Here is a 68,673-nt window from a genome sequence, read left to right on the forward strand (position 1 = left end):
GCTGTAAGAAATTAAAGAAGACATACAAAGAAATGGAAAGACAGCCCATGTTTATGGATTAGAAGATTTACTATTATTAAGATGACAATACTAGCCAAAGCTATCTAATCAACAGATTCGATGCAATCCCTATCAAAATCCCAATGAAACTTTTTTCAGAAATAAAAAACCCATCCTAAAATTTATATGGGACCCCAAATAGTCAAACAATCTTTAAAAAGAACAACAAAGTTGGAGAACTTACACTTCCTATTTCAAAACTTAATGTGAAGCTACATTAATCAAAAGAATGTGTTTCTGGCATGAAGACAGACTTATAAACCAATGGAATAGAATAGGGAGCCCAGAAACCAACCCTTACATTTATGATCAAATGATTTTTTTCAAGGATATCAAGATCATTCAATGAAGGAAGAATCGTTTTTTTCAACAAATGGTGCTGAGGAAACTGGATATCCACAAGCAAAAGAAAGGTGGACCCATACCTTATACTATATGCAAAAATTAGCTCAAGAAAGTATCAAAGACCCAAACACAAGGGCTAAAACTATAAAACTCCTTGAAAGAAAACATAGAGGAAAAGCTTCATAATGTTGGATTTAGCAATGATTTCTTGGATATGAAATCAAAATCACAAACAACAAAAGAAAAAGAGATAAAATAAACTTCATCAAAATTAATTAAAAACTGTGCATCAAAGGACACTGTCAAGAGAGTAAAAAGGCAACTCACAGACTGGGATAAAATATTTTCAAATCATATACTGATGGGGATTAATATCCAGAATTTATAAAGAACTTCTACAACTCAACAACAAAAACAACAAACAACCCAATTAAAAAATGGGTGAAGGACTTAATAGATATTTCTCCAAAAAAGATATATAAATGAACAATGAGCACATTAAAAGATGCTCAACATCACTAATCATCAGGGAAATACAAATCAAAATCACAATAAGATATTACTGCATACTCATTAAGATGGCTACTATCCAGAAAAAACATAAAATAACAAGGATTTTATTGTTGGCAAGGATGTGGAGAAATGGAACTCTTGTGCATTGCTGGTAAGAATGTTCAATGGTGCAACCACCGTACAAAACAGTATGACAGTTTTTCAAAAAATTAAATACAGAATTGCTATATGATCCAGAAACTTGACTTCTAGGTATATATACGAAAGAATTGAAAGTAGGGACTTGAATTGATCTATGTACACCAATGTTTATAGTAGTAGTATTCATAATAGCCAAAAGGTATAAACGACCCAAATATCCATTAATGGATGACTAGATAAATAAAATGTGGCATATACATACACTGGATTATTATTTACTCTTTAAAAGGGATGAAATTTTGATATATGCCACAACATGGATGAATCTTGAAAACATTATGCCAAGTGAAATAAGCCAGGCACAAAAGGGCAAATATTGTATGATTCTGCTTATGTGAGTTCCCTAGAACAGTCAAATTCATCGAGAGTTGAGAAAGGCCAAAGTTCCAAAGGAAGAGTGGATAGGGTCTCTAAGACCCAGAGTTGGGAAGGGACAGAGAGCGCCTGGTAGCCCAGGCTGGTAATGATCCACCACACAAGGGAGGGAGGAAGTCCTGGCGGTGGCAGGGCGAGCCAGAGGGTCCCTTGTCTGGGACTGCCTGGACCAACAATAACCCGGAATGATACAGCGCTGGACCCAAAGATCCTGCTGGAAAAAGATGCGTTTTCCAGAGCCTCTTGCCATCCCCCAGCTCATTCAGGCCTCCTGCGTTCAGATTTGGATATAAGCAGCTCTGGAAGATGTCCAGGTCAAGGGAAAAATGCAGGACTGGCCAAGGGGACATAGGGACCGCAGCACTGCAGCGACGCCACCCTGCTTCCTGCCAGCCTGCCTGCCTCACCCGCGGGGCCAGGGCGCCAGGCCAGCCGTCTGCCCGCCAGGCATGGAACGGCTCCTGTATCCAAGAGTCAGACCTTTATGTGGTCTGTCTTTCAAGTGGCTTTTTATAGAGTACCCGAGTGATGAGCACCTTGAAACAAATGAATACCAATGAGAAAAGCGTCTGCTTTGCCAGGGAAATCACGTTTATTAGGAGGTTACCAGCGAGGGCCGCTGGCACATCAGAGAAATCTCTGGGCAGGCAGAGGGAGGAACAGAAGTAAAAGGGTGAGGCCGGAGGCTTCAGGTGAGTGTCTTGGCTGCCTTACCGGGGCCACTCCAGCAAACAGTTTCTCTGCTCTCTGGAACCCTGGGCCTGCACCTCACTCCTCTGGCATCCCCTGGGTTCTAGCGCACGAAGGAGTTGCAGGGCCCACAGCGGGGGCGTGGGACACAGGGGGTGCAGGGGACAGGAGGGGCACAGGGTGCACAGGGACTGGAGACGCAGGGCCCGATGGGCTTGCCGCACGCGTTGGTCGTGGCGCAGGGGTTGCAGGGCAGCCTGGAGACAAAGAATGACGTGGAAAGGTGAGTGGAAGGAGATTTAAAACCCTATACCAGAGAGTCCCCAAGAGTGGACTACCTGGCCGGACTTGGCCTGGCCTTGAACAGAGAAGGCACCGGCTCCCTGCTACAAAGCTAACTACCAAGTTACTAATGGTCTCCCCATCATAGAGCACCAAGGTGCTAACGGAGACTCTGAAACTCTGACTTCTACACTCAGAACCGCCGTTCCTAGCTGGTGACCTCAGGCAAGTTTACCTTCTCCAAGCCCCAGTTCCTTCACCTGTAGAACGAGGGAAATACTGCCCCAAGCTACCTGGTGGTAATTATAAGCCAAATAAGGCAGAGTATGGAAACGCACCCTCTGCACAATACAGTATTGTAAAAAGTAAGACATTGATCGCATATCATGCAATCATACATGTCATCATAGTAGACTGCAAAGACTTGGCTGTACAATTTCAGTTTATGTATCAAACAATTCTTGCTACCAAGCCATTTTATGTTTTAAATGATGCCCATATTATGTTTTCTGAGCTCTGTTTGAGCATGTCTGGTGTGAAGGCATAATTTCCTTTCCCAGCTATGCAATCTTTGCACAGTGCCCAACTGAGCAGTAGACTCACATCTGCACAGCTTCATCAGACACCTCTGCCAGGTACTCACTTGCAGTCTTCACCCTCCAGCAGGCCCCTGTACGTGTTGATCTCGCACTCCAGCCGGGCCCGCACGTCCAGCAGCACCTGGTACTCCTGGTTCTGCCTCTCCAGGTCAGCCCGGATCTCGGCCAGCTGGGACTCCACGTTGGTGATCAGGCCCTGCACCTGGGACAGCTGGGAGCTGTAGCGGGCCTCACTCTCCGTCAGCGTGTTTTCCAAAGAGTTTCTCTGCAAGGGGGACATAAAGCATGTCAGAGAACTGCGCCTTTAAAGGGTGTCTCCATGGGGTTCCTGAGAAGTACCAAGATCCAGGACTAAGGAGTGCCTGTGGCCCAAAGGGCATCCCCGCGGCCCCACCTCCCCGACTGCCCCTGGCTCTCCAGCAGGGCTGAGCAGCACACACCAGGTTGTGCTGGGCCTGCAGCTCGATCTCCAGGGCGTTGACTGTGCGGCGCAGCTCGATGATCTCCGCCTGGTAGGACTGCAGCTGCTCCGAGCTTGACACCACCTGCTTGCTCAGCTCCTCGGTCTGAAACACACAAGGGGAGGACATAGGATCAGACCCTGCCTCAAGGGCCCTGGGGGGTCTGGGGGCTGAGGGTCTGGGGGCTGAGTGGCCACGTGCTGAGCGATACCCACCTGCCTGGTGAACCATTCCTCCACTTCCCTGCGGTTGGTCTCCACCAGGGCCTCGTACTGACTCCTGGTCTCGTTCAGCACCTGGTTCAGGTCCACGGTGGGGGCAGCGTCCACCTCCACGTTGAGGCGGTCTCCGATCTGGCAGCGCAGGGTGTTGACTTCCTGTGAATGCAGAATATACAAGAGTTACTCTCCTCAACAAAGAATGGACTCTAAGAAATGACATTGTGTGTAGAAGCCCTGTTAGACTATTTCCTCCAAAAAGAAACTTTGGAGCAGTCTGTGACAGCTCAAGGCAAAATGGCTTGTACTCCACATGGCACGGACCCCTCTTCACCATCGCTGTGCCAGGGCACTTGGCTTCAAAAAGAATTCCCAAGGTTTTGCCTCGATGCCACTGAAGGATGAACTAATTGATGCACAATTTTCCCAGTCTATAGATTGTCTGGGGACCTCAGAATGCACAATATTGGCTGCACAATTTCAGATTGTATATAAAACAATTCTTGCTATCACGTAAGAGGTAGGAGCATGTCATGGTTCCTCCCAGGAGAGAGAAAGACCCCCAAACATTCTTCACCAAGACTCTGAATGAGTAGAGACTCATTAAAGGACTTTGCACAGCCATACGCAGCCACGCTGGGACTCATTCTACCACTCGGGGACCAGTGACAAGCAGATGGAGGTGCCCTGGGAAACTCCAATCATGCACCAGTTTTGAGTAAAAGAGACATCCTGCCTAGGAACATGGATGAGTTTTATCTCTTTCCAATTTTTCTTTCATCATGATGTGTTGGTGTTTTGAAAGGAAATTTGTAGAGACATCCTCAGGCTGTATTCACACTCTGGATTCTGCTCTTCCAAGTCCCCAAAGCTGCCCTCAGCTCCAGGCTACAACAGGTTTCTTCATCTCTCATTTCTGGACTCACCTGCTCATGGTTGCTCTTGAGGCAGAGCAGCTCCTCCTTCAGGGACTCCACCTGGGCCTCCAGGTCAGACTTGCACAGGGTCAGCTCGTCCAGGATCCTGCGCAGGCCGTTGATGTCCGACTCCACCAGCTGCCGCAGGGACAGCTCGGTCTCGTACCTGCACAAGGACAAGGTCAGAGCAGTACCTGGCAGATCTTCAAGACTCATAGGAACATCTGATAACCTCCTTTGTCTTGTTTTCCCACTTTCTGCAATGAGTAGACCCAGGACATAGAGACTTCTGGAGCCTCAGTCAAGACCCAATGTTTGTCTCAAACAGGTTGATTTGAGTTCTCATCTACTTTTTCAATTCCTTTGCTAGGTTCTCCCCAATCCTCTGCGGAATCCTTCACAACTGATGGGTTGATCTGTTATTCAGCAAAGTTGAAGAAATCCCTTTTCTTTAACTAGAGGTTAAACAGGAGAAACAGACACGAGTGCGAATTCCAAACAACTCACTTGGTCCTGAAGTCATCTGCGGCCAGCTTGGCGTTGTCAATCTGCACCACCAGCCTGGCGTTCTCGGACTTGGTACACAGGATCTGGGGAGCAAGAGGTTTCTTAATGAGGATTGAAAAAAAAATGTGAAGTCATTGATTTCTTTTAAATGACTTAAAAAGCCATGTTGAAGGTAAAAAGGGCAAGAATTAGAACAGCATAGAAGAAACACACTTGTCTGTTACAGATTGAGAATCACAGCGAACTCCCCTTGCTTGGAGATGACAGCAAGGCCCCTCACCTTCTGCTGGAGCTCCTCGATGGTCCGGAAGTAGGACTGGTAGTTGGCACACACCAAGGGGTCCTGCTCCTGGCACCGCTCCCGGATCAGGCTCTCCAGCTCCGCGTTCTCCCGCTCCAGCTGACGCACCTTCTCCAGGTAGCTGGCCAGGCGGTCGTTCAGGAACTGCATGGTCTCCTTCTCTCTGCCATTGAAGGAGCCCTCGCAGAACCAGTTGCAGTTGCCCACGTTGGCGGGGATGTTGCAGGCCCCGGGCAGGGTGCAGCTGTGGCAGCTGGGGGGCACGCAGGGCCGGGAGGAGCAGCTGGTGCGGCAGCTGAAGCTGGGCAGGAAGCAGGAGAAAGACATGGTGCTGGGAGGGAGCGCGTACCCGGCTGAAGACAGAGTCCGAGTTCTCTAAGCCGCAGAGCTGTGGGTCCCCTTCCTCTGCCCAGCATTTATAAACCCCTGCAGAGGGTGTGGACACAGTATGTAGTGTCTTTTTTCTTTTTATTTCTTCGTTGGTTTTCAAACGCCCTTTCCTTCAGTCTGTTATTTGCCTTCCTCAGAAGAGTCTCTTGTCCCATAAAATTCTTTACTTGGGCTTCTTGCTAAGTCAGGACTCCTCTTCAGGCAGTACACCCATGAAATCAGAGTTCTGCGGTAGACCTTCAAAGGGGCCACCCAGTCCAGCCCAAGGATCTACCCTCATTAATTAGGTGTTGGTCCATCCAGTGACATTCTTTTGTGTCCCGTGATCCTGCAGACCAGTAATCATACTCACATCCTGGCCCACCTGGCATTTCTAGGGAGAAACAGATTGGCTCAAGGGAGAACTTTCATTAAGTAGCAGCAGTGGACACTCTTCCCCTCCGCATTAAGAGAAGAATCTTTAAATGATGTAGCATCCAAAGCCTTGGAACCCTGCAGGTGGAAGATTAGGGCTAATGTGGGCCATGGCTGAAAAGACGGGACAGCTATGTGCATTTTAAGGGGCCGTGTAATGCCCCTGTGTCACATAAGGGAGTTGCAGAGGAGAGAATTGTAACGGTAGAGGCATCAAAAATTAGTTTGAGAATAAGTAAGTTTCTGGAGGAAGAGATCATTTTGAAGAGGGCTGGAAAATGATGGGAGATTCATATCAATGGATTTAAACGATCTAAGAAAAGTATCTGGAGGCAGATGTGAGAGAAAGGAACGGAAGTTTGTCAAACTTTTCCACCGGCTGTCCGCAGCGTCAGAACAGAGTGAGCGTGTACATTAGGAAAGTCAGGGGACAGCCCAGAGAGCCCTCCACGGGCTGGAAATCACTTGAAATTGAGCTTAAAACTTCATGTGAATTGACCTTATATTCCATAATGTATCCATGTTGTTTTTAACATTAAAAATCACTTTTAAATTTCCACTTAAACTTTCTGACGGTCTGCCCAGTTCTCTACGCGAAATGGGTACACCGGGGGATGTGACATATTCTGTCCTGGGCGTCCCGTCCCTACTGGTTTACGTGCCACCTGCTTTAAGAATCAAAGGCATAAAGGGACCAAAGGAGGGCTCTGTGGTCGTGTAATTGAATCCAAGGACCTGGGCGCCGGGAAAGAACACGCTGAGCACAGCCTGAGCAGGGGGTTCACAAGGCAATCAGCAGTCACTTGGGTTGACTTGATATGCAAAAGCCGCGTAATTACAGGCACCACCAGGTCCCCCCTGCCTCCCCGGAGGCAGCACCCTCAGCTCCACTGTGGCTTTGGCTGCCGGCCAGAGCAGCAGTTTTATTGACAACTCACCGGAGTCCTTGCCTCCGTTGAGCTTTTATGCTAGTGTTCTTCTGGCGCTCTGCGTGAGTCTCAGATAAAAGGTCCCTCATCTCCACCCTGCAAGACCATTATCACCACTTATTAGAATGCCATTCGGATGAAAAGCCCCACCGCACTACAAAGAAGCCTTAGACTTATTAATATAATAAAACCAAAATTTCTTTGTTTTCCTCCAAGACAATTAAAGAGGGGAGAAATAGGTGGGTCCGGCGGCAGGTACCACTGAGACTGCCCAGCGGAAGGACGCGGGCTAGGCAGCGGCTGTCAGCGTCGGCTTCTGTCTCGTTTCATCTGGGCTTGGGATGAAGGGAAGGGCTCGTGCATCCAACTGGTGAGCGCTCACTTGGAGGGGCCAGCACAGCCTCCTGCAGCTAACTCGTGTCAGCCTGCGCCGCAGCACTGGCCTTCCAGCAAGGAGCTATCTCCTCAGCCCTTTCTTCTTCCCCACCCAGGGAGGTTTCACCCTGAGCACAGACTACATCCCAGCAGTGTTCTCCAAGCTCTTTGGTCTTATCTACTGATCAGCTGGCGTAACGTCATGGAGACTTTGGTCAGAAGAGAACATTTAGGTTTTAAGTATGAGAAGATTCAAGGATCAGATCGACAAAAAAGCAAAAAAAGAATTTTCATGCAATGCAGAGAGATCAGAGAAATGGAAAGACATGAAGACAAGGCGAGATAAGAGCAAGAAGAGGAGACAAGGAGGAAACCTGGAAGAAAGCCTCAGAACTACGCAGGGCCGCACGGATCAGACAGACCTAGCCCATTTTCAAATGGGCTGACCTGGGCAACGCAAAGCTGAGAAGGACCCAAGACAAACTGAGCTGACAGGCAGAAGAGTGGCCCACCCTGCTGAGTGTCCGGCAAGATTTACATGGAGATGACTCATGAAAGGTCTGCAGACGCAGGACCACAGCTTCCGAGGCCTCCGAAAGAAGCGACGTTGTTCTAAGGTGTCCAGACCGGAGCATCACCTTGGTGATCCAGTCTGAGATTTGTCTGTGACTGAGAAACACACTGCTGTCCACACCCAGGCAGTGTGGACTCAGAAAGGAGCGGCACTACCTGTTCCTGGACGAGTAAGGACTGTGGAGAGGAGAAAGGAAAAAGGGAGCAGGGATCGTCAGTCCTGCACTGGCTGCAGGTCACGGCCAATCGGCAGCCACGTGGAAGATGCAGGAGAGAACAGGTTACCCCTGTTATCTGCCGGTTACTCCCAGAGATTCCCTTTTCCCTGCTGGCTGCCCTGCAGAAGGTAAAATGGCACAAGGATTCAGGATGGAGCCTGCAGACAGACTGGCTGGTGAGTGAACACAGTGCTGCTGTGCCTTGTCAATCTAGCCTCTTTCTTGCAATGTTTGCAAAATCTCAATAGGCTTGAGTGAATTTGCTTGTTGAATTCGTGGAGTAAATGGGACCCCCCGCCCCAGGACTGTAAGGTCCCAGTGAGCTCACACAGGTCGGGAGTAGACTTCATGTACTCTCTTGATTTCCTCATTGGAATATTTGCACATTTTATTCATTCAAAGAGAAATTGAGCAGTCATTGGATTATCAAACCCACATTCTTTATTTGGTTCAATTTAATTCAAAACTCATTTGTTAGGCGGCTTCTCTACGTGGCACAGGACTAAACGGAAACAAGAGAAATCATAGTTCTGGTAAAGGATTAACTTTTTATAAAAAATTCAGGCCACTGTGGGTCCCCAAAATGTAAGCAAAATAGCAGGAAGATAAGGAGAGGAGATATTTAGAAGTTGCAAGACGGACATTGGTAAATATGTTTGTATTCAGTGTAATTAGGAAACCGCACACAAGACAAGAAGGCAGCAATTGTTGGAACATACGCTGTGCGCTTGGCATAGTCCCAGGGGCAGGGGACATGGTGGGGGGGCAGTGTGACCTGCCCCTGCCCTCCAGGAGCTCTTAGACCTGCTAAGCAGACAGACAGGTCCACAGCTAGCATCATGTAATATAATTGGGATCTGTACCCCCCAAAATTCCTTCCCCTCTCCCCCTCCCCGGCTTCTTCCCACACCTGAACTTCTGCCCCAAACTGCAGTCGGGCCATGTCAATCCAGTCCCTGATTCTCAGCCGCGAGGGGAAGGGCTGAAGCCATTTCAGATTATTTACCTGTGTCCCGAAGGAGATTTATTTGTGCTCCACTCTCTAGGTGACTCATAGGCAGGATTCAAAGAGGTGATCTCATTAGAATCCTAATCCCTTTAAGAATCTTTTCTTCAACCAGACCTAGAGATCAGTTATTTCGATATTTGGTTCTTGTTGCTTTGGAGACCAAAGGGAGGCATGGGATGTTTGGGCATCTAACCAGCATAAAGGGGGAGTTTCCCCTGACGGAGGCCAGGAGACGGCCACAGGCCAGATGCTCGGCCTGAAATGTTGAGGTTGACTGGGGAGGAAGCGGGAAGACCGGGCTTGAGTGGCCGGAGCTGCCCTCTCCTGCTGACAGGCCGTGGAGGGGTCATTCCACCCCGCTATGCCTGGACCCCGCCCACGCCACAGGGGGGCTGTGATGCCCGATCTGCCCCTCTCCAGGTTGCGTGGGGGCTCAAACCGGATAACACGTATGCAAGTGCTCCGTCAGTGGTATACAATGAATACGTATACCACCCTCCTCCTCCTCAATAGGAAAGTGGCTTTAGCAATGGCAGGGGGTGGATTGAGCCACTTCGCTGACTCCCAGTCATTAACATTGCCAGGGTCCTCTCGCTTCAAGTTACCGTGAGATACCACAGAACTTTCATGCCTGGCACCACTCTCTATGGCATAAATTCTCAGAAACAGTTCCTCTCACATAAACATTCTCATTTCCTTCAAGGAAAGGAATCAAAACAATGGAGTCATTATGACTCTGTCATCCTGCTGATGGCAAAATCTGAGGCTTGGCCTTTGTAAAGCACAGTGGTTAAGAGCAGAGTTGCTGGAGGCAGACTGCCAGGATCTAAATCCTGGCTTCACCACCCAGTAGCTGTGTGACCTTGGGTGTGTTACTTGACCTTTCTGAGCCTTGGCTCCTCATCTGCAAAATAGGGAAACAATAGCGTTGACTTTCTGGGATTGCTGTAAGGATTAAATGAGTTTATGCATATAAACATATCTATAATTTAGATCATTGTCTGGTTCATAGTAAAAGCTCAATGGATGTACACTTTGATGACAATGATGATTATCATGATGATGATGACAGTGATAATGATTCTGGTGGTGGTAGTGGTGGTGGTGATGGCAATGGTGGTAATGATGGGCTGTTTGGTTTCCAGGAAAGCTCCTCACACACATGCACGTGCTTGCGTGCATGCACACACACACACACACACACACACACCCCAAACATAATAATCCCCTTTGCCCGGCATTTTTTCCCAGGAGCCCAAACCACTTCACACACACACACACACACACACACACACACAGTGTCTCATCAAAGCTAATCTTTTCATTATAAATGACAGCCAGGGCATTGGCTGTGAACTTAAGAAACACAGGTCAACCACCCTGGGGCCCCACTGACTCACTGCATGTCCCCAGAAGAATCCCTCAAGCACTGAATGACTCACCTTCTCTCTCTCTCTCCCTGAAATGGGAAGAACAATGCTTGCCCACGCTGTTATGGTGCAAGAATAAGTGGGTTTATTTTGTTAGACAGCTTTGAACTTGTTGGATGAAGGAAGCTATTTAAGTACAAAGGAGGAGGTGAGGGTGACTGGGCCAGGTGCTAAATTAAGACTCACCAAGATCACTCTTTCTTAGTGAGACCTACTCTTGGGTAGGTGCCTAAAGGGTGTGTCACCTGTGCCCAGCACCTCCACCACTCGGGGAAAAAGAGCACAGCAGAGAGGAGGGGAGGGTGCGGCAGCCTCTGACCCTTCCTGAGCTCCCTGTGGTGGAAGTCCTGATGCCACCCAAGAAAATCAGTCCTGTCCACATGGACAGTGGCCAACAGGTAGGATTCCAGGCTCGAGAGCAGTTGGAGACAGAGACACCATATTCTTGCCCAAGCCCTCTCCACCCTCGGGGCTGGGAACTGTGGTCACTCCTTCCACAGCCCACACCACGATGGGCTGGATTAAACCACCATCAACTGCACTTGTAAATTTCTCAGAAACTACCGCAATTCAGAGGGATCATAGAGCAGAGAGGAAAGACAAAAACCAGCTCCCAGAGTAGGTTTAGTGGCTCCACTTTAACACTGTGGTTTCATTGACGAATAACACCTAGAATGCAGGGAGTCACAGAGTTTGGGGGCTGGAAGACCCTCTAGAGCCATCACAACCAGCCCCATCAGATGCCTAGAGCCCCTCTCAACATCCTCGCCAGGTGGATGTGAAGCCTGCCCTTGAATGTCTCCAGTGATGGGGAACTCACTGCTCCTCATCTCCGGCCATCTGTGACGCTGAATTCTGGAGATGTGCCGGTCTTCAGCCATGGCTGGGTCATGTGTCTATTGCCTGCAAATCCCAAGCTGGGTAGCAGCCAGAAGGACTTACTGGGGGAGCTTGTCTCAGAGTTTGGGTGGGTCAGCTTGTTTGGGCCTTTCTGGACTGACAGTCTGACAGGCACAGCAATTAACATCATTTAACATTGTCAGAGTTTTGCAACGTGCCAGGAAAAGGCAGTGTCTCAATGGTATGAGGGATCCTCACCTACCGGACCTTCTGTGGAGTGCCTGGCCAGTCAGGGTCTCATTCCCCCAATATGCCTCCAACCCACTCGTTCTCAAACTTGAGCCTACACCAGAATCACCTGGAATCCTCTAGAAAATGGAATACTGATTCGGAAAGGCTGGGTGGCACTCAAGAACTGCATTTCCAGCAAGTTCCCAGGTGAGGCCAGTGCTACTGGTTGGAGGACCACACTTTGAGAACCACTGCCATAAACCTTCTCATGTTTAATGGTTTCCCCTTCAAAGCTTCCCAAGAATGGGCTTTGGATCTGGTTCAAGGAGACCAGGGCTTCAAGTCTTGACTCAGCCACCAGCTGAGAATATTAACAGCCACTCCCTCTCTGCAGGGTTGTTGTGGGGACCTGTGTCACAATGTCTACAGAGCTCAGAACAGTGCTGTGCTCATGATGGCCCATCATAAAAGCTTAACTTAAGTAGGGTCCTCCGGGATCGGAGGGGGCTGGATCGGAGGGGGCTGGGGGGCCAGCAGACCTCTGACTTGAGCTTTTCCTTTGCACAAGGACCAGGTGGCTTCATCCAGATAAAAGGGAAGTTTTACTTGGCATCTGTATTTTGAAAGCTCTGTGAATCTGGCTCCAAATAAGTTTGGTCAGGTCCAGGGCTGGGTGACTCTCCTCTGTGCCACGTTGCTGCAGTCTCATGTTTAACCCGGTCTTCGCTGGCTTCGCCATCTCTCAGAACCCCTCCGGGGAGCGAGCCACAGCCCTGCCTGCACAGGAGCAGCTGGCCCTGGAGCGCCCAGCAAGGCCCTCGGCATGGGATGGAGAAACTGACACCCGCAGGCCCTGGGCTCATCGTGCTACAGAAGCGAAGTTTATTAGCAAAATAAAAACAAGATTGCCTGCCTCATCTCAGGGCAGGAGGCAACGGAAGAGGAAAAACAGAGCACTCAAGACACCCTGAAGGGGGGACGCACAGATCCAGGAGCAGGGGCTGAGCTGCAGGGCTCAGAATCCCATCCACAGAGAGGCACTGCCTCCCTTGGTCTCCCGTCCGGCGGGCATGGGGTAGCAGGCCTGCAGAGCGGGCCAACGAGCCGGTCAGCAGCCAGTCAACGAGCAGGGCCCACAGGAGGCCCAAGAGCAGGGGGTGCGGGCTGCAGGGGCTGGACAGGGGGCGCTGAAGTCTGGGGTTGCACATGGGTTGCAGGGAAGTCTGAGGAGAGAAAAATAGTGTTTGAAACACTGGTGTGAGAATTGCATGAAAGAAGTGTATAGACACTTTAGAATTTGAGAGCAAAAGAGAATTTTAGACCTTATTTATCCCCCTAAGCCTAAAAGAAGCAGTGACTTCTGGCCAGGCGCAATGGCTCACCCCTGTAATCCTAGCACTCTGGGAGGCCGAGGTGGGTGGATCGTTTGAGCTCAGGAGTTCAAGACCAGCCTGAGCAAGAGCGAGACCCCGTCTCTACTAAAAATAGAAAGAAATTATATGGACAGCTAAAAATATATATAGAAAAATTAGCCAGGCATGGTGGCACATGCCTGTAGTCCCAGCTACTCAGGATGCTGAGGCAGGAGGATTGCTTGAGCCCAGGAGTTTGAGGTTGCTGTGAGCTAGGCTGACGCCACGGCACTCTAGCCCGGGCAACAGAGTGAGACTCTGCCTAAAAAAAAAAAGCAGTGACTTCCCTGGAGTCCACAGTGGAGCTGTGGCCAGAGCTCAGGGTACCTGTGTGCAAGGCCAGGGTCACCTCCCCTGTGGAAGGAACATGGCAGAGAGAAAGGCAGAACACAAACCAGCCAGGCTTCAGCCACTCTCTTAATTCAAACAAAGTCCCTAATCATGTTCCTTATTGCTTAAAGAGCTGTTATCCCATTACCCTTTCCCAGGGCTATTGTGGAACTAAGATGGAAAAGTGGGTACACATGCTCCCAGGCTGTTACTGTCACACTTCTTCCAGAGAGGACTCAGTGAATGCACTAGTGCACTAAATGCGCTGAAAGTCAGCATTTTAGCTCCGCGAGGGAGTGACCAGCAGTTGGGAGTGCAATGTGGTCAGCAAAACAAACGCCATGAGCTGAAAACTCCTGCACACTCTCATCTGCGTCCAGGCAGATGTAAGCTCACCAGAACTACTGGGTAGCAAGTTTGTCCCCAAAGATGGGGTCTGCAATGCCGCCCCCAGCTGGCCTCCAAGGCTCCTTTTAGGTCATTCCCAATAAAAGGTCTCTGCTTTTGCACATGGTGTTGATACAGACAACAAGAGGATATGTACTTGCAGTCCTCGCACTCCAGAAGTTTCCGGTACGTGTTGATCTCATCCTCCAGCCGGGCCTTGACGTCCAGCAGCACCTGGTACTCCTGGTTCTGCCGCTCCAGGTCGGCCCGGATCTCAGACAGCTGCTCCTCCATGTTGCTGATGAGGCTCTGCATCTGGGCCAGCTCCGTGCCGTAGCGGGCCTCGGCCTCGCACAGCGAGTTCTGCAGGCAGTCCTTCTGCGGCACCAAAGAAAAGCGGAGCAGCTTAAAAATCACCGGTCCTATGTCATAAGGATCTGAAGACAAAGGAAAAAATCGTGGATCCCTGCCCTCAACTTCTTCAGTGAGGCTGTGACACCCAACACATTGCTGGGTCCAGAGAGCAATGCACTCCCTTTACCAGTCTTCAGCTGAAAGAACTAGCACGGTGCTGTTGCTCTTCATTGTAGACCTTTAAGACAAGCTCGCAGAGGCTGGGCGCGGTGGCTCATGCCTGTAATCCTTGCACTCTGGGAGGCTGAGGCAGGAGGACTGCTTCAGGTCAGGCGTTCGAGACCAGCCTAAGCAAGAGCGAGACCCCATCTCTACTAAAAATAGAAAAAAATTAGCTGGGCATGGTGGCGCGTGCCTGTAGTCCCAGCTACGCGGAAGGCTGAGGCAGAAGGATCACTTGAGCCCAGGCGTTTGAGGTTACAGTGAGCTATGATGACGCTACTGCACTCTAGCCTGGGCAGCAGAGCAAGATCCTGTCTCAAAAAAAAGACAAGCTTGCAGAGCCCCCTCACCCTGGTTAGTGTTCATTGACTCGGCACCCACATTCATGAGAAAGTTCTTCCAAAGCAGACAAAGTCAAGCTTTAAGTTGTGTCCCTGGTGGGTGTTCAAGTGAGGCCTGTACTGACCCCAGGGAACCGCTCATGGGAAATGGAGCCAACTGTGTCACCCACGCATGCCCAGGGACTCACCAGCGCATGCTGCGCCTGCAGCTCCACCTCCAGGGCGTTCACTGAGCGTCTCAGCTCCTGGATCTCAGACTGGCAGCACTGCAGCTCCTCGGAGCAGGACATGGCCTGCAGGCTGATGCCCTCAGACTGGGGCACAGGGGGTAAACGACATGGTCAGCTCACTGCCCAGAACAGAAGCCAGGTCGCCCCTGCTGGGCAGCCCCGCCCTCACCTGGGCTTGGAACCACTGCTCCACGTCCTGGCGGTTGGTCTCCACCATGGCCTCGTACTGGCACCGCATCTGCCCCAGCACCCTGCTCAGGTCTGTGGGGGCCTCCGTGTCCAGCTCAATCCGGAGCTTGTCCCCCAGCTGGCACCGCAGAATCTGGGCTTCCTGTGGGCATAGGAGGAGGATGAAGCCCTCAGGGAGCCCCCACTGCCCTGCACCCAGAGCCTCAGCTCCCACAGCCTGTCCTCCCTGGCCACTTCCCTGTGCTCCTCTGAAGAGGAGCCACTGCCGACACCAGCCCAGCAGTCTCCAGCGGCTTTACATGAAGAGCAGCCTCTCCCTGAATGCCAGGCCTCACTTCACAGCTTCCACCTGGAGCAGGAGGAAGCCTCATTTCTCCCCCCAAATGAGCCTGAGTTCCCCCTAGAATGTCTCATGGCATCACACCAAGTGCCCCGTACCTGCTCGTGGTTCTTCTTGAGGCAGAGCAGCTCTTCCTTCAGGGACTCCAGCTGGGCCTCCAGGTCACACTTGGCCAGGGTGAGGTTGTCCAGCACCTTGCGCAGGCCACAGACATCGGCCTCCACCAGCCGGTGCAGCGAGCGCTCCGTCTCATACCTGTAACAGGGCAGGTGCGGGAGGCAGAGTGAGAGGGCAGGAAGGGGCCCCCACACAGGCTCAGCCATAATCCCACTGCCTGCCCTTTGCAGTCTGAGTCTGAGTTGGCTTCCCCTGTGTGGTGTGCTCAGGGCCCAGAAAGCAGCGGGACGTTCCCCACTCAGTCAACACTGAGCACCTAAGACGAACTAGGCAGAGCGGCTGGTACCATGACGGACACACAGCCAGCACCTGCCCTTGCAGGCTGATGGCCCAAAAGGGAGGTGACAACGTAACCAGGCAATTGCTACAGGGTGTGATCACTGCAGACCCTCCTCCTCCAAGGCCCCTACTGAGAAGGACCCTGGATTCTCTCTTAGAGTAGAAGCCACGTCACCAGAGTGAGAGGAAGGAAATTCTGCCTTCACTCTAGATAGTGAGGCTTCCACAGTGCCCTGAGGAAGAACAATAAAACATAGCGCCCTTTCCTGAGCCAGGGTATAAACCCTTTGGCCTTCACACACCCCCACCTCGGGCTGTGGAGCACGATCTCCGTCTTGCATCAGTAGCACTCACAAATTAGTTGAGCTACAGCATGGAAGTGTAACCTTTTTGAGGCAGCAGAGTTTTGTAGAAAGTGGCCTCACGTAGGAAAATTTGGTAAGAAATTTGGGCCAAGTCCCAGTTCTGGCACACAAGAGCCACGTGGCTTCTGACAAGTCACTTCCACACTCTGAGCCACAGTGTCCTCACCTGAGAAGGAAACGCTGTCCCTGCCTGCCTGCTGCCCGAGTTTCTTACAATAGCATCAGGTGGATGATGCATTCCAGAGCATGTGTAAGCTATAAAAGCTAAACAACTCGAGAGTGCATGTTTTTTCAAGATCTTGGGCTAAATGTCCTTTGTTTTCTCCTGCTGTTACTACTGTTGGGTGGGGATCTTGGTCAATTACATCCTGGTGCCACACGAGAGAGAGAAGACACCAAAGTGGGCATCTGGCTCCTCCCCCTCCCCGTCCAACCCCAACTCACTTGGTCCTGAAGTCATCTGCAGCCAGCTTGGCATTGTCTATTTGCACGACCAGCCTGTTGTTCTCAGATTTGATGCACAGGATCTGGGGAAGAAAGTAGGCTCAGGGAGTGATATACCGTTCTCAGAGCCATCTGTGACCTTAGCTCAGAGGAAGTTTCACTGGCTGAGATTCAAATTACAACATCCCCTTAGACAACACAAACTCACAGACATGTATGAGATGCTTTCGTGGTGCAGAAGGAGGATGTGCAAGAGGGTTCTTGGCAAAAGGTGAAGGCATGGAGTCGGAGGAACCGGGAGATGGAAGGTAGAACCAACTGGACATATAAGAAAGATTTGATTTGATTTCACCAGATACAATGCTTAGCCCAATATAAACAAGAAGATCTGGAATCTAGACCACAGAATAATGGACTGGCTATGAATGTCTTAGATAAAGTGCAACCCATTCTAAATAAGAACTTCCTTACTCTGGTTGCCCAACCTCCCCAAAGCTATTCTCTGCATCTAGCCAGGTTTCCATGGCCTCTAGTTTGCCATTCTTTGTCTTCCTGACCCCAAAACTAAGATGTAGGCTCTTCAGAAGCATTGACTGGGTACTCAAAGGGGAACGCAAATACACACAGGAGGCTGGCGCTGCTGGACGGAGGGACACTGGCTCATCAAGGACATCAGAAAAGACTCCCCTCCCCCTGTGTGTTGCATGGAAGTTAGGTTGCTTTCCTGAAATTAGCACTGTTTTTGTAACTGCAGTTTAGGACTTATAAGTGCTAAAACTAAGTAAGCATAAACTCGGCATCCTGGGAGACGCATCCTACATCTCATCCTTTACACATTCCTATCTGTCTGCACTCAAGAGATTCCCTTCCCGCAGTTTAAAAGAAAATCCACTGCTGATCCAGTCAGTAATATTTTTCTATAAAAGGTCAGATAGGAAATATTTTAGGCTTTGCAGACCATACGCTCTGACGTAGACAATACATAAATGAATGAGCATGGCCATGAACCAGTGAAACTCTATTTACAGCCTCACCTTCTGCTGGAGCTCCTCGATGGTGCGGAAGTAGGACTGGTAGTCCTGGCACACGCTGGACTCGTGGCATCTGGTCCACTCACGGAGTTTGGCCTCCAGGTCCGCATTCTCCCGCTCCAGCTGACGCACCTTCTCCAGGTAGTTGGCCAGGCGGTCATTCAGGAACTGCATGGTCTCCTTCTCGTGGCCATTCAGGCTGCCTTCGCCGTAGGCCCCACAGATTCCGATGTTGCCGGGAATGTGGCAGGTCCCCGGCAAGGGACAAGCCATGTGGCAGGTGGGGGGCAGACAGAGGCTGGGTCGGCCCAGAGGGGTGGAGCCCACACGCACTCGGTTGGCGTGGGCCAGGTTGGCCAAGAGACACAGGGAGGCAGCCTTGGCCTCAGGAACCTGCCCAACCAAGAGGGAGCCGCAGTGGTCGGAAGTCATGGCGCTAAAAGACAATAACTCCTGCTTTGCCCACAGTTGAATCTGCTAGAAGCCAAAACCTTCCTTCTCCTGTAGACCTTATATAGGCTTTAGTGGGTGTTGATGCAAGAAAACTGGCATTTTCCTCATGAATATTTATGTCTATTGCTATACAATCGTTCTATTAGTCAGTGATTTTCGTTTCCTATAAAGAGTTAATGAGCTCATGAATGAGGCCTTAACCCGTACACGATGCTTCCCATCACTGCAGGGTCCTAGGAAACAGAAAACGAGGTCTTCATCACACAGCCCACTTTCTGTGGCTGTGAATTCTTTCCCCTTCTGTCAGCTCATGTCTGTGAAATAATCAAGAACCAGAGACTCCTAAAATTTCCTCAAAGTTCTCTCATTCCTGTATTCTTTTCATACCTCGAAATGTTCCCATTGTGGCAAAGTCTAATATATTAGTCAATCAGACACAGGGAGGAGAGGGAAAAATCAGGATTTATTTGTTTCGGTAGATATTTATGGAATGCCCAGTGTGGGCCAAACACGGAGCCAGGCCTCCTTGTGAGGAGTGGGGTTTAGATTTTAATAAGAGAGATAAGAAAGTAAATGACCAAAATATTATAAAGGCAATAAGAGAGGGCATTTTTCAAAAAGAGAGAGCTATAAAGATTTCAAGGTAGAGGAAAATAGCACTGATAGGCCAGAAAAGGACTTCATGGAGTAGGGGATTTTTAAAATGTGTCTTGAGTGATGTTTTCCATAAGAGGTTAGGAGAGAGAATGCCTCTCGTGGAGAACAAAAGGAACAGAATCAAACAGGTTTGGAAAATGGAAAATAGTCTAGCTGTGTTGGCGCTTGTGATGGAGACGTGTGTCCACAAGCCCTGGAAAGTTGTGTTCAGTCCAGGTTCTGGGAAGCCTTGAATGCCAAGACCGTCCATATGCAGGGATCTGCCCTGGGAGCTGCCTCTCCTCAACTAGGAGGAAAAATAAGTAGCCATATTCCTTTTGAAGAGAAGTACCCAAAGATGGAATTTTCCTTTATAAACATTAGCAGAAAACACCAAGCTAAAGCAATGAAATAGAAACCAAATTGATTTTGGTGTTAAACACACTTTTCAATAATCCTTGGGTCAAAGAAGCAATCAAATGAGAAATTTAAAAAGTGTTTTGAACTGAATTAAAATGAAAACTCAACATATCAAAGTGATTTTGACAATTAAGACTTTCCCTGAGCAAAAGTGAAACAGATAAGCAGTTTTGGATGTGGGGAAAGGCTCATGAATAAAACTGAGTGATTTGTGATTTTTAAGAAATAAGATTACGTTGCTGTGTATTGGAGCCTCCAGGCTAATTAGGGCAGGCAGTGATTAACACTTTATGGGGTCTGTTCCCAGGCCTCGCCTGCCTTCCCGGGCATCTTTCCTTCCTCCTGACCCTCTCAGCAGCCTGAGTCCCTCCTCATCCTTGTTTACAGAAGATGCACACTGGAGAACTTTGATCTTTCTTCTTGTGAAATGTGTCTTACATTTTCTTTGAAACGCACCTACCTTGATTGTCCATTGCTTGGGAGACTCTAGAACGAAATTTAAATTTCCTTAATCTTCAGTCACACTCAGAGCATCAGAAGCTTTATGGCCTCCTCTATTTCTCAAACAAATGAGCAGGTGGCCAGTTGTTCAATAAACTCTGGAAGAGGGCGGCCAGCCAGCTTCCAGTCTATGCTAACGAAGATGCGGCCCTGACCCCATTGCTAAGATGAATGGGTGCACCAGGAGGGCCCGTGAGGCGGCAGCACACGTTTCCTCTGGCCCTAAATCGTAGACTCCCCAGGATGAAAGGGATCTCAATGTCTCTGGCCTCAGACTCTTTGGCACTCAGTCCCTTCTGATAATTTCCAACTAGTCCAGTTCCATCATTTCCCAGGACAGCTCTCGCCAGCTCAGCCCCTGCGTCGCACAAACAGCTTCCCAGGCTTTGTGCAAGACACGGGGATCCAGAAATGAACAGCAGCCAGCTCTGTCTTAAGGCACTCGCCATATAGAGAATTGCTGGAAAGTCTTTATGCAGACACGAAGCTACCTCCCTGTTACTTCTGCCTTTCATTCATTCATTCAACGAATGTTTACTGAGTACCTGCTCTGTGCCAGGCAGGTGCTGGTGCCGGAGGCTGGTGATACGTTAGCAAGTCAGTCAGAGAGTTTGCCCTTTAGTTAATTTACTTTCCAGTTCTCCCCATAGGGTCCCACAGAGGATAAATCCAATCATTCGGCCACATGGCAGACCTTAGGCCATTGGTGACAGATGTGAGATGGCTCAGGCCTGGTTCTTCATTTAGCGTGGTTCTGAGCCCCCTGCCATCCTGGGAATGGTTCTCTGGATATACTCCGTGATATAAGAAAGAGTCGCTTACATCATAAGTATCACTCTTAAGTGGGGGCCCTAGAATGGAATTTCTACTGAGTTTAGATTAAGAGGCTGCCAGTAGGTGGCCCAGAAAACCTTCTTGCCCAGGACTTTTGTGTGAACCATGCTGGTGCCACCAGCTGTTCAGGCATGACAGCCACCCAGCCACTAGCTGGTCCTGTACATAGTCAATGAGACCTATGGGGACACTTCCTCGTAACCACCCTGTGTACAGATGTGGGCAATATTCACCCAGGCAGGGGACCTGCTCCAAATGCCCAATATTCCTGAGCTCCTGCCACAGCAAAGCCTTCCCAAGGCACCATGGGGGGTGCAGAGATGAACAAGAGAGACCCCCACCTCTCTAAAAGCAGAGAGCAGAGGGAGACTAGGTCACTCCTCTCAAAGGAAGGGTGGGGTGACTGGGCCTCAGAGACACAGGGGAAGCATCAGAGATTTTCTCTGGAGCTTGAGATTGAGAAGATTTGGATGGGCAGAAAAGGGGAGAGGGTTTCTAAAAAGACAGGAGAGCACAGACGAGCACTCGGAAGCAGAAGTGGGTTCAGGAGAAGCAGGTGCAACCTCAGAAATGCAAATACGCAGCCTCCAAGAGGCTGCCCCACGAGCAAGACCCTCAAAGAAATGAGTTTAAATGACACCAAAACGTCAACCGAAAGAGCCACAATAGCATTTTTAAAGCCAATAAAACTGAAGTTTAAGCTCATTTATGGTAAAAATGTAGTCTCTTTCTATTTTTGTAACATCTCCGTGGGTGGTTCTCAAACTTTAGCTAGTGTCAGGATCACCTGGAAGGGCTGGCAAAATGCAGAGTGCTCGGCCCTGTGCCCCAGGTTCAGTAACTCTGGGGTCAGGCCCGGGAGTCTGCATTTCTACCACCTTCCCAGATGCTGCTGGTGCCGCCAGTCTGGGGACCACACTTGGAGGACAGAACCACGGCTCTACAGCAGTAGGTGAGCTCTGCGGTGACTGTCCTCCTGTGTAAATGAAGCACCGGGTAACAAAACAGTATCCAGTGAGTTCAAGAGGAGCCAACGTTTGAATGACCACGTCTAAAACCAGTTAGACTCGGGTGATGGGTACACGGTACAGAATTCAACTTGTAACCCCTAAACCTACTCAAATAAAACAAAATTTTAAAGGAAAAAGAAATTAAAAAGCTAATCTCGTAGAAAAAATAGATAAGTAAAATCAGTTGGCATGCATTTTCTTCTGCTAGTGTATCTTCCTAGTTCACTCTTCTTCCCTGAGGTTTGTTTTAGGAGAACATCTAAGCTAGAAGGAGAAAGAAGAGACAAGAAGGAAAATGCATACACAGTGTGTATGAAGCCTTTGAGGGAGAGGCCAGTTCATGTGAAAAGCGATGTTTGTAGAGGACAGAGGGCAAGGGAAGCAATATTTGTTGACATCTGTTACGTGCTGGGAATCGGGCTTGGCACTCACCATGCGGTATTCTATTTAATTCTCTCTCTCTCACACACACCCCATACACTTGCAGTACATATACACCACCATATTTGACCACCTACTATGTGCCACTGAGTATCATACCATGTGCTTGTGACCACACTACAAAGTAGTTCCGAGTATCCTATTGTTGAATAAAGAAAACGAAGCTCAGAACAATTATGTAACTTGTCTGAGCTCACAAAGCTGGAAAGAAAAGCACAGTCCTGGAATGTCACCCTGAACCTGCCTGACCCTCCAGCCCAAGTCCCTTTTGCTCTGCCAGGCAGCCCAGAAGGCACCAGATAGAGGGATCCCGACTAAACACCAAGCCGAGGCTCCTAGACAGCCATCAAACGGGCATCCATTGGATTCATTCAACAACAGGGACTGGGTCCCTGCTCTGGGCCACACCCTCGTCTAAAGAGCTAGAAATACAGCAGAGGACATATCAGAGTCATGTAGAGGTCTTTGAGCAGATGAGAGAGATTAGCAAAGGAGTAGTTTAGGAAAATTAATCTAGTGCCCAATATGCACCCTAGCATGGGAACACTGCATGTCCATTTTGTGTGCTCTCTGGCACATAATGCAGTGCCTTGCACATAATATATGCTCAATAAATATAACAGGAAAATTTGACGGGCGGTGGTGTGGGTTAGATGGATTTGGCACAGAAGAAACAGGGGCAGGAGGAGGCTGGTGCTGGTGACCAATGGAAACCAAAAGCAGCCACCAGCAGTGCCAATGGAAAGGAAGGCACAGAGGACAGACATGTGACAAAAGGGCTCTCCAAGGCTGGGTGATCTGCTGTACGTGAGAGTCAAAGGAGGGAGAGAAGCCAAAAGTGGCCCTGAGGCCCCCCTGGGTTCCTAGAACAGTCGCGTGCTTCAGGGGAGCTGGGAAGTCAAGGGACAGAGCCGACTGTGGGGGAAGAAGCTGCATTCAAGTCCGGAGACAATGAGTGTGAAATGTAGCTACCTGGGACTGGCCACTAGGGGGTCAGAGACAAAGGCCTGGGGCCAGGAGAGAGCAGCCTGGGTTGTCTGGACTCACTGAGAAACGCTCCTCCTCAGGTACTAAGAGTTAGCACACCTGGCAGGCAGGTAAAGCGGGTTGGCTTAGCCCTGGGGCTCATCCCTGGACAGGAACAGTGATTCTAAATGGGAGCGTCTCTGTCCCCCTACTCCACCACCCCACCCCCAGAGGGGAGGTGATGTTTGGAATTTCCAAACCAGGTGGCCAGGATGATATTTGGGGTAGAAGCAATGGCGTTGGAAAACAAGCTTAACCTGTATTCTAAATAAGCTGTCTTTTGGTCATGATGTGAGTTTGGGATTTATATTTTTGAAAGTTAAGACAACGTTAAGTGAGAAGGCGAGGTATCTTTATCAAGTGGGAGGCGTGGTTGAGAAACACTGAGTTAGATGGGAAAAAAAAGAAAAATGGTGCAACAAGCTGAGCTCATGAAGGTTATTGTAAGTGGGCATGAGAAGGGACTGATTTGATTCTGTGCAAGGTCAGGAAGATGCTGAGAGGAGGGAGGGCGTGTGGTGCCACCATCCACTTTAAGCATCACACTTCAGGGACCACGCACACCAAAAAAATGCTCTTATTCCAGAAAGTCCAGAATTGCACTTTGATTGTCTTGGCTTCCCAGTGCAGACAGGGCGGGAACAGAAGAGGATCTTTCCCCAGAGCTGGCTCAGAGACGCAGCGTCCACCCCAGGGGCCTGCAGCCAGCCACCCTCTCTCCTTTCCGTTCTGCCGGGCTTGGTGGGAAGTGGCGTTTGGAGATTCAAAAGCACACGAGCGCAGGGGCCCATGGAGGCCGGACTGGTGTCATCGTGTGAAGCCTGGAAGGAAAGATCACAAATCGGCCCCCGGCCGTGCTGGCTCAACACGAAGTGGCTCCAAACCGGATGTGGTCCTCTGCCAGGGAGCCAGAGTCTCCGGGGAAGGAAACTAAGGGCCACCTGAAAACAACCTGGTTGCAATTATTGTGGCCAAACAACACCAGGTAGCACATGCAGGGCCACATCGATGCAGCTGGTGCGGGGTGGGGTGTGCAGGGAGACCAGAGATAGGCACGTGATGCACGAGTGGGAGACTCCACCTGCAGAAAGAGGAGCCTGGGATTGGGGGCCACAGGATGCCTGAGCCTCAGGCTGCAATAACGTCCATGTCCCTGGCCAGCCTGGGTACCCACCTGCCAGCCTCTAGCCCATGTCCTCCATGCATCAGGGTGGCCCTTCCTGCCACCGCTAGCCATGGGGCCTTACAGGGTGGAGCTCACTAAGGCTGCAACCTGGCCAGGAAAGGTGAGGACAGGCCAGATCTCCATGACCCTGTCACACGGAGGGGTCGTGGCCACTCCTTCAAACATGACTCTCACGGGTTACTTGTTAGGAGGAAACCCAGGAGAGACCACAGGACAGTCTCATCCTCTGACAGTCCAAAGAATGCTTCCCTGGTTTCAGTTAGGCCACTCGGAGTGAGAGACTGGGCTCTGATGACAGCAGTGGGTGGTTTTTGCTACTACATACAAGTGAACAAGGAGTATGGCCAAACTTCCAGGCCGCCCACATGGGAACCTGGGCCCTCGATGCTGCTGTGGGTCCTGCTGCCACCTCTTTAGCTCCTCTCTCCTTCTGAGGGGGAAAAACTGTGCCTGCTGGTTCCCAGGGAGCCCCCGCAGACCAGTATCCACTGAGCACCTCCAGGTGCCAAGAACGTTATATACGTGATCCCTCAACCACAGTGACAGGGAAACACAATTGTCCTACTTTTACAAACGAGAAATAGGTCTTGAAAGAATGGAGCTACCTGGCCAACTGCGCTCAGCTACAGCCACCCAGGTGGGATTTGAAGCCAGGTCTGCTGACCCTAGAGAAGATTCCCTTCCCACCACACTATGCTCCTACCACAAAGAAGGACCCCTGTGCATTGCTCTTTGCACCAGGGTACCTGGGTGAGCTGAGATCTGAGAGTTTCATTCTTCCCAACACGCTTGGTGCTTTCCAAACGCTAAACTGACCAGCACAGCTCGGAAGGCAACACAGCCTGTCGGGGCTGCCCCTCCAGCTGCTCTTGGCTGTGTCTGGCTGTGGACCGCCTTGGTCTTACCAGAGCCATGTTCGAGAGGCGGGCAGGGACTCGGAGTGTCCTGATGGCACCCACACCCTCAGCACCAGCACCTCTAAGGCAGCAGCATCTCTCTAGAGAACGCTACAGCCGGGAGGTGAGCTGGGACCAAGACCACTTGTCCCCGTGGGCCCCCAAGCCTAAGAGAGTGAGCAGCAATTGCATGCCTCCATGAAAGGGGCCAATGTGAGTGAGAGAAAGAGCTTGGCAACTTGGCGCAGGCAGTTCTCAACACGACCTCCTTTTGGCTAGATTGGAACTCTACGTAGTGTGTGATTTTGCTCTTGGACAAAATACCAAGAGGCTGAAGATGCCAAAAGCATGGTAAGGACATGTTAGTTCTGAGCTGTTTTGAAAGAATTCAAACTTGGCGGCTGGCATCACCATTTCCTTTCACCAGTCTTTAGGGATCCCTGGGCAAGGTAACTGCACATCCAACGTCAGGGAAAGGCCTCCACCCAGAGGCTTAGACCCCAGCACCCCGAGTGCTCCTGGTGGCGACTCATCAGGACCAGTGAGGACACAAGGACCGGAGGGCCAGGACTCCAGCACACCTCGCAGTGCCAACACCAGGAACGCACTTGATAGAGGAAGGAGGTTTATTGACCTTTGAGCACAGGAGCCAAGTTACATTTTAGGAGATTCTGAAACACTGAAATAGAACCAAAAGAACCCAGAAGTGACACTGGGAAAAACAATAGCTTTAGTGGAAGATAATGACAACACAGGGGGAAAAAAGTACAGCTTAAAGACACAGACAGGAAGCCAGCCACTCCTTGGAAGTTCCTGCTACCCAGTGATTTAAGGACAATGCCTCCAGTGAGTCTGGTCTCCCGAGAAGGCAGACACAGCAAGGTGACAGCACTCCTGACTCCAGCGCAACCGGCCTTCACCTCCAGGACAGGATCGCGGACCTTCAGCATCGGCTCCAGGTGCCAGTGCCACAGGCAGGGGGAGGCCCACAAGTGGTGGGGGCACGGCCAGGACACAGGCCACAGGGGGCAGGCGTGGAGCAGGGATTGCAGGGGAGTCTGCAGGAAGAGAGAGAAGAAGAGTTAGGCACAGGACATAAAAAGATGTCTCCGCGATTGACAATGAAGATTAAGACCAAAAGGACGAAGGCCAAGCCTGCCTCCAACAAGGCTCACAGAGCGGAGGATCTGCTCCAACAGTTCTGCTCTCAACGTGTCTTTCCACATCCAGGAGTCCTTTGGGGGGACTTGGCTCAGGGACCTGGCTATCCTTTATGGAACATTCTATAACAATCTAATCTGCACAGCCAGGAGAGTTTAGTGAGTGACTGCGTGAGGGTGCACAGGACGATGAGATGAGATGAGACCTTCTGTGAGCACGTCAGTTATCTCTGTGGAATGGGCTTAGTGAGGAATCGCCCAGATCACACGTACTTGCAGTCCTCGCACTCCAGAAGTTTCCGGTACGTGTTGATCTCGTCCTCCAGCCGGGCCTTGACGTCCAGCAGCACCTGGTACTCCTGGTTCTGCCGCTCCAGGTCGGCCCGGATCTCGGACAGCTGCTCCTCCACGTTGCTGATGAGGCTCTGCATCTGGGCCAGCTCCGTGCCGTAGCGGTCCTCAGCCTCGCACAGGGAGTTCTGCAGGCAGTCCTTCTGCGGTGGGAAATGGGGGGGTGGGGGGTAAGAGACCCGGGTGCCGCAAAACTCAGCAAGGAAAATCCTTGCTCCTGCATGGGGACATTGCAAGAGCTCTGGAGAAATCACTGTCAATATAACCATGACTTTTCATACGCAAAAATAAAATCTAACATAAGGAACTGAGTCACAGTCATCCCTGTATCCCCAATATCTGACAAAAAGTTGGCACCCAGTAAAATCTTGTGAAATGAGTGCCTGAACGTCCACACTGTATTCCAAAGGAAGGGGAACGGACTTTTTATAGAAACCGTGTCTCTGGGTCAAGCTGGACTTGACTGCAAGGCACCTACACCCGGCAGTCAGGGACCCGGGTCAAGTGCTGACTTCATGTTAGAGGAACTGATTAGAGAGAAACCAAGAGCTGCTACTACCAGGCCAGGGAGCATGGTGACTGCAGTGCAGGGAGGGTGAAGGGGGACACGTACCAGGGTGTGCTGGGCTTGGCGCTCCACCTCCAGGGCGTTCACCGTGCATCTCAGCTCCAGGATCTCAGACTGGCAGCACTGCAGCTCCTCGGAGCAGGACATGGCCTGCAGGCTGATGCCTTCGGACTGGAGCACAGGTGCACAGAGAGACACGGTCACCTCCCTGCCCAGATGGAACCCAGTGCCCCCTGCTGGGCAGCCCCGCCTTCACCTGGGCTTGGAACCACTGCTCCACGTCCTGGCGGTTGGTCTCCACCATGGCTTCGTACTGGCACCGCATCTCCCCCAGCACCCTGGCGAAGTCCACGGTGGGCTCAGTGTCCAGCTCAATCCGGATCTTGTCTCCCAGCTGACTCCTCAGAATCTTCACTTCCTGAGGGACAGAAGGGACAGACACCTGAGTGCAGGAAGGGCCTTTGACAGAGCAGACAGCACCCAGCGCCCACCCCTGACAACTGGCAGGAGGGGAGCCCCCACACACAAGCACACGCCAAAGTCTTGCCCAGGGCCCCGGGGAAAGATCCCACGTGGAGACCTTCTTCATGCATGAGGCACGTGCGCCATGTTCCACAGAGGCCGTCTGGACTCTCAGGCCCACACCAGCCTCATCCTGAAGCCAGCTGGGCCCAGGCTGCCATCTGAGAGCCACAGGTTGGGGTGCCCCTTGTTTGCCCAGCGCCCCCCCCCCCCATGAGTCTGTGTGCTCGGGGCCACACCTGCTCGTGGTTGCTCTTGAGGGCGAGCTGCTCCTCCTTCAGGGACTCCTGCTGGGCCTCCAGGTCGGCCTTGGCCAGGGTCGCGTCGTCCAGGAGCTTCTGCAGCCCACACATGTCCGCCTCCACCAGCTGGCGCAGGGCACGCTCACTCTCGTACCTTCCATCACGGGAGGAACTGGGTCAACGAGAACGCCTACGACAGCCCCTGCCGGTTGCCCTGGTGCCCACCTCACTCACCATTGGGACCCTCACTCATTCACTTGAAGTTCAGTTCATTCTGTATGTTACACCCTGTAGCTACCGAGCTCACGGTCAGGACAAGAATCATTCTGCCCACTGACTGGAGGGGAAACTGAGCCTCAGAAAGGACATTAGGACGTAGGATAGAGGAAGGAGTCCCCTGGCCCTCTGCCACCTTACTCACTTGATCCTGAAGTCATCGGCAGCCAGCTTGGCGTTGTCAATTTGTACAATCAGCCTGGTGTTCTCAGCCTTGCTGCACAGGATCTGAGGAAAACCAAGAAGACAGTTCACACACAAAGCATCACACCCTGGGCTCCAGCTCGTGTGTGGTGTCTACACCCACGTCTCAAAAGAATCTAAGAACCCAGAGCTCTCTGGGGCTCACGTGGACATTTCCTGCCGCGCCCTCCCACCTTCTCAGACCCAGAACGCCCCGGCGACCCCAAGCCTCACCTTCTGCTGGAGCTCCTCGATGGTGCGGAAGTAGGACTGGTAGTCCGGGCACACGCTGGACTCGTGGCATCTGGTCCACTCGCGGAGTTTGGCCTCCAGGTCTGCATTGTCCCGCTCCAGCTGACGCACCTTCTCCAGGTAGTTGGCCAGGCGGTCGTTCAGGAACTGCATGGTCTCCTTCTCGTGGCCATTCAGGCTGCCTTCGCCATAGGCCCCACAGATTCCGATGTTGCCGGGAATGTGGCAGGTCCCCGGCAAGGGACAAGCCGCATGGCAGGTGGGGGGCAGACAGAGGCTGGGTCGGCCCAGAGGGGTGGAGCCCACACGCACTCGGTTAGCGTGGGCCAGGTTGGCCAAGAGACACTCTGGTCTGGTCGGGCACTCAACCTCAACCACAGGGACGGGGACGCTTCTTGCTCCCAGGGGCTGGGTGCAGCCCAGAGAGCAGGGTAAGCTGACGCAGGAGGAAGTCATGGTGTTGGGCTGAGGCTGCACAGGAGTTTCAGAACAGCAGGGAAGGTCGAGCCACAGAGTCTGAGAACCTCCTCGCCTCCCGGCCCTTTTATACCCATCCCAGGTGGGTGTTGGTGCAAACACTTTGACCTCACTGCCTCGATTATCTACCTGTTGTTGTGCCATCATCCTGTTACTCAGCTATTGGGTTTACCATTAAAAGTTGCTCACCTCGTTAAAGGAATGTTGATGAATTTGAGGTGCTTCTTGACTCTTTGATATCAGGTTGGCTGTTGGTGGGAGGTCAGAGATTCATTATTTCTACTCAACAAACACCAGCAGTTCATCCAGGCCCCACATGTCCTCTCTGTCGACTGGGCTGGTCTGCGTCGATGCGGCCACAGTGAAGGGTCAAATCTTTCCATCGATGATTTGTGTAGCAGGAGAGACAGAAAACCCCTGGGACCCACTGGCCCTCTCGCCTGTGCAAGACTCAACCAGCCTCTGCTCCACAGAGAAATTTGAGTTCATAAAACTAGTGAGTCTACTGATATTTGATTATTGTGAGACCCCGTTTCTTCTTTCTTCTGTCTTTTGTATCACATATGCCCCTTGAAGAGCAATAAAGCATCAGTGCATCCAGAAACATCCGTGCTAATCATCTGATCATTCTGTCATTCATTCATTGGTTCAGTATGTCTCCTGAACACCCCCCAACTCAGACAGTGTACGGGTTCCTGGACATGAAATGTTTGCTGTTCTTCGGGAGGAAACAATGACGCAGAAATTTTGGGGTGGTTTACACGGACTTGAATGAGAATCATAGATCAGTGAGGGCTCGTGAAAGATAAGGGACTACTGTCCTGACCAAGGAAGTATTTAGAGAGAAGCTGCTAGCAAACAAATAGACAAACCAAAAAAAAAAAAATCCTTGTTTGATCCAGGAAAGGAAAATTGGGCATAGAGCTCAAGCAGTATTCAAAAGAAAGGTCAAGAACTAACATTTATTGGGTATTCTGCTATGTCCCGTCCTGTTTAATCCTTACCACCTGTGAGGTAGTTCCAGCCTCGCTGTGCAGATGAGGAAACTAGGGTAAAGTACATTTTCTGATTGACAGAATTAATGAACTGGCAAAGGCTTGATTCAATCTCATGTCTGCAGAATCATTCTTTTTTTTAGGGGGGATAGGGTCTCACTCTGTCACCCAGGCTGGAGTACAGTGGCATCATCATAGTTCACTGTAACCTCAAACTCCTGGGCTCAAGCAATCCTCCTGCCTCAGCCTCCCAAGCTGGGACTACAGGCAGTGTCACCATGGCCAGTTAATTTTTTTATTTTTTGTAGAGATGGTTTCTCACTATGCTGCTCCGTCTGGCTCAAACTCCTGGCCTCAAGCAATCCTCCCACCTCAGCCTCCCGAAGTGCTAGGATTACAGGCTTGAGCCACCATGCCCAAGAGCCCAAGAGCTCTTTCCACTTCACCAATGAGAATAGCCTAAGTCATTACCTCTGTCACTGTTGGGCCTGGGAAGAGGGCAAAAGATTTAGTTATTAGGCAAGAAATCAAAGTGAAAAGAAATAAAATTTCGGAAGGTCTTTGTGTTCCAGCAAAGGTAGATGTTTGAATACTGAAGCAGTGAGGACAATAAAATGCACGTAGAAAAGTTACACTCAAAGATGGGAGTTTGGACTATAGTCTTGCATTGCTTAACAACAGGGATACGTTCTGAGAAATGCCTTGTTAGTCAATTTTGTCGTTGTGCAAACATCATAGACTATACTCACACAAACCTAGGAGGTATAGCTTTCCACACACCTAGGCTATATGGTGTAGCCTACTGCTCCTGGGCTACAAACCTGTACAGCATATTACTGTTCTCAATACTGTAAACAACTATAACACAGTGGTAAGTATTTGTGTATCTAAATGTAGAAAAAGTAACATCTTGCAATATGATGTTACAATAGCTATGACATCACTAGATGGTAGGAATTTTTAAGCTCTATGATTATTATGGGACCACCATAGCATATGTGGTCTGCTGTTGACAGAAGCATCATTCCACCGTGCATGACTGTATACCCCAAGTCCCAGAGATTTTTAGTAGAGCTAGGGAACAAGTCAACCAATGGCTATGGGGCCAGGAGTCATCCCTCCAAAGTGGTAGAAGGAAAATAAAGGGACCTAAAGACTGAAGAAGATCCAATGGGATAAGAGTCTAAAAGAATGTAAATAGATCTTTGGTCCAAGAAAAGTTCAAGAACAAGCATCCTCATGAAAACCAAATGGGGGTCAGGGAATGTGAGTGTTGGTGAAACCTGGGCTCTTGGAATTCTCTCAGGAAGAAATAAAGGGGTCTGGTATTCTTCTCAAGAGGAAAACTTGCTCTGAGTCAGCCATGGAGCTGCCAGTGGCCCCAAGGTCAGCGATGAATAATTCTTTACTGGGGCAAACCTTAGAGGACCTCTCCCTGCCAGGCCATCCTTCAGAGGCGTCTGGGTAAAATCTGCATATGTTCCATCTTCAAAGACCCGTTTCTGCCTCTCTTCCACCTCGTCATATAGCATCACTATAATCTAGAGAATTGGGCCATTAAAATAGTTTCCTTTGATTTGCTAAATAGGATCCCTCTTTTGACCATGTCCTCTGGCAGGATTTGTCCCATTGGCTAAAATCATGGTTCCTTCTAACTCAGAACATGTGACACTTGTTACCTCTTAAGCATTACTGCTGAAGCTTTGCATTTTTGGCTGACATCCCCCTCTAAAGTTTGATTTGTGGTCCTGGCTTGGGCTGTGTGTGGTCCATTTTGCATAATGACACTGACACCGCCTACTCCTTTGTAAAGCAGTGGGCTCTGTTGATTTTCTTTTGTCTCAAAGGAACTAGCAGTAAGTGGAAGGCAAGTGGCAGGTGTTTGAGATGCACTCAGCTGTGTAGGGGAGGAGGAGCCCATCCCTGACATCCCACACTGCCTCCTCCTGCTCCCCTTTAAAAGGAGTTCCTGGTCCCTGAGAACAACAGAGGAGCCAAGCCGCATGAAGGGTAGGACTGGAGACAAAGAGAGAGGAGAGAGGTAGTCCTACAGCCCCCCTCCATTCGCAGGGGCCACCTCTTCTCTCTCAGAAGTAGAAGTTTTTCAGCTACAATCTCTCTGCAGAGGGAGGAAGGATACTGGGTCCAGAACAGCATCATTCAGTGTCATGGCGTCGGAAGGTACTGATGCATCTCTGAGAGAGAGGGAATCAGAGGCATTGGAGCAGCCCACAGGGTGTGAGTCTAATCTACAGTGACCCCATCTAGCTGCAGGGGGAAAATTCTGGAGATACCTAAGGAAACAGGTGCTGCCCACCCACCACATCCACTAAGTGACTTCCACCAGGAAAACATTTGCAAACTACAAGAAGTGGTCCATCCTGGAACAGCTGTGCCCGCAGGGCTCTCAAACATGCTAGGCAAGGAGAGCACAGCGTGAGGAAGGACACCCTGAAAAATCTTTATGATTTCAAAGTCCACCACAACAGGCTTTGAAAAAAAAAGTCACCATTTTCTCTTCTATTAAATAGGATTTTAAATTCTAGTTACTTGAGAAACTTTGGTTTGATTTTAAGTATTTTTAAATTATTATTCTGTTTTATTCTTGTCCCAAGTCTCAAGGTCATCAGAGACTAAATGATAAAAATAATTCTCTTTACTCCCTCTCCCCTTTGTTCCCAGATCCTAGAGTTTCTTTACATTCTTAGCGCAGGACATTTCCTCTTATTTATCTCATACTAGCACCCATTACAAAATCATTTTAAGCTGCATAGTAGAGTGGGTAAGACCATGAACTTTGGCGCCAGCCTGCCTGGGTTCAGATTCTGGTTCTATCATTTACTAGCTGTGTGAACTTGGGCTGGTGACTTGACCTCTCTGTGCCTCAGTTTCAGCCTATGCACAATAGAGGTAGTAATAGCACCTAGCTCATAGATTTGTTTTAAGTTTTAAAGAAGTTGATACCTGTAAATCATTTAAAATAGTGTCTGGCACATAATACACAGTAAGCACTAGATAAATGTTAATAGTTTTTCTAAATAGCTTTTAATCGTGTGTTTAAATGCTCACGCCATTCATAATTCAAAAATACTTATTAAATCACCATTTTTTTACTTATTTAAGTTAGCAAAGATCAGAGGATTAATCTCACTAAAAATCTCACTTTCCTTACACAGCAAAGGAAACAATGTACAGAGTGAAAAGGCAACCTACAGAATAGATGAAAAGTTACAAACCATATATCTGATAAAGTGTTAACCTCTAAAATTTATAGGAACTCCTACAACTCAACTGTTAATTTTTAGAAAATGAATAACCCAATTAAAAATGGGCTAAGGATTTGTATAGACATTTCTCCAAAGAAGACATAAAAATGACCAACAGGTACATGGGAAAAAAACTCAAAGTCACTCATCATAAGGAAAATGCAAATCAGAGCCACAATGAGATATCACTTCACACATGTCAGGATGGCTATTATCAAAAAAAAAAAGATAAAAGACAAAAAATGTTGATGAGGATATAGAAAAACTAAATGACAAAGCAGACACAAGTTATCAAAATCTATGGGATTCAGCAAAAACAGTCCTAAGAGGAAAATTGATAGCTATAAATGCCTACATCCCAAAGAGTGAAAGATCACAAATCAACAGTCTAAGGAATTATCTCAAGGAATTGGAAAAGGACGAGCAAACCAATACCAAACCCAACAGAAGAAAAGAAATAATTAAGGTCAGAACAAAACTAAATGAAATCAATAACAAAAGAATTATACAGAAGATTAATGAAACAAAAAGTTGGTTCTTTTAAAAGGTGAAAAAAATCAACAGGCCTCTCACTAGAAACAGAAAAGAGAGGGCTCTAATAAGCTCAATCAGAAATGAAAAAGGAGATGTTACAACTGATACCATGGAAATACAAAATATCATCTCTGACTACTGGAAAAATCTCTGTGCACATAAACTTGAAAACGTCAAGGAAAGGATGAATCTTTGAAAACACACAACCTCCCTAGGCTCAATCAGGAAGAAATAGAACTCCTGAACAGATCAATATCAAGTAACAAAATTGAAGCAGCAATAAAAAATCTCCCAAGAGAAAAAAAGTCCCACACCAGATGGTTTCATAGTAGAATTTTACCAGACCTACAAAGAAGAACAGGTACCTGTACTGCAAAAAATTATTTTGTAACACAGAAGGAAGGAATCCTCCCCAACTCATTCTATGAAGCCAATATCACCTTGATACCAAAGCCAGGAAAGAACACAATAAAAAAAAAAAAAAAAAAGAAGAAGAAGAAAACTACAGACCAATATCCCTTATAAACCTAGATGCAAGAATTCTCAATAAAATCCTTGCAAACCAAATTCAGCTGCACATCAAAAAAAAAAAAAAAAAAAAAATCCACCATAATCAAGTGGGCTTTACCCCAAAGATACAAAGGATGGTTCAACACACACAAATCTATAAATGTGATTCACCACATAGATAGAAGCAAAAACACAGACCATATGATCCTCTCGGTAAACAGAGAAAAAGCATTCCTACCATATGTGCACATATGGTAGTAAAATTCAATGGAAATCAAGCAGATGGAGAGGGGAGGAGGGGATGGGTAAATTCACACCTAACAGGTACAATGCACACTGTCTGGGTGATGGACACACTTACAACTTTGACTCAAACTGTACAAAAATAATTCATGTAACCAAAATGTTTGTACTCCTGTAATATTCTGAAATAAAATAAAATCACAATGAGATATGAAAAAAATAAGTTCAGGTATGAAAAATATTTTTTTTCTTATACTTGAACTAAATTGCACTTTTATCTCAATCCCCCATTACACCAAGTTACAGAAAGTTAATCTAGGTCGTCTTCAAGACTCCCTTTTCAAAGGGTTTCCCCAAGGTCCAGAGAGAGTTGGGGGAGAGGGAGTGAGTAGGGATCTGTCCTTGGCATTCATCCATCTGCACTGCAGCTGCTGAGGCCCACATAGGTCTTCCTGCCTAGTTCTTGGTCATCAGAACACCCGGATGTTTCCAGTTCATCCTCATTCTCATGCACAGACCTTTTCAGCTCTCAGGACCCCTTTGTCATGGTCGTGCTCTCTGATGCACAGGGTCACTTTTCAGCTTCTGCACCACTGTGGGGTTCAGAATTCTCTGACGGTTTCTCAAGCCCTTCTGCCCAGACATCCCTTGACCCATTTCTACTCTGGGCTCTTTGTGCTTCTCCGGGCTCTACCTAAAGAAGGGAGACGGATCCCCTCTGCTCATAAACCCCAAACCTATCTGGGGTTTATTTTTTTCCTCTTGCTCTTGACTCTACATCTCAGCCTGGGAGAGGCAGTAGGACAAGCAGAGAACCCCTTCTCAGGGACCTGCTACCATCCAAATTCTCTACACTTCCCTCCTCTTTATCCCCTGATCCCATGTGCCTTCGTCTAACTAAAGGATGGAGACACTTGCCATTATTCATTTCATACAAGTCCATGTTCTTGTCCATTCAGGGGCTTAGGCTTTTTAGACTCAAAATGCCCTCCCCTGCCTCCTGCTGTGCCATCCCTTCCCTGAACCACTGGGTGCTCCTCCATCTACAGCTACTAGAAGGGCACTGGGCAGGGCCAGGAAATAGAGTGTAAATCTTGCATTAATACATCAAAATATCCCCCCCACCTCACTTGTATATATACGGAAACTAACTTGTATAGGGAGACTATTTGCATGATGTAGTCTTTTGTTCTGTTTCAAGTTTTTACAATATGCTTGCTCTATTTTTATGATTTTTGTAAGCTAGTTTTTTTAAGAGGCCTTTTTATGAACAACAACAACAAAAAGCCTAGTATTTTGCGAGAGTTTGAACTCCCTTGGCCTCCATTTCCCCTCGCAGGAGTCCACGACTTTTGTGCTGAGCAGGGTGGTTGAAGATGTCATTCTGGCCCCAGGACTTGAAATCCCATTGCCCTCTGTACTCTCGTCTTGAAGTGATGCTTCTGGTGGATGAGGTCCATCTCTGCTGTTCTGTGCCCCATTGGCCTGTGGGTTCCTCTTCTCCACTCACATTGAATCTTAGTGTATCTCGAATGTAGCCCTCTTCATAAATGTACTCTGTTGTCAGTGTACTTGGAAGCCCCTTGGAAGCAGGGATTTTGTCTTATTGCTTTTGTCTTGTTCATCTCTGTAATGCCCAATAGCACCTGACATGAAGGAAGCATTCAATCAATAAAAACAGGAAAGAAATGACCAAATGAGCTCAGCTATGGAGCAAATCGCACTCAGTATTGTCCTCCATGGCTGTAGTACCCAACCGTCAGGCCACAGACCAGTACTAGTCCATTGCCTGTTAGGAACTGGGTGAGCCAACGAAGCTTCATGTGTATTTACAGCCGCTCCCCAACACTTGCATCACTGCCCGATCTCTGCCTCCTGTCGGATCAGCAGCAGCATTAGATTCTCATAGAAGCACGAACCCTACTGTAAACCACACATTCGAAGGGATCTAGGTTGCACACTCCTTATGAGAATCTAATGCCTGATGATCTGAGGTGGAGCTGAGGTGGTGATGCTAGCACTGGGAAGAGGCTGCAAATGTAATAAATGTAATGTGCTTTAATCATCCCAAAACCATCCCCCCATTGTCTTCCATGAAACCAGTCTCTGGTGCCAAAAAAAGCTTGGGGACCGCTGTTCCTTGGCATCTGGTGCATAGTGATGCTCAGTCAATGTGTGTTGAAATTCATGCATGTGTGAATGAATGAATAGACATGGTATGAAGCCAAACCATAGCATGTTGTGCCAATGATACAAAATCCTTGACTTCTAAACCCTGTGGTCCTAATCAGTTCAAAATTAGGGTAAGATTTGTTTTCATTTGAGAACATATTAGTATTTATATGAAAAGTCCTACAGAGCATTCAAAAGTAGATATCCTTTAATTCTGCATTTAACCAAAGTCTTTGACAAAAGAATAGAATTATTTAAGGTGGCCATCTGGTCCCCCTTGTAGCCCACTACTGCTTCGCCCCGCCATTCACTCAGGCAGCCTCTGGAAACAGCAGCACCAGCTGGTTTGGATTTACAGCACTGGCAAGAACTCTTCTCTGCCAAGACATACGCTCCCCTCCAGAGTCACTCTTTGCCCCTTCTCAGATACTGATATTGGCCCATGAAATGTTCAACACTGACAAGGTATTTAGCAAGAGTTAGGCAGCAGTGAGCTAGGGGCAGAGTACCTGAGCTATTTTTCCAATGAGCCGGTACCCACATTCAGAAATCAGGACCCCAAATGGACATAATCTGCATTCCCTCTAAGTCTCCAAAATGAAAATCTGCAGGAATCGTAATGGCCCTTGGAATTACTGAGTGCCCCGCAGGGCTGAGGTGTGTTCTCTCATCCCTTTAGCCCTGGTCAACCCAAAGGGGAAAAAGGAAACAAGACCACCATGAAATTGGGTCCCCTCTGCTTGGAGGGACTCAAGGTCAGGGAATTGCTAAGAAGTCTTGGCCCCTCAAAGCCGAGTTCTCTCGTCCTTTGAACTCACACAGATACTTGAATACAGTTTGCTCTGGGAAGGAAGTGATTAAGTGCACCATATTGTTTCTGATTGAATTTAGTTGCTGGAGTGAATTGATTTGCCGACATAAAGGAAGAAACCTGAGGTCATGGGTGGCCCTTAAACCTGGCCAGTGTCGCTCAACACCCGCACTCCTAACTAACCATTATACAATATTGGCTCCACATGAGGTGTTGTTGGTGTTTTCTCCTTCTCAGAGTTTTTTCATTTCTGTTATCTCACTTAGCATCCATGTCAGATATGGGATGTAAGTAGGAAAGATAACACTATCCCCATTTTATAGCAGAAAAAAAATACTGAGGCTTAGACATGTGATGATGATTCTAAAGTCCCACAAGTCAGAGATAAAGTCAAGACTAGAAGCATTTGTTCTTTCAACAGATATTTATTAAGCATCTACTTTGTACCAAGCAATGGGCTAGGCTCTGGGGATACAGCAACAATTGCTAATTTGAGTAAGCATTTTAATTGGGAAAATAATATATATCTAAGCAAATTTCAGCTGTTGGGAGATACTAATGAATAAGACAGAGTGTGTCAGGGTGTCTGATGGTCAAGCCGGAGCTCTCAGGGGATGGGACATTTCAAATGACCTGAATAGCCACAAAGAGGGAGGAGGAGCAGGGCCAGGCTCCTGGCACGTGCAAGGAACAGAAAGGCCAGCATGGCTGGATTGTGGTAAGGAAGGAGGAGAGTGGGAAGAGAAGAGGTGGAAGCGTAGAGGGTATGCAAGCATAGAAATTTTGAAAACATTGTAATGACATCTTTTCCATTGCCTTAAATCATCATGCCCTGTAGCTCTCCACCCATTGAATAGATGGTTCCAAAACTTCCAGAGAAAGTATTAGAAAGAATGAAGTCATTGTTCAAATTTTACTGTAAAATTGGATAAGGAGAAGGGTTATAGCCAGATAAGTCTTGAGAGTCAGAATTTATAGAGGAAACAAAAGATAGATTTCTTAATCTGAAAGTTCCCTTTGCTTAGCAAGAACCTATATAAGTCATATTTAAGAGGCTAGATCGTCGTAGAAGAAGCAAGCCTGGTCCCTTGCCAAAGATAGGAGCCCTGAGTAGACAGAACTCAGAATTTGGTACAAGGGAAGTTTCCACTTAACCAACTTTCAAGGCAGGGAGGCAGGAGGAAAGGCGAAGGGAGGCAATGGTTATGTGTTTGATTCTGGGTCTATTTCCCCCTGGAGATGTTATAAACCATCCAATGAATGTGGGGAATTCCAGATAGTGACGTTTGTTCTTCACTTCCCTTGTCACAAACTATAAAAATTTCAAGTTAAAATTGGTGTCCTTGAAATGCAAATGCCTTTCAGTCATGCCCTATTCCTACCCTAAAATGCATCTTCAACCTAATTCCCATCCTTAAGTCCCTCCAGTGTAGATATTCTGAGCCACGACGGGCAGTTGGAATTCAGCCACCGAGAGCACGGAGCTCCTCTGGGAAGGCAGAATTCCCATCAAGATTCCACTGTTCCCAGCCTCTCGTAGCCTTTGGACAGTCCTGTGCGTTCAGAAAGTCAGCGATAGTCAGAAGCTGGGTTTTCTAAATGTGTAACAAGCATTTCTCTTTGGGTACCACCTAGCCTTAACCAGCCCCTGCCGGTCCACAGGTATTCAGAATCGGCTCCCGGTGCCGGCTCCGCAGACTGACGCAGACCCACAGACGGTACGAGGGGCACAGCTCGGACGAGGAGCACAAGATGGAGCCACACAGGAGGGCGGGGTGGCGCACGGATTGCAGGGGAGCCTACAGAGAGGTAGCAAGGTGAGCAGAGTTAGAGGTGGGAAGTGAATGGAGCCTCAGTGATATTGGGGGCATGAGGAAGGGGTCCCCCCTCCAAAACAGTGGCACATGGATCCAGCTGATGCCCATGGCCACTAGCGCCTACTGAGCACCTCTAGGGTTAGACACGGTGGTCTCTAAAGTGCCTTCCAGAATTGAAGTTTTCTAGATGAGAGTCAGGTTCCATCCCATAGGATAGAAATTACTAGGAAGAATTTAAGAAAGGAAAAGCAAGTCCAAAAACCTGCAGGATCTATAGTCACATCTCCTGCTTGAGGAACAACCATGTTTCTGCTCTCATCAGGCAATGTCTATGCCAAGCAGCCCCAGTAGAGACCTGGCAAATGTCCTCTAAGTGGACAGTCATTCCCCTCACATTCTGTCAACCACACAGAGGCGCACGGTAGGATAGGACAGTGACACCCTGCAAAGGAGCGGACAGAGCCTGTTCTATGCAGAGACACCCCTTATAATGCCCTGACCTCATGATCACTGGGTAAATGACTTAGCCAGGAATCGCCCAGATCACACGTACTTGCAGTCCTCGCACTCCAGAAGTTTCCGGTACGTGTTGATCTCATCCTCCAGCCGGGCCTTGACATCCAGCAGCACCTGGTACTCCTGGTTCTGCCGCTCCAGGTCGGCCCGGATCTCAGACAGCTGCTCCTCCACGTTGCTGATGAGACTCTGCATCTGGGCCAGCTCCGTGCCATAGCGGTCCTCGGCCTCACACAGGGAGTTCTGCAGGCAGTCCTTCTGCGGTGGGAAATGGGAGGACAAGAGACCCAAGGCCTCCAGCGAAGCTGCTACATGCACTGCATCGTAATGATGCTAACAATGGCCACCACGGCTGCAACATAAAAACTCACCCAGCACAGGGCAAATTCCAGGAACTCACACCCCAGAGCTCTCAGTAAACCAAGCTGACTGTGAACAAGACTTTTCCCGGACTAGCACTGCCGCCAAAGCTTAACTGGCTGCATATCATCCCCATATATCCATCCCTATATATCCAACACCTAACAGAAAATTGGAACTCAATACATTTTTGCACACTGAATGTCTATCCTGAAATATTTTTGATTTTTTAAGGTCTATTTCTAGGTTTGACCTGATCTTGACAACAATACAAAAAAGAACTTGACAATCAATGGGTTCACAGGTGGGAGGACCTAGGGAGTGAGACCTCCAAAATAAACTACTACCAGGCCAGGGAGCATGGAGACTGCAGTGCAGGGAGGGTGAAGGGCGACACGTACCAGGGTGTGCTGGGCTTGGCGCTCCACCTCCAGGGCGTTCACCGTGCATCTCAGCTCCAGGATCTCAGACTGGCAGCACTGCAGCTCCTCGGAGCAGGACATGGCCTGCAGGCTGATGCCTTCGGACTGGAGCAGAAGGGCACAGAGAGACACGGTCACCTCCCTGCCCAGATGGAACCCAGTGCCCCCTGCTGGGCAGCCCCGCCCTCACCTGGGCTTGGAACCACTGCTCCACGTCCTGGCGGTTGGTCTCCACCATGGCTTCGTACTGGCACCGCATCTCCCCCAGCACCCTGGCGAAGTCCACGGTGGGCTCAGTGTCCAGCTCAATCCGGATCTTGTCTCCCAGCTGACTCCTCAGAATCTTCACTTCCTGCGGGACAGAAGGGACAGACACCTGAGTGCAGGAAGGGCCTTTGACAGAGCAGACAGCACCCAGCGCCCACCCCTGACAAGTGGCAGGAGGGGAGCCCCCACACACAAGCACACGCCAAAGTCTTGCCCAGGGACCCGGGGAAAGAGCCCGCGTGGAGACCTTCTTCATGCATGAGGCACATGCGCCATGTTCCACAAGGCTGTCTGGACTCTCAGGCCCACACCAGCCTCATCCTGAAGCCAGCTGGGCCCAGGCTGCCATCTGAGAGCCACAGGTCGGGGTGCCCCTTGTCTGCCCAGCCCCCCCCCCCCATGAGTCTGTGCGCTCGGGGCCACACCTGCTCGTGGTTGCTCTTGAGGGCGAGCTGCTCCTCCTTCAGGGACTCCTGCTGGGCCTCCAGGTCGGCCTTGGCCAGGGTTGCGTCATCCAGGAGCTTCTGTAGCCCACACATGTCCGCCTCCACCAGCTGGCGCAGGGCACGCTCGCTCTCATGCCTTCCATCACGGGAGGAACCAGGTCAACGAGAACGCCTACGACAGCCCCTGCGGGTTGCCCTGGTGCCCACCTCCCTCACCATTGGGACCCTCACTTATTCACTTGAAGTTCAGTTCATTCTGTACGTTACACCCTGTAGCTACCGAGCTCACGGTCAGGACAAGAATCATTCTGCCCACTGACTGGAGGGGAAACTGAGCCTCAGAAAGGACATTAGGACGTGGGGTAGAGGAAGGAGTCCCCTGGCCCTCTGCCACCTTACTCACTTGATCCTGAAGTCATCGGCCGCCAGCTTGGCGTTGTCAATTTGTACAATCAGCCTGGTGTTCTCAGCCTTGCTGCACAGGATCTGAGGAAAACCAAGAAGACAGTTCTCACACAAAGCATCACACCCTGGGCTCCAGCTCATGTGTGGTGTCTACACCCACGTCTCAAAAGAATCTAAGAACCCAGAGCTCTCTGGGGCTCACGTGGACATTTCCTGCCGCGCCCTCCCACCTTCTCAGACCCAGAACGCCCCGGCGACCCCAAGCCTCACCTTCTGCTGGAGCTCCTCGATGGTGCGGAAGTAGGACTGGTAGTCCGGGCACACGCTCGACTCGTGGCATCTGGTCCACTCGCGGAGTTTGGCCTCCAGGTCTGCGTTGTCCCGCTCCAGCTGACGCACCTTCTCCAGGTAGTTGGCCAGGCGGTCGTTCAGGAACTGCATGGTCTCCTTCTCGTGGCCATTCAGGCTGCCTTCGCCATAGGCCCCACAGATTCCGATGTTGCCGGGAATGTGGCAGGTCCCCGGCAAGGGACAAGCCGCATGGCAGGTGGGGGGCAGACAGAGGCTGGGTCGGCCCAGAGGGGTGGAGCCCACACGCACTCGGTTGGCGTGGGCCAGGTTGGCCAAGAGACACTCTGGTCTGGTCGGGCACTCAACCTCAACCACAGGGACGGGGACGCTTCTTGCTCCCAGGGGCTGGGTGCAGCCCAGAGAGCAGGGTAAGCTGACGCAGGAGGAAGTCATGGTGTTGGGCTGAGGCTGCACAGGAGTTTCAGAACAGCAGGGAAGGTCGAGCCACAGAGTCTGAGAACCTCCTCGCCTCCCGGCCCTTTTATACCCATCCCAGGTGGGTGTTGGTGCAAACGCTTTGACCTCACTGTTGTTGTGCCATCATCCTGTTACTCAGCTATTGGGTTTACCATTAAAAGTTGCTCACCTCGTTAAAAGAATGTTGATGAATCTGAGGTGCTTCTTGACTCTTTGATATCAGGTTGGCTGTGGTGGGAAGTCAGAAGATTTTTATGATTTTTCAAAGAAGAAAAGTTCTTTTAACCACCGGATGCATGTACCTTGACTGGGTGTTGGCCTCGTTATGCATGGCCCATGATGGAGGGGTGGACATTCCTGCTGGTCCACGGTTCACAGGAGGACTGACCCCTGTGACGACAGTGGTGCTCACCTGGTTAAGACTCAACCAGCCTTCCCTATACATGGAAGAAACTGATTCTTGTTATTGGTGGACGTTATGGTGTTTGGTTATCAACATTTCTTCTCTCTTCAGTTGTCTGCCTTTCAGACTCACTTTGAGGAGCTATAAGACTTAGATAAAGTGACATCCTATATGCCAGGTACTGTGCCACATGCTTGACATACACTTGGTTAAGCAGGAAACAGACCCTACCATCAGGAAACAACCATAACTTGGGTTGACGTGATGTTTCAAACAAGGTGTCTGAGAAGCTTGTCAGTACGAGGATGACTCTGAAAACCACAGTTTCTCTGGACCAAGAAGGGTGAGCTCAAGAATTCAGAAACAACAACAACAAAAAGTGAATAATAGTCCCAAATAAGAACTTGGCCATGAAGGTCAAAGAACATTGAGAGATCAGAATCTCCGTATTCATGCCTTGCTTCCTTGATTCCAAAGTCAGTTATTGAGCACCCATTGTATGTGTTAGCCATTGAGGACCAGAGGTGTGAGGTCATTTTTCTAAGATCCACCCCATTATAAGGTAAAAAGCCTGTTCTCAACATCCGTGTCTTTGGACAACAGAAACCGAACACCACCATGTGCCCCACCCCAAGGAGAACAACTGTATCGTTGCTAGAACAAAGAAAGGCTAAAAGGCTTAGAAACCCGCCAAGTTGAAATTAAGATATAAAACAAAAATCTGGCCTCGTATGTTATTCTTTTTGTGTCTCAGAAAATACAGATATTGGGATACCCTGCAACAGAACAGGGTTTCTCCAAGGGCTAAGTAGGAAAATGCCCAGAGGAAAGCCCTGTCTCTAAAATGGTTATAATTTACAGTCCACATTCTGATAGCTCTTGGTACCAGGCACCCAAGACAGCTGACTGCTGAGATACCAAAAGTTTTCTCTCCAAATTTGTGGCAGGAGATAATTTGGCCCCTAGGACTAAGAAATACCTAATGTGGAATAAGACCCCAAAGTGCTTATACCTAGGTGTTTGGGAAAATGATTATTTCCAATATCCTGAGCACAGAACAAAAGCTGAACAGGTACCTCTGTAGGGACCAGATATGTATATGTGAAACACAGGCTACTGGAGTTCTATCAAGAAATAGAATTTGAGAATTCTGTCCAGATTGGGTTTCCCAGGAAAGTAACTCGTGGTCAGCTCTAACCTCAGGGTTAGTCAGAGCTCACCGGTGAATAACCCATTCCAGACACCAGCATTAGAAGACGTTTCCAGGCCAGGCCATGCCACCCTTAGAGGCCACTGGGTGCAATCTGCATACGTTACATCTTCAAACACCCCTTTGTTACTCTCCTCCGCCTCATCACATAGCAACAAGCTCCTCTATAAACCGGAGAACTGGACTTTTCAAGTCGTCTCCTTTGATTTGCTAAGGAGAATCCATCTTTTGACTTTATCCTCTGCCAGCATTCATTCCATGGGCTAAAAGCCATGATTTCTTCTAATCACAATACATGACGCTTGTTAATTTAGAGCATCACTGCTGAAGCTTTGTATATCCGGATGATGCCCCCCCTGCTAAAGCTTGATCTTGTGACCCTGGCTGGGGTTTTTACTGAGTGTGCTGCTTTGCATAATGACACCGGTGTGGCCTGTGGCATGTCCCTTTGTAAAGTCGCTTGGTTCCATTGATTTGCATTTTTCTCAAAGGAGGCCAGTGTAGGGTGGGAAGCCTAAGATTGTCTTCCTTCCCAACCCTTTAAAAAGAGTCCCTGTAGCCCCTGATGACCAAGTATGAGCCAGATTGATTGATGAGAAGTGGTGAAGACAGAGTGTGAGAGATGGGGGCCTGTAGTCCCTCTTCCTTCATTCATCTGTGAGCACAAAGTTCTCTGCACGGATTCTGACATTAGACAGTCTCTGGAGGCATGAAGTCTACTGCAGGTGCAGGTGAGGAGCTGTGGTCTGGGGATGCTACTTTCAAAGGCAGTGTTGGTACATAGGGTGTATCTCACCCAGTAGGAGAGACAGGTGTGGAGCTGCATGCTGGCACCTGGAGATGGTGCCTAACCCAGAGCTTACCTTGCCTACATCGCGGCTCCTACTGCAGGAAGATGTCAGGGGCACCCAGGGAATTGCACCCTGTGTGGGAGTATCACCCGTCACACACTGTAGCACATGCAAAGATTCAAGACAACCGCCATGTATAGATCCTAGTACTGCCACATCTCCTAGGTGTTAGGAAATGGTGCCCCAAACAATCATAGGTCAAGGAAGCCATGAAGACTCTTGAGAGAAGAGACTGAGCATATCAATTTGTTACGCTAGGTATCCTACTCTTGAGCCTTTGATGATTGGAAAAGGCACTCTTTTTTCCAAATTAAATAGGATTTTACCTATCTATTAATGTATGCTCATTTATGAATAAGAAATACAAACTAAAAGAATAACAAGATGCTGTTTTCTCCTTGTCAGATTTGTTTAAGCTGGATGGTAGCCCACAGCACTGGCACATGTGTAGGGAGGCAGGTCCCACTGTGGCCTGTGGATGGGCTGTAAACTAGTGCAACCCTGAGCTGCCAGCTCTGCACACGGGCACAGGGACCAGGCCCAGGAGGTGCAGCCTGGGAGCCTCAGACTGGCCTCTCATGGCATCATCTGCTGCTCGCGGCTTCTCTGCAACCCAGCCACTGGGGGATCAGGTTCATGAGGCTCACCCTGCCCAGGGGAGATGGTCAGGGAAAGAGACTTCAGAAGATGGATTGAGAGAGTTGAAAGATCTTTGATAATCAGGGATCGAAGAAAAGAAGGAAATATAGAATTGTGTTTCAGCCAGAGAAAAAGCAGATCTTGGGCAGAGTTCAAAGATCCTCATGGGGGGAAATATGAACACTCTGCCTTATTTTGCTCATGACAAGCCTATGATTATGAAATATCCTGAGTCCGAAACACCCTGGTGGCCGGTGTCTATCCCAGACACACAGCTCAGTCACACTCTCTGCGAAGCCTCCTCTGGCTGCTCCTCCCACCCTGGGAAACTGTGGCTGTGTCCTCCCCACCACTGACCTGGGAGCCTTCGAGGCCAGGGAGTTTGTCTTCTTGCTTTTTCCTCGTTCATCCCCATGTCCCCAGAGCCCAGCACAGAGTCTGAGAGCAGAGCAGGTCCTCCCCCGGTAGGTGTTTAATTAAGTAAGCAGGTCATGAGCAACACAGATGACCAAGCAAAGATACTCGTACAAGTAATGTACATCCAGCCCCGTAATATGTTCTCATTATATGAACAATAAATGGCTGGATACTTTCCAGACAACGCTTGTGAGTTGAATCAATGAAGTAATATCATGGATTCTCAAGCAGTGTGGAAAAAATAAATACATGATCTGAAGTATGCTAGTAAAATCGCTCTCCAAGGGTAACTGCTCCACCATCTCAACAGCCACTGAGATGCTCCCGTTCCCCTTAGAGCTCCAAGGTCCCGGCTGGATCCCGGGGGTCTCGCAAACTCAGGCAGCCCCTGGAAAGGGCAGAAGCAGCTGGTTTGTTCGTACACCCCTAGAAACAACCCTTCCCTGCTGAAACTGCATGTGCCCCCCCAAGAGTCACCCCCGACCTTTCTCACATACTGACGGGGACCCAGGAAAGGGGCAAACCCAAGCGAGGCATTTAGCAAGCATCACGCAGGGGATGAGCCAGCACAGAGGAGGTGCCTTCTGACGAAGAAAACCGTATGTTTGGTTCTACATTGTGCTGAAATAAAATCAGTGTCTGGACGTTCTCCTAGGCTAGCTGTGTCAGCCTCCAGGGCAGCGGTTCTTCAGGTTTGGTGGAGAAACACACTCTCATTAGAAAAACACACTCTCAGATCCCACCCCAGACCCACTGGGTTCAGAAACTGGGGTTGAGACCCAGCGATCTGTAGTTTAATGAGCCCTCCGAGTGTCTGATGAACACTCAAGCTTGATAGCCACTGCCCTAAGGGGACAATCCTGATCACAGTGAGTGGAAACATCTGGTGTGAACATGCCCCGCTCGCCTTGAAAACCCATTGCCAGCAGCTTCTCACCTTGCCTGCACACTGGAATCCCTGGGGAACTTTCAGAAAGTCTGATGCCCAGGCCACACCAAGACCAACGGCATCAGAATCCCTGGAGCTGGGACCCAGGCATCTCCAGGTAGTCCCAATGTGCAGCTAGGGTCGAGAAGCAGTGACTTAGAAGAACAAGAAAAGAGGGAATGGGAAAGGTGGTGTGGTTAAAAAAAAAAATGTGGAGTCAGACAGAATTGTAGATTCTGGCTTTATTGTGTCCTTTTAAGCCGTGGAGCTTTTATTTTCCCATTTTGGAAATAAGGATTATAAAAGCTGCTCTGGGGATTACTTGGGAGGATTCTCATTCCAGAAAGTGGTCATCAGTTGCTAATGCAACTACTTTGAATAAAGCAGTACAAGACTGCAAGACCTTATCTGCAATTCTGAAATCCAGAAAATTCTGAAAACCAAGTTTTCTCGTAACTCATTAGTCTTTGCGTAGTGTTTATTTATCTCACTTGGTATGAGTATCCATGCACTGCGCGGCAGAATTAGCAGTGCATTTGCTTACAAGGTCCTCCCCGTACCCATCGGAGGTCTGGACGGGAGCCCAGACACTGAGGCTGTGTGAAGAGTGACCCTCTCGCTCCTGTTCGTGTCTCTGTCGTGTGGGTGCCGGGGTTAGAGTGCTGATGTGTGGTTGAGGTCTGTGAGGGTGGAAGCACACCCCATCCAACACGTCAGTCACTTGCAGAGGACGGGTACTCTCAGAAGGGAAAGAAGCACGTCGGGGGCCAACTCATCCTTGGTCTAGATGCCCAGGAGCCCAGGGTCTGGGTTGGGGCCCCTGGGAGCACAGCGCTGGAGATGGCGTCAAGCGAGCAGAGGGAAATGGGAGCTACAAGGAGAGGTTCTCAGACAAGTTCATTTTCCTCCTAGAGCCATGAGATTAGACAGGTCTGCGTGTCCCACAACAGGTTGTGAGCCAAATCATCTAGACTCATGACCTCCAGACCCCTTGTCAGTTCTCAGCCTGGAGCTGAGTCTCCTCTGAAGCAGCCCCCGCCACCCAGCAACAGGGAACCCAGGGTCCTTTGTCCACCCTTGACCAGGATTAGTGAGAGGAGACTCCCCAGTCCTGGCCGTGGAACTTGGTGACAGACAGCAAGGGCAGGTGACCCAGGCAGGCAGGACTGAATTATTTGGCCCATTCTCCCCCCAGGAGAGTGTACTTCCAGGCTAACAAGGTGGGATAACAAGGACTTTGTTCTCATTCAAGTGGTGGCGGGGTGGGGGGATTTCTATGCAGACTCTGCTCCCAGCATTGCCACCCACGAGCTGTGTGGCCCCAAACAAGTCAGCTTGCTCTGGGCACCCCATCCCCCAACTGAAATATGTTTGAACTCTTGTGAGCACAACCCAATTAGAATTACATTGTACGTTGCAACCCGACACACACATACATGCTGAGACCCCAGTTCCACATAAAAATGCTTCTTTTTTCTATTGTTTCATTTCATTCTGTAGCTTGTGCGCTTTCTCGTGCACTCCTCCCTCTCTCTCTCATGCTGATCAAAACCCACTAAAATGACTTCACCGACGGTTAATGGGTCACAGCCATAGTCTAAAGAACACCAAAGGATAGAAAGTGGCAGATATGGAAGATGAACAAGTCTAATGTAGAATATGAGGACTATAGTTAATAAAATTGCATAGTATTAGGGATTTTTGCTAAACAAGTAGATTATAGCTGCTCTAGCCATAGGGGGGAAATGGGAGACTATGTGAGATGATGGAGGTTAATTTGTTTCACTATAATAACCATTCTGCTATATATGTATATATCCTAACATTGTATACTTTAAGTATACACAATAAAATTTATTTAAAAAAGAACACTATGCCAGATAATCACTGTGACTCAGTGAGATAACCTGGCCACAGCAGACTCACTCTCACTACGTTAAATTATGAAGTTAAATTAACTTCATTTAATTTGTTGGCCAGGAACCAGAAGAAAGATGCAGTTTCCCAAGCACTAAAGGAGGAAAGTGGCCCCACCGTGCGCCTCCTTGAAAATCAAAGCACAGGTGGAAGGTTCCCGAGAAGCTGCAGAGCTGCAGGGCGCCCGCCCCACCTGGTGAGCAGCCTTTTGTAAAGTGGGCCACAGCCACAGGTGAGTCTGTTTCTGCCTCCCTCTCATCTGCAGTGACAGGTAATCCCGTGTGCAGAATCTGCTGCTGCCCCAGCACCCTCAGGTGGACACAGAGGATGGGCTCAAGGAGGGGATGCTACACGGGGTGCAGGTCACACGGGTACCCTTGCATGTGGCCCCAGGGAGTGGCACGTGGATGGCATGGCATCCGGCAGCACAGCCACACGTGGAGACGGTCCATCCACAGCCCCAGCCTCAGTGTCTGTCCCTCTCCCCTTACCAGCTCTCTGACGAGGGGCAAATTGGTTAAGTTCTCGGAGCCTCATGTCATGGAAAATGGAGCCAAGCTGAGTCTCCCACGCATGCCCAGGGACTCTCCAGCCCAGGTTGCACCTGCAGCTCCATCTCCAGAGTGTTCACTGAGCGTCTCAGCTCCAGGATCTCAGACTGGCAGCACTGCAGCTCCTCGGAGCAGGACATGGCCTGCAGGCTGATGCCTTCGGACTGGGGCACAGGTGCACAAAGAGACACGGTCACCTCCCTGCCCAGATGGAAGCTGGGTCACCCTGCTGGGCAGCCCCGCTCTCACCTGGGCTTGGAACCACTGCTCCACGTCCTGGCGGTTGGTCTCCACCATGGCCTCGTACTGGCACCGCATCTGCCCCAGCACCCTGCTCAGGTCTGTGGGGGCCTCCGTGTCCAGCTCAATCCAGAGCTTGTCCCCCAGTGGGCACCTCAGAGTGTGGGCTTCCTGTGGATTCACCCGCCCTCCACCAGCATGGTGGGCGCTGAAGACCTGCACCCGCAGGGGAGCAGCTGGGCCACCATGGCAGCCCCCTCATCCACACTTCTCTGCATGTCCGAAACGGTCTCATAATTATCTCTATTTTTACTTTATCAGAAAAAGCAACACCCATGCAGAGTTGTCTTTTTCCTTTTTCAATCATTACCTATTAAAAAATTTTGAGCTATGGCAGCATGAAAGAAAGAAAAGAGCATGAAAGAGACATGAGTTCTAATCCTGGCTCTGCCGATTAGCAACGTGGCTTGGGGTCAGTCACTTCCCTTCTCTGACCCTCCACGTCTAATCCTTCTCTGAGTCCTTGAATCGGCCATCTGAATCATTTCCCACAGAAAGCAGGAGACCAGCCTCCAAAATACTTTCTCCACACTTTTTCTGTATCTACCGCTGTTTCGTCTCTCTGGGCCTCAGTTTCCTCATCCCTAAAATGGGAGCATTGGACTAGAGACCCCTGTGTGGCTTTTGTCGGCACTGCCTTTCCAAGATCCTGGGTCCAAGAGTCTTTAATTCCAAGCAGGGGTGAGGTCAGTGAAGGAGAGAAGAAGTCATCTGGTGGGGAACAGCACCCAGGTGCAAACCCAAGGAAAAGACCTGTCGCTCTTCCTGGTCAAGCTCCTTAAATTGGCCTCTGTGGTTTCTTGGTTGCTTACGCCTATCAGGGTTCTTTTCCAAACACAGCAGCTCCTGCCTTGGGGACGCCTGCTAGGCTCCCAGCTCCCCCTGGTGCAGACTCACAGCACCCAGGCTGTGCAAGCTGTTGGTCTCCCCCAGTTGACCAGGCCGAGATCATGGGGACACCTGTCACAACAGAGGGAGATGAGCATTCAAGCCAGTGGCCCTCTACTCAGCGTCCCTCTCCTTTTGTTCTTCTCTGCTCAGGGGCACCTGTATGTCAGCTTTGACTGGGGGTGTCTTTCTATACTAAATAAAATAAGAAAATACTTATTAGTCATTTGCTATGCACCAGACATTTTTCTGCACAATCAAAGACAGCAATTAAGATCACACGCGTGGGAGGCAAGTGGACTGTGGTTTGGATCACAGCACCACCTCATGCCAGGTGGACCTTTGAGCAAGTCTTTTTCTCTGAGCCTCAATATCCTCCCCTGTAAAATGGGGGTAACAATCCTTAGCTCACAGGTTGTTGTGAAGATGGAATAATCTATGTTCAGCGCTTGGGTGGAGCCTGACACATCATAAACATTCAACAAATGCAGCTGGGACTGTTGAGACCCAACCCTGTCTTGCTGACTTAATTTTTGATTAGGACTTGATTCTTAACCAAACACATATTAAATTATCCCAAAATGGGGGGGGGGGGACTAGATTGTTTTGCTTCCTAGGTCAGTGGAAACATTTTCTTAGGTGAGTTCTTTTTTTTTTTTTTTTTTTTTTTTTTTTTTGAGACAGAGTCTCACTCTGTTGCCCAGGCTAGAGTGAGTGCCGTGGCGTCAGCCTAGCTCACAGCAACCTCAGACTCCTGAGCTCAAGCGATCCTCCTGTCTCAGCCTCCCGAGTAGCTGGGACTACAGGCATGCACCACCATGCCCGGCTAATTTTTTCTATATATATTTTTAGCTGTCCATATAATTTCTTTCTATTTTTAGTAGAGATGGGGTCTCGCTCTTGCTCAGGCTGGTCTCGAACTCCTGAGCTCAAACGATCCACCCACCTCGGCCTCCCAGAGTGCTAGGATTACAGGCGCGAGCCACCGCGCCCGGCCTTAGGTGAGTTCTTTTGAAAGGCTGTGCCTCCTTCCTCCCTCCACAGAAGGTCCTGTACCCGGTGCCAAAGAGGCAGAGAGAAGGGAATCTGGGAGCAGCTTCCAGTGAACCCTCTGGGTCCCAAAGTCATCACAGCCTTTTTCATGTTGTCCACCTGGATGGCCAGGCCAGCATTCCCTGCCCTTCTGCTTAGGACCTGGGAACGAGAGACGCTGTGCTCTGTGAGGATGTTCTCATGGCAATGAACAAAGAGTGACGTGGGCCACAACAGGGATGTTTCTGTCACTTTCCTTCTGATGTATTTTTCAGCGTGAAGTATCTGAGGTTTCGCTTCCACCTATGATGGGACAGGCCAAACCCTGGGACTGCGTAAACACACAGGTGGGGTTTCACGTCTTGCTCCACTGTGGGTCCTGCGTAGAGGGAAATGATGGAACACCACTAGCTGGGTTTCGGCAACAGTGAGGCGGTCACAGGGACAGCCCGTTGGACTGGATCCCCAGCTCTGCACAGCTACGACCCTGCACCAGGGTCACCTGACCCTCCCTTTTTCTCCTCGTCCACCTCCTCAAGACGGCAATGCAGTGGTCACGTGGCCCCACATCACAGCTCAGCAGTTTACCAGCTCCGTGACTTTAGAGCTGGTAAAATGAAACAGAAATATTAACGTCCACCTTAGAGGGTTGTTAAAAGGGTTCAAAGAAACCCTTTGAGGTATGTGAAAATTCCCGGCCCAGCCTTGACATCTAGGAGAATCAAGGGTGATTTCAGAAATATTACAACCACTGTTTCATAATGTTGTCCGCAACAATACAGGAGACTAGTGCCAACGATCACACACAGACTGGCACAACCCAGTGAATATCAGCACTTAGTAGAAAATACTATACAAATTGGTTAATATTGTTTCTTAAGCGAAGCTAGGTATGTCTTCCTTCCCACCACGTTGTACAGAGCGGGAACTCCGGGGCAGAGTAGAAAGATGAGAACGCCGTAAGAGATGCTCGAATACGGGGCTGTGGGCTGTTCAGGGGAAGCTGAGACCCACCCCGCTGAGGTGAGCCCCTAGAAAGGCTTCCAGGGGGCAGGGATCTCACCTGGACTTCGAAGCCCAGCTAGAATGTGGATATGCAAAGACAAGAAGGAGAGCATTCCACGTGCGAACAAATGTTTTGGGGGTGACATAGCAGCTTGGCAGAAGCACGCGATGTTTGGAGAAGGTTAGAGGGAGGGGGACCACAAGGAGAATGAGGCTCAGAACACGGCAGCCTCGAAGGCCAGGCTAAGAGTTGAGGCTTCATTCCGTGGGCGGCATCTGCCCCACAGCGCCCAGCACAGCAATTACCTGTACTGATGCTCCCTAGCTGGTGAGCGAACGGCAGCATATCCTTAAATAAGGCAGGCTCTGGATGGCGAGGAAATAAACCCACTTCGCGACCAGCATCCTCTCATCACAGCCGGCAGCAGCGGTGCTGGCTGAGTGGAGCTGGATGTAGAGCCAAGTTTTTGGGCCCCTGGTGGCACCAAAGTTTGTTTCTGGCAACTTCAATTCATCAGCATGAACGTTAAGGGAATTTTGCCCCCTAGGGAGCCCCTCCAAGCCTCCCACCCCCAGTGCTCGGCCCTCTTTCCCCACCGTCGATGCCAGAGCTCCAGGCCTCACCTTACCTTTTGCTGAAGCTCTTCAGTGGTCTCAGAGCACGAGCTGCACAGCCACCAGGTACGGGGTTCCCAGGGCGGCCGCCTGCCACAGCCCCCCTGGAGCAAGGACCTTTGAATGGCTCTTCCCAGAGCTTGAGGAGCAGGGGTTTCTGTTATCGTGAGAAGCTGCGGTCCTGGAAAGCTGAGTAGCAGATTGGCTACAAAGGCCAAGTACCCAGGTGTGAGAATGTTCTCTTGCCCAGAGCTTTTATTCACCCACCATGGGAGCAGATGGAACACACGAGCTTCCCCAGGAATCTTCATTTCTTCTGCCGTCAGAACAACCCATTAGCAGTTATTCAGTCCTCCTGAGTAGCTTCCTGCTTTGTAAAAAGGAAGGGTAACTGCCTTCGGACCCCTTGTTACTGCCTTCTCTTGCTAAAAGAAATGTTCCGTGTTATTGCTTTAAGGATGCCCCACTGAGAATTTAGGCTCTGTTCCCCGAGTGACTCTCTGGCATCTCTCTAGGCGTGGCATTGGCTTTCAGATGAAGCTGTCCTCTCCACCGGCCCTCAATAAACAAAAAGGTAGAGTCCCTGAGCATAGGGACCAAGGAATAGAGCAAGGGCTGCTAAGTTACTAGAACTAAAAGAAACCTAGAGAACTAAACAAGCCTTCATGCTTCAGAGACCAGAGAGGTGCTGTGAGCTCCTCAGAGGTGCAGAGCAAGTCAATGACAGAGCCGGGCCTGGGACCCAGGGCTCCGGCACAGTCTGTTTCCTCCACATCAAGATGGGCAAATCTTTTCTGTTCAAGAGCCACACGGTGAATAGCTTAGGCTTTGCAGGCCACACACCCTCTTTGTACTACAACTGCTCAACTCCGCTGGCGTAGCACGAAGCAGACATAGACAACATGGAAACAGATGGCTGTGGCCATGTTCCAATAAAACTTGATTTACCACAACAGGCAGCAGCTGGATTTGACCTGCGGGCTGTAGTTGTTGTCCCTGCTCTACCCAGCTCAAGGGATGAAGCCTAAAAATTGGATGCCTCTGAGCACATGGGAGGCCTTCAGTCTGCTCAAGAGCCAGAGGGCTGGGCAGAGGGTGGGCACCTGGGACTGGACCAGGTGGACTCCAGAGCTGGACACTGGGCCTCAGACACAAGGGCCTCCACCTTAGCAGGGCCTCCACACCAACACTGGAAGTTTATCCAGTGCTCTCGGAGCAAACAAAGTTCCCGGGGTGTTGCTGCTGCTGTTGTTTCTGAAACTTGGGTTTCAGAATGGCTCCAAAAAGTGACTCAGCTGCCATTGTCAATGGGGAAGGTCAGAAGAGGGGGAAATTCATTGCCAACACAGGTTTCTCTCTAACCAACATTCCTCGAGCACTTATAATACGCCAGGCATCATGACAGGCACTTCCATGTGCGTTATATCCCAACAACTCTGTGACAGAGGCAGAATTACCCCCACTTCTAAAAGGGAAGAGCAGACAGAGGTGCACAGAGATGAAGAGATGCATGTCAGCAGAAGAACTGGGACCCGGCCCAAGCTTTCCAAAGCCAAAACCACCGGATCTTTTCCATTATGCCAAGATGCGCCTTTGTGAGTTTGTTTACATGCAGTGGTTAAGGGAGACTGCTATTTAGAGATAAACTTACCTTGACCCATTGTTCAGAAAGATAGCCGTCAAATGATCTCGGGAACTTTCTATTTAGCAGAATTGAGATCATTGCATTCAAGTGTTAAAACTGACCAAACACAAAAACAGAATTATTTTATTATTCATGATTTTCCCGGTTATGGCCTGGAAGAGGCATATTCTTTTTTGATTACATTGTAAAATTTTTCTAATAAAGTGGGGAGAAAAAGATTCACCCGGTGCAAATTAAGAGAGCGTAAACCGCCAACGCTCTGCCCCACTCCTGGGCCTTCCGGGCAGCATCGCCCTCTAGCTGGACATCCCCCAATGGCAGTTCTGCCCCGCAGGCCTCACCCCCACCCCCAGAAGAGGGGCTCTGCTCTGGGGAGGTGAGCAGCAGGAGCAGGGCCCAGACTCTTGAATGGCCTTGGGGAAAGTTGTATCTTTGAAAATCACATCCTTTTGTTTCCAGTCCCACTGAGAGAAGAACCTGGAACCCGTGGGAGTTTCTCCTGAACATCAAACATGACCGAGATTTATTACCTTACTGTGGCCCTGCCTACGTTTCCCTATAAACCAAAGTTAATTAAATCCAAATGCTTTGATAGGAGGAGAGAGTTCCTCTGAGAATCTCCATGTGTGGCACACTGGGCCCCGTTTCCAGGAGGTCCTGGTGCTGGGGCATAAATATTTCCCAAAGTCTATGCCCATGGCGTCTTCATCCACCCAGTAAGAGAGACAGGCTAGGCAGTGGGTAGCTGGCAGCACCTCTGTCTTGGAAGTGCCATCCAGACGTGGAAGTCGATGGCCATTTCCAGTGGGGGATGGCACTCCTGGCCCTGGGCTGTGGCACTTGGTTTCATATAAAAACTTTTAACAGGCATTTGAGAGTCAGACAGGTCTCGGCACGTTGGAATGACATACAGGTGTGGAAATAGGGACGGGGTTGGACTGGACGATATGTGCTGGGGAAAAGGGAGCCTGTGGAAGTCCCCAAAATATCCAGGGGCCTGGTGCTAACCTGCAACTCCTGTGTGATGGCTCCTGCCGTGGCTCTGGGCCACAGCCTAAGGTCTGTGCCCTCACTGAGCCGAAGCGCAAAGGATAAGGAGATTCTGAGTTCAGTGGTTGCTAGTTATTTTTTAAAGGGAACTATATGCCCAGGAAAGAGTTTCAGCATCTCAGAAACTCAGAGAAAATGCATTCATTCTTAGGGAAATGAAAGAAGGGGAAAGGGGACATATTTATTATCCTAAATAATAACAAACCTGGGGTAGTTGGAGAAGGCGTAAAGAGCTTGGAAGATCTGCTAGTCCTGGCGTCAGAACACTTGGCTTGGATTCCCACCTGCTCATTGTGTGTCTGTGAGCACATTTTTCCTGTCTTAGACTCTGTAAAATGGGGGAGGCTGGGCCACATCATCTGGAAGGCTCTTTCTGGTTCTGACTGTCTAGGACAGCTCCGTTCAATAGGACTTCCTGAATGTTGGAAATAGTCTATATCTGTGTAGTTCTATTTGGTAACACTTAGCCATGTGTGGCTAGTGTGACTAAGGAACTGAATGTTTCAGTTTTATTTAATTTTATTTAATTAAAAATTAAGTAGCCATATGTGGTTAGTGGCTAGCATATTGGACATAAGAGGCCTAGGATTCTAGAGCCAAAGATTTGGTCTGTTAAGTCTATTATATCAAGATGAGCACATTCTAGAAAAGTTTTGTACAGGGATTGAAATTAAGAAGGATAACTGGTTCGCACACAGTTATGAGAAAACCCAGTTAGCCAGAAGACCCTCTCCCTTGGCATCTCAGCACACTGAAATCTCACCACCTATCAGCCAGGGGCCACTCGTGCTGAGCAGTGTGTTTATGTCCCTGCTGTCAGGCTGACGACCGCGTCTGCCAGGCATGCAAGTGGGATCCTGTCTGGAGAGCCTCCAGGCAGCTTCGGGATCCAATCCATTTCTCATCACTTCTTCGCAAGGCCAGAGGGCAGATGCTTAATAGAAACATCATCGCAGCTCATTAAGGAAGAACTATGTGTTTGGAGGGTGAGGTTCAGAAAGGTGCTCACGATTCCTGTTCCCATCCTCCTCCTCGTTACCTGCCACAGCCCATCCGTTGCCAAGTCAGGTCCGTCACCATGTCCCTCAGACTGATCCCTTATTTGTCCATGCCCCCGACGTGGTCTTAGCTGAGACCCTGTTAGCTTCTCCCTCCCCTCAGCCATCCTGTCTATGCTCCATGGTGAAACTTTCTAAACTAGGACTCCAATCATGTCATCCTTGGGCTCAAACCTGCAGCACCCCCGCCCACTGCCTTCAGGATAGAGACCAGGCTCTTTGTGGGGTACCCGAGGCTCCCCCATGGTCTGATGCCTTCCTGCTATTTGAGGTTTACTCCCACCGTCTCTCACAGGCAGTGAGAGAGGCCCTTGAGTCCCGCCAGCCACGCCCCCTGCTCCCCTGCAGACCCACACGCTTACCTGCCTGGCCCATGCTCCGTGGACAGCCATTCCGGCCTTCAAGGCCCATCTCAAATGCCACCAGCTACAAAAAGGCTTTGCAGATCCCCAAGCTAAAATTTTTCCCAATCTTTGTTAATATATACTCTTTCTGGGTAGGAATTAGACAGGGTAGCAGAATGGTTAAAATAATATCACTGAGCACCTAGACGTGGGTTTAAATCTTTGTCCTTGCATGTGACCTTGGACAACTTACTTAACCACTCTGTGCCTCAGTTTCCCACGTCTAGAATGGTTACAATGCCTACCTTACAAGGGGGTCATGAAAACTGTATAAGTTTATTTATGTAACATGCCCAACATAGTACATGACGCATTATAAGTCCTAAATAAGTGGTAGCAATTGCCGTCGCTGTTTTTATTACTATTAATATTTCTATTATATGGCCCTTATTGAGGACGGAGTGGGGCCTCACTGGTCTTAGCTCCCTCTCTAATTATAAATGTCCGGATGGTGGTGATCACGTGCATATCTTGGTGTCCTGTGCACCCAGCTATAGTTTGCAAACAGCGAGGACACTGAATATGAATTGGTTGAGTGTCTCTAGAGCCTGAAAGCCTCAATTTGAGTCCTGGGTCCAGCACTTACTAGCTGTGTGACTTTGGGCAAGTTTCTTAACCTCTCTGGGCCTCGGTTTCCTCATTTATAAAGTGGATAAACTAATGGTTTGTTGTTTTTTTTTTCATAGATTGTTGCAAGGTGTCTGGGTGCTCTCCCCTGGGTTAGCCAACCTCTGACACAGAACCTGCACCTAGTAGGTGATCAGTGAAGATTTTCTGAATGAATGAATGGTCCCATTGTACCGGCTGTAATGATATTTAGGGGTGGGTTTATTACAATGTTACTCTCAGTTACAGTAGCTTGGTTTTGGTTTCTGGCATAATTATCTCCCTCTTCTCTTTCCTCTTTTATCATAACACTTGGCTCTGGCCCCATTGCTTGGTTTTAGCTGGTTTATGGCATATGGGCCATTTTGGTGAACACCTCTCGAGCCTCTCTGGAAGCAGAAGGGGCATGAAAATAAGTACACGACTTGGCCACATTCCTCCTGAGCCCAAGTAAGGACAATTGGCTTGTGGATACAGCAGCATGAGTAACAGAGACGGGCTTGTTTGCAGGGCCATCGCACGAGGTTTATTTGCCAGTTAAGTGAGAACACATGCTCTTTGAGGCAGCACAGACAACCAGAAACATCACCAAAGAGAACAGTTTGCCCTTGAAAATGGAAGAGGCAGTTTGGAAGCGACGAGGGCTAGCGCGCCCCCTGTAGTGTCAGAACTCGTTGCGGATGCTCCGCCGCCTGGTCCTGCCCCGGGTTTCCTCGCTGGCCGGGGCTGGCCCTGCTCCGTTGGTGGCCACGGAACAGCTCCGGTCCCTCCAGGATCCACTGGCGCTGAGGGACCTCAGTAGCGGCCCGGGCCGCAGGGCGAGCAAGGAACGCACACGGTGCGGGGCACGCAGACGGTGCGCGGCAGGCAGGGGGCGGGCGCGCAGGGGGCGCAGGACGGAGTGGCGCATGGGTTCGCGGGCAGCCTGCGGGAGAAATCCCGGTGGGGCGGGGTTAGTAGAAGAGGCCGCCTCAGTCACAGGTCCTGCCAATTCCGCCCCTCAGACGCCTCTCGAACCCTTCCGCCCTGCGCCTTCTCCACCAGCCTCCCTGGTCCCAACCTCTGCCACCTGTGCCTGTGTCACCTCGTGGCCCCCTAACTGATCTCCCCGGCTCTGCGAGGCCCCTCCTAACCAAAGTCCACTTAGTGCCCAGAGTGATCATCTGCAGACACAAATCTAATCATGTCCCTCCCCTGCCTAAAACCTTCAGTGGCTCCCACTTGTGCTGCGGATAGAGAGCAGCTTCCTGAATAGGACCTGCACCCACCTCTCGCCCTAGCCTCACCTCCTGGCCCCTTGCCCTCTGAGCCCCAGGGACTCTGACCTTCTTCCAGTTCCTCCACGGACCATGTTGCTCCAGCCACAGGGCTGGTGCCCGAATTCCTACTTCTAGAACACTCTTCTGTCTCTATTCACCTAATCAATTTCTTCGCTTCCTTAAGAGCTCAACTTGACTGTCACATCCTCCTTGAAGCCTCCCCTGATTTCTCCGTACCATCCGCCTGTGGTACCCTGTACCTCGTTCCACAGTGATTAATAATGACTCTATTATGGTCTGTCTCCCCTACTAGGCAGTGACATCAGCAGCCCTCCCTGCATACCTGACGTAGGATAGAATTGGCACTTAATCAGAATGCACTGAGTAAGATGAAATAACGAACGAAGGTAGGATGAAAACATGGTGAAAGGAAGGAGAATGATCTCAGAGACTGACAGGCGTGGGCTCAAAACCAAACAACACACTGGACCTTGGATGGAGACCAAAGAGCTCAGAGACCCAAAAGGCAGCCTGAGGACCACATACAGCTCAAAATGTGTTTAATTTGGCTGGCACTATATTTTCTTTAATTTGTTGGAAATATTTTAAAATCAGAAGAATTGAATCATTTTTTTAAAACTCCAGACTCCCGGCTTCCCTTGAACCATTAGAGGCTCCAGCGGTGCTGGGCCTGCACCTCACACAGTAGCAGTGGCCCCAAGGGCACAGCCCTGCCTGCCTGGGACACGGCACCAGCTCCCTGCACTTCCACAGTCTCCACGTAACCTTGTCCCTCGTGCGTGTCCATGGCCTGGGCCTTGCAAACGTTTGACTTTGCAACACTTGCGCTAAAGGATAAGATTCTGAATGACAGAGAAAGCTAAACGTAGAATGAGAAACCGCCCTAACAGTAATGTGTCCAGCCAGCCACCTCCTGCTGATTCTACCTGCCCTGCCTCAGACCCGCCCCTGCTCACCTGGACCATGGCCAGGCCTCCTGGGCAGTTTCCCCACCTGGTCCCCCTCCCTCTGCTCAGTTCTTCCTGCTGCCATCAGGGCCATCTTCCCAAAGAGCAGCTTTGAGCTTTCATTGACTTGGCCAAGAAACATTTACTAAGAATCTACTATGTGCCAAGAGCAGGGAATAAAAACGTATTACATTGTCTCTGCACTCTAGATGTTTACCATCTAGTGGGAAAGACAGGCAGTTAAGGAAATTCTATCCTTTCCTCCTCAAAAAAGAAATAAGACCTCCAACTTGCCGATGCAATTCAGCCCGCCCTTGCCATGTGACCTCCGGGGTTCTCCACGGATGGGCCTCAGCTGACTGTTCCTGTCCCGCTTCTACCGCAGCTCAGTCACACGACGCTACCCACTATCCTCCCAATATGTCAAAAACTTCTCCCCGCATGGCGATCTCCAGTCGCCTGTCTACCTATCTCCCTAAACCGTCGTCATCTGTGTCAGCATCCTCCATAGCACCTGGCCCACCGCAGGCTCTCAGAGTTTGTCAACTGGGAATGGAGCAGAGTGGTCTCCAAAAGGCCAGGCTTGGGACAGCGGCACCAACGCCATGGGCTGACATTCTCCAGAGCACACCAGCTTCCTAATGACTTCCTATCATGACAGGGTTCTAAGCTGATGGACCCTCAAGAGTAGATCCAGCTGCTTCCTACAACCTCCCCCAACCCTCGCCCACATCTCCGCGTGGACCCGCGGCTGGGCCTGCGTACTTGCAGTCCTCGCTCTCCAGCAGGCCCCGGTACGTGTTGATCTCGCACTCCAGCCGGGCCTTCACGTCCAGCAGCACCTTGTACTCCTGGTTCTGCCGCTCCAGGTCGCAGCGGATGTCAGCCAGCTGGGCCTCCACGTTGCCGATCATGCCCTGCATCTGGGCCAGCTGGGAGCTGTAGCGGGCCTCCGTCTCCGCCAGAGTGTTTTCCAGAGAGCCCCTCTAAGGCAAAGGAGAGACACAACCATGAGGAGGGGGGCTGTCTTCCATGGCGTGGTTCAGAGCCAAGTCTCTCCTTGGTCTTGGGAATGAACTCGAGAGGGTTCTGCAGCCCAGAAAGGTCGAGTGACTTGTTCAAGGTTAAACAGCTGGTATGTGATAGAGCCATGGTTTGAACCCAAACCAAGTCCTAAACCTGATCCTAAATCCCTTCTTCCTTCTACAAACACTGTCTGGCTTTACACTTTGGATCTGAGCTTCTCCAGGGTCCTCCCTCTGGCATTGTTTAGAAGAGTGGTTTATAGCCCCAGCTGCCCATTAGGGTCACATGGGAGCTCTTAAAAAATACCCATGGCGAGGCCCCTCCTCCAGAGACTCTGGTTCAATTGCTCCAGAGAAGAACTTTGACACCAGGACTTTAAAAATCTCTGCAGCTGATATTGAGAACCACAGGTCTGGAAGGGCAGGCAAGCAGAGAACAACCCTTCTTGGGCAGTCGTGTTTGACAGCGTCTACCTAACCCACGTCTGATTTGAAACATGCTCCTTTTCTCTCTGAGCTGGATCTTAGGAGAAAGCTCCCTGCAGGGAAGGTCAGCTGGGCAGGCATCCACAGTGGCTGAAGTCTGGGCCTCCTCTTCCTCCCCCTGGATGCCTACACCTGCTCTTGGTGCAGATCCAGAGGGCGAGGCGCCCGCCCACCAGTGCTCAGCCACTGGCGCTCACCAGGCTGTGCTGGGCCTGCAGCTCGATCTCCAGCGTGTTGACCGTCCGTCTCAGATCGATGATGTCATTCTGGTAGCTCTGAAGCTGCTCAGAGCTTGTGGCCACCTGCTGGTTAAGCTCCTCCATCTACAGTGGGGGAAAAGAGAAGGCTGGCCGTCCTTTCCTGGGGACACTGAGGAGGCCAGCCCACCTGCGAGAGGCCCACCTGCACGTTGAACCATTCCTCCACGTCCCTGCGGTTGGTCTCCACCATGGTCTCGTACTGACACCGCATGTCCTCCAGCACCCTGGTCAGGTCCACAGGGGGCGCAGCATCCACCTCGATGTTGAGGCGGTCCCCAAGCTGGCATCGGAGGGCACTGACTTCCTGAAAAGGCAAAAGAGTCCCAGGCAAGTGTGAAAAAGAATCACAGGATCCCAGCTCATCTCCCCGGGCAGACACGAAAGATGCGACACAAGGTGGTAAAGATTGCAGCATTAGCGACCCCTTTGAGGATTGCAGTCCGCTCCGCAGCAGCATATCAATGATCTTGCAGCTCCAGCTGGACACCCCCATGCTGGGAAGCTCACGCCAACACCGCACTCCCTGTCACTTTGGCAGAAGCCAAGAGCAGCCTCAGGCTTTGTCTGATCCATCTGGGCTAAAATGTGAAACCCACATCCCCAGTATCCCCAGTCACCCTCCAGACCGTGTTCATCCCGGAATGAGGGCAGTGGGAGCCTGGCTTGGCTAGTTCCAGCCCGGAGCTGGGGTGGGCGCCTCCCAGGCTTGGCTGCCAAAGAGAGAAAGTTGTCACTGGGGCTGCCAGAGTATGCGATAACTCCTCATTAGTGGCTTTTTGGTACAGTTCCCAGTTCTCTGACTTAAGCGGGGTGAGTCAGGAGCCCTGGGGTGCTCAGTGAGTACATGGTGACTAATTGTTACTTCACACTTAAGCCCAAGGAAAGCCAGCCAGGATTCAGAGGCACTTGTTCATTCAAATCCCAAGTCAAGAGGTTGAGAGTCAACCAGGGAAGGAGGGAAAAACCCCATGGCTCGGGTGGGCTTTGCGGCACACAGGTGCCCAGGATGGAGGCCTTTCCCTCCCAGGACCTGCAGGAGATGAGGAAAAGTCAGAAAGTAAAGAGTTTGCCTGTGGTTTCAGCTTAAGCACATTATATGCAAGCAGAAGAGAGAGCGTGGAAGGAGAATGAGGACAAAAAGAAGGAAACTTCTGCAGTTCGACTGTCCCTCAGGGAGACAGGGCCACCCCTAGTGGTGTAGCCTGCAGAGATGGACAAGCCATTGGATGAAAGTTCTGGAATGTAACTCACCCGGCCCTGCTGCCCCGCTCCACCTCTGGTATGTGGCTCTCATGAGAAAGCAAAAGCAGTGACGACAAGTGAGCCCTTGGCCGTCACACTAGTCCGGGAAGGGTAGAAGGGAAGGGAGCTACATTTCTGAACACCCACCAAGTGCGGGTGTTTCTTATCCACAACCTGCATCATGTCTGTGATCCGTATCATATCCATGAAATTCCACAATAGCCCTGCATGATATGTTTTCCCTGTTTTACAGATGAAGAGGCTCGGGGAGCTTCCACGAATGGGGCAAAGTCACAGAGACAATATGTGGCAGGCTTGGGAATTTCACCCATGTCTGTCCAACCCCAAACCCACATCCTTCCCCCTGTGCTGGCCAGGCCACCTCGGCGTGGCTTCTCGTCTCACCTGCTCATGGTTCTTCTTGAGGCAGAGCAGCTCCTCCTTCAGGGACTCCACCTGGGCCTCCAGGTCGGCCTTGCACAGGGTCAGGTCGTCCAGGATCCTGCGCAGGCCGCTGATGTCGGCTTCCACCAGCTGCCGCATGGCCAGCTCCGCCTCATACCTGCACGAGGACAGGGCCAGCAATCGAGAGGGGGAGCTGAACACAGAGCTCCGGGAAGGCCTTGGACGGCGCTTTTCAATGCCCTGTAAAACTGATGGAAAGCTGCCCCAAGAGTGTGCAGGGACAGGGCTCCCCCCCACCCCAGGTCCCATGGCCAAGCTCACTTGGTCCTGAAGTCGTCGGCAGCCAGCTTGGCATTATCGATGTGCACGACCATCCTGGCATTCTCGGCCTTGGTGCACAGAACCTGTGGGCCAAGGTGCAGGGAGGGGGTTAGTCCAGGATGAAAAGAAGGAAAAAGGATCCAAGTGAGAAGAAGACAGTAGCAAAGCAGGGCTCAGCAGCCGGCACCACCCCTGCAGAAGCCCCTCTCCCCTGGAACTCTGGGGGTATTTAATGAACTGCTAGTCCTCGGAGAACTTGAGATATAAGCTCCTGAGGCCCCATAAATCCAAATTCCCCATTTTGGATGCACTTCCACACTAGTGGACAGAAAGAATGTCTTATGTCTGAAGTCATTCATGTCACAGTTAGAAGGGTCCTCGGCATTTACTGAAAACTCATCATGTACCGGGGCTGTTCCAAGCACTTTACCTGCATCTCATTGTATCCTCTTGACAAGCCCATTAGATAAGAACCATTATTATCCCCACTTTACAGATGAGGAAACTGAGGCCGGAGGAAGGAAGGGGACCTCCCAAAGGCATGCAATAAGGCAATGGTAGACCAGAGACTAGATGCCGGGTCTCTTCCCGCATTAAGGAATCTGGCTGAGTGTTCAAATTATGAGATAACCTTCTACCCTAAGGGGGCCTATTTTCCCTGAATATAGCTTAATAAGCTAACGAGATTCACATCTAAAACACCAGCTAATCTGGGTGCCTTCCCAGGGAGTCCGTCCACCCACCGCTCACCCTCACCTTCTGCTGAAGCTCCTCGATGGTCCTGAAGTAAGACTGGTAGTCAGGACACAGGGTGACCACCTGGGACTGGCAGGCCTCCTGGATCTTGCTCTCCAGCTCCGCGTTCTCCCGCTCCAGCTGGCGCACCTTCTCCAGGTAGCTGGCCAGGCGGTCGTTCAGGGACTGCATGATCTCCTTTTCGTTGCCATTGAAGGCCCCTTCGTAGTACCAGCCGCAGGAGCCCACAGAGGTGGAGACGCCACTGGCTGGCCAGCAGCTGCTGGGCCGGCAGGAGCTGGATAGGTAGGTCTTGGAGAGGCAGCTGGCCGGCCGGAAGGTGGTGGGCACACAGACGGAGGGCAGGCATGCCACAGGCTGGCAGACATAGCCCAGGCACAGCTCCGGCCGGCAGCTCATGCTGCTGGAGCAGACAGAGGAAGGCTGGGGACAGCTCTTGACTGAGCTATTGGTGACACAGCAGGTGGAAGTCATGTTGGGAGGCCCACTCTCCTCAGCTGCAGCTACCTAGATATCTACAGACCTCTTCCTGCCTGGGCCGTTTTATACCCTTGGAGTGAGGGGCTCTCACTGGAAAGCCATCGTGGGCTGGTGCCGACGTTAACAGCCCCAGAGGAAGCTGCTAATTAATTTGTAATTGGGTTTCCAATAAGGAGTTCCTCTCCTCATAAAAGAGGCCAAACTTGTCATTTGGCTAAAGCAGGACTCTGGGCTTCCTGTCATTGATCACCAGGGGAGAGCTTCCAGACACATCTTCAAAGCGTCAGCCCCAGGCCTGGGCCCTCATTACCAGGGCGGGGCTGCAGGCAACCGCGGCCCGTCTGTGCCCACTGTGCCCTGCCCGCTCTGGCCCTAAAGAAATCACAGGTCTGGGGGCAGCTGCTGCTGTAATGGGAGCATTCCCCATGGGAAGAGGCCTGGCCGCTTAATGAGGAAATGTGTGGGTGACAGAAGCTGATCATAAATCCAGAGAGAAAGGAAAAGCAACCTCAGAGGCCTCCTGACATACGTCGCCACCTACCAAGGGGAAGAAAATAATTATCAGGGAGGAGAGAATGAACTCAAGACACAGATCGCTTCCCAGCCTTTTGGCTAAGATCAAGTGTAGTATCTGTTCTTATCAGTTTCATATCTGATACGTCCTCTATCCGAGGACAATATATTAAATGGATTTTTGGAGCAGGGAGATGGAATAGGAGCTTGCTCCGTCCACTCCACGCATCGACCTGGTATTGCAGTACTTCCGGGAATGGTGCACCCCTCCAAAAGAAAATTTAAAAGATAGACAGAGAGCCTAAGAATCAGGAATATCTTTCCAGCTGGACCTTCCTCTTGGAAAAGCAGATCTATACCATGAACATTTCCAGGAGGCAGATGCTCTGTCTTGACCTCCTTGGGATCCTCCACTGATTTTTGCTGCGCCATGTACAGAGCTGCTGAGTGCTCCATGATTGTTAGAGGAACAGACGGACTTAGAACAGGTTGGAACAGGCTCCACCTTTACTCTCTGCGGTGGCAGATGGGGAGGCCTCACTTCAGGACCTCAGAGCATGGAAGCCATGTGAATCCACTGCCTTGAGAAGGGACACCCTGCAGCCCTGAGATGAGCTAAGCCAGGAGATGGGGGCAGGTGTCTCCAGTTATAGAAGCCTTGGGCAGTGACCTAAGAAAGCAACACTCAAGAGCAGTGGTTTTCAGTCCTGGCTGCAAACGCTGTGAGCTCACACCCTTTGTGTGGAATGTGTGTGTATTATATAGACACTGTTTATTCGCTAATCTTCTCAATATAATGTTGGCATCTAAGTACTTATCTCATATTTCATATAATTCCCAGAAGTGTTGGTAAAGGGGCAGGAAATGGAAAATGCCGCCCAGCCCTTTCATTGCTTAAGAAAAGTCAGGATATAGATGCTGCCTGTGAATTGCCTTGTGGCCTTGGGAAAGTCACTTTGCCTCTCTGGGCCTCAGTTTCCTCGTGCAGATTGAAAGGGTTGGATGGAATAATCTTGCAATGTAATCCTCTGCAACAACTGTAGATTCTTGTACCTTGTCTGGATTGCCTGTTTAGGGAAGACAGCAGCTCAGATGGAAGGAGGGTGACGGCAATACCAGCTGTATGGAATGAGACTCTTCAGGCCACCCTCAAAATCACAGCCAGTGCTTACTGAATGTATAGAAGTGCCAGGTGTGGTGCTGGGTGCTTGGCGTTAATTTGCCCATTTAATTCTCTCCCCCAAAAAACTATAATATAACTACTATTGTATTAATAATAAGGTGTATCAGTGGTTTTCACGGTGTGTTTCCAGACGAGCAGTGTCAACATCTCTCAAGAACATGTTAGAAATTCAACTTTTTAGACTCATCCCAGACCTGCTCGAGCAGAAACTCTGAGGGTGGGGCCCAGAAATCTGTGTTTAGCATGTCTTCCACGTGGCTTCAAGAACCTATAGAAGTGGAAGAGGATATAGGGTTCAGTTCCAGACCACCGCGATAAAGTGAATACTGCAATAAAGCAAATCACACAAAGTTTTTTGTTTCCTAATGCATATAAAAGTAATATGTACACCATACTGTAGTCTGTTAAGTGTGCAATAGCACTGTGTCTAAAGAAACAATGACATACCTTAATTTTAAAATACTTTATTGCTAAAAAATGCTAATGATCATCTGAGTCTTCGGCAAGTTGTAATCTTTTGCTGGTGGAGGGTCTTGCCTCAGTATTGATGGCTACTGACTGGTCGGGGTGGTGGTTGTTGAAGGTTGGGGTGGCCGCAGTAATTTCCTAAGATAAGAAAACATTGAAGTTTGCCACATCAATTGATTCTTCCTTTCACAAAAGATTTCTCTGTAGCACATGATGCCGTTAGGTAGCCTTTTACCCACAGTAGAACTTCTTTCAAAATTAGAGTCAATCCTCTCAAACCCTGCTGCTGCTTTTTCAACTAAGTTTATGTAATATTTAAGTCCTTTGTTGTCATTTCAACAATGCTCACAGCATCTTCACCAGAGTAGTTTCCAACTGAAGAAACCACTTTCTTTGCTTCCATAAGAAGCAACTCCTCATCCATTCAAGTTTTATCATGAGATTGCAGCAATTCAGTCACATCTTTAGACTCCGCTTCTAATTCTGGCTCTCATACTATTTCTATCATATCTGAAGTTACTTCCTCCACTGAAGTTTTGAACCCCTGAAAGTCATCCATAAGGATTGGAATCAACTTCTTCCAGACTCCTGTTAATGTTGATATTTTGACCTCCTCCCATGCATCATGAATATTCTTAATGGCATCTACCATTTTAGATGCCATTCAAAGTATTTACTTTGAGCCATTCAAAGTAAATAGAAAATAGCTTTTCTATTTACTTAGAAAATAGCTTTTCTATTTACTTTGCCCAGATCCATCAGCAGAATCACTGTGTGTGTCATCTATAGCCTTACAAAATTTATTTCTTAAATAATAAGGCTTGCAATTCAAAATTCCTTCTT

General features: G+C 49.8%; 5 protein-coding genes and 1 non-coding gene across 6 annotated transcripts; 1 reads left to right on the top strand and 5 right to left on the bottom strand.

The window, feature by feature from the left end:
* Nucleotides 1-2,287: 2,287 nt before the first annotated feature.
* Nucleotides 2,288-5,796, bottom strand: LOC138391577 (keratin, type I cuticular Ha1). Its single transcript, XM_069481410.1, has 7 exons — nt 5,449-5,796; nt 5,169-5,251; nt 4,671-4,827; nt 3,742-3,903; nt 3,506-3,631; nt 3,110-3,330; nt 2,288-2,441 (listed from the first exon to the last, which is right to left on the bottom strand). The coding sequence occupies exons 1-7, from the start codon at nt 5,794-5,796 to the stop codon at nt 2,288-2,290; spliced, it is 1,251 nt and encodes a 416-aa protein (XP_069337511.1).
* Nucleotides 5,797-12,986: 7,190 nt separating this feature from the next.
* Nucleotides 12,987-18,411, bottom strand: LOC138392380 (keratin, type I cuticular Ha7-like). Its single transcript, XM_069483145.1, has 7 exons — nt 17,983-18,411; nt 16,949-17,031; nt 15,782-15,938; nt 15,324-15,485; nt 15,113-15,238; nt 14,165-14,385; nt 12,987-13,101 (listed from the first exon to the last, which is right to left on the bottom strand). Exons 1-7 carry the CDS (start codon nt 18,409-18,411, stop codon nt 12,987-12,989), a joined length of 1,293 nt encoding a protein of 430 aa, XP_069339246.1.
* A 7,914-nt stretch (nt 18,412-26,325) lies between these two features.
* LOC138392381 (keratin, type I cuticular Ha7-like) lies at nt 26,326-29,392 on the bottom strand. Its single transcript, XM_069483146.1, has 7 exons — nt 28,919-29,392; nt 28,647-28,729; nt 28,223-28,379; nt 27,718-27,879; nt 27,507-27,632; nt 26,816-27,036; nt 26,326-26,440 (listed from the first exon to the last, which is right to left on the bottom strand). Exons 1-7 carry the CDS (start codon nt 29,390-29,392, stop codon nt 26,326-26,328), a joined length of 1,338 nt encoding a protein of 445 aa, XP_069339247.1.
* Nucleotides 29,393-39,610: 10,218 nt separating this feature from the next.
* On the bottom strand, nt 39,611-42,921 carry LOC138391578 (keratin, type I cuticular Ha8-like). The gene is made up of 7 exons (XM_069481411.1): nt 42,448-42,921; nt 42,176-42,258; nt 41,752-41,908; nt 41,250-41,411; nt 41,039-41,164; nt 40,315-40,535; nt 39,611-39,743 (listed from the first exon to the last, which is right to left on the bottom strand). Exons 1-7 carry the CDS (start codon nt 42,919-42,921, stop codon nt 39,611-39,613), a joined length of 1,356 nt encoding a protein of 451 aa, XP_069337512.1.
* Nucleotides 42,922-59,259: 16,338 nt separating this feature from the next.
* Nucleotides 59,260-65,660, bottom strand: KRT32 (keratin 32). Its single transcript, XM_069481412.1, has 7 exons — nt 65,187-65,660; nt 64,431-64,513; nt 64,110-64,266; nt 62,605-62,766; nt 62,400-62,525; nt 61,457-61,677; nt 59,260-59,389 (listed from the first exon to the last, which is right to left on the bottom strand). The coding sequence occupies exons 1-7, from the start codon at nt 65,658-65,660 to the stop codon at nt 59,260-59,262; spliced, it is 1,353 nt and encodes a 450-aa protein (XP_069337513.1).
* A 598-nt stretch (nt 65,661-66,258) lies between these two features.
* On the top strand, nt 66,259-66,449 carry LOC138392645 (U2 spliceosomal RNA). The gene has a single exon (XR_011234938.1). It is a non-coding gene; the product is annotated as a U2 spliceosomal RNA (small nuclear RNA).
* Nucleotides 66,450-68,673: the final 2,224 nt, after the last annotated feature.

Source organism: Eulemur rufifrons, chromosome 9 (assembly GCF_041146395.1).
Source record: "Eulemur rufifrons isolate Redbay chromosome 9, OSU_ERuf_1, whole genome shotgun sequence".
In the NCBI taxonomy this organism is placed as follows: domain Eukaryota; kingdom Metazoa; phylum Chordata; class Mammalia; order Primates; family Lemuridae; genus Eulemur; species Eulemur rufifrons.

Excerpts from the sequence above, each read along its gene's own strand:
- LOC138391577 (XM_069481410.1), bottom strand. The coding sequence starts at position 5,796 with ATGTCTTTCTCCTGCTTCCTGCCCAGCTTCAGCTGCCGCACCAGCTGC. Across the intron at positions 5,252-5,448 it reads TCGAGGAGCTCCAGCAGAAG|ATCCTGTGTACCAAGTCCGA; the intron begins GTGAGGGGCCTT and ends CTTGCTCCCCAG. Across the intron at positions 2,442-3,109 it reads CTGGAGGGTGAAGACTGCAA|GCTGCCCTGCAACCCCTGCG; the intron begins GTGAGTACCTGG and ends CTTTGTCTCCAG.
- LOC138392380 (XM_069483145.1), bottom strand. The coding sequence starts at position 18,411 with ATGACTTCCGACCACTGCGGCTCCCTCTTGGTTGGGCAGGTTCCTGAG. Across the intron at positions 15,239-15,323 it reads AGCAGTGGTTCCAAGCCCAG|TCTGAGGGCATCAGCCTGCA; the intron begins GTGAGGGCGGGG and ends CCTGTGCCCCAG. Across the intron at positions 13,102-14,164 it reads CTGGAGTGCGAGGACTGCAA|ACTTCCCTGCAACCCATGTG; the intron begins GTACATATCCTC and ends TTCTCTCCTCAG.
- LOC138392381 (XM_069483146.1), bottom strand. The coding sequence starts at position 29,392 with ATGACTTCCTCCTGCGTCAGCTTACCCTGCTCTCTGGGCTGCACCCAG. Across the intron at positions 28,380-28,646 it reads GCCGATGACTTCAGGATCAA|GTACGAGAGTGAGCGTGCCC; the intron begins GTGAGTAAGGTG and ends CCGTGATGGAAG. Across the intron at positions 27,880-28,222 it reads TCAAGAGCAACCACGAGCAG|GAAGTGAAGATTCTGAGGAG; the intron begins GTGTGGCCCCGA and ends TCTGTCCCTCAG.
- LOC138391578 (XM_069481411.1), bottom strand. The coding sequence starts at position 42,921 with ATGACTTCCTCCTGCGTCAGCTTACCCTGCTCTCTGGGCTGCACCCAG. Across the intron at positions 41,909-42,175 it reads GCCGATGACTTCAGGATCAA|GCATGAGAGCGAGCGTGCCC; the intron begins GTGAGTAAGGTG and ends CCGTGATGGAAG. Across the intron at positions 40,536-41,038 it reads GCCAAGCCCAGCACACCCTG|AAGGACTGCCTGCAGAACTC; the intron begins GTACGTGTCGCC and ends TTCCCACCGCAG.
- KRT32 (XM_069481412.1), bottom strand. The coding sequence starts at position 65,660 with ATGACTTCCACCTGCTGTGTCACCAATAGCTCAGTCAAGAGCTGTCCC. Across the intron at positions 64,514-65,186 it reads TCGAGGAGCTTCAGCAGAAG|GTTCTGTGCACCAAGGCCGA; the intron begins GTGAGGGTGAGC and ends CTTGGCCCACAG. Across the intron at positions 64,267-64,430 it reads GCCGACGACTTCAGGACCAA|GTATGAGGCGGAGCTGGCCA; the intron begins GTGAGCTTGGCC and ends GTCCTCGTGCAG.